The sequence below is a fragment of the Dasypus novemcinctus genome, chromosome 8, assembly GCF_030445035.2.
Source record: "Dasypus novemcinctus isolate mDasNov1 chromosome 8, mDasNov1.1.hap2, whole genome shotgun sequence".
Taxonomy (NCBI): Eukaryota; Metazoa; Chordata; class Mammalia; order Cingulata; family Dasypodidae; genus Dasypus; species Dasypus novemcinctus.
Window position 1 is genome coordinate 99,799,323 of NC_080680.1, and position 72,089 is coordinate 99,871,411.

Sequence of the window (72,089 nt, forward strand, 5' to 3'; positions counted from 1 at the left end):
GGGCAAAACAAGCAAAAGGATAGAAATGTGTTCTGTCAGGAGACACCTTTCTAAATTACCTCTGTTTGGATGCCCATCACACTTGGTACCCTCTTCAGTGTCTTCTTCCCCAGACTGTATGTTTTACAAAGCCAAGGGCAACGCCTGTCTCGTTCTTCCTTGTATCCTCAGATCCCGGTGCAGCGACTAGCACGCAACTGGCTCTTAATGAAGAATGAAATAATGAGCCGACACCATCCCTCCTGGGGTAGGTGGAATATTGGCCTCCCAAAGATGTCCACATCTAACTCCTGGAATCTGTGACTAGGCTAGGTTACATGACTAAGGGGAGTTAAAGTCACAGATGGATTTAAGGATGCTAATCACCTCCCCTTAAAATAGAGAGATTATCTGAGGGGGGCCCAGTGTAATCACAGGGGTCCTTAAAAGTAGAAGAGGGAGGTGAGAGTGGTGCAATGTGAGAAGGACTTGACCTGTTGTTGCTAGTTTTGGAGACGAAAGAAGGGGGTTGTGAGGCAAGGACTGCAGGTGGCTTCTAGAAGCCGGCAAGGCAAGGCTATGGACTCTCCTCTAGAACCTTCAGAAAGAAATGCAGCCCTGCCAGCCTTGATTTTAGCCTAGTGAGATTCTTGTTGGACTTCTAACCTACAGAACTATAAGATAATTAATTTGGGTTAAGCCATTAAGTTTGAAATGTGCCTCCCTCACCCCATGCTCCAGAAGGATGCCCTGCTCTTGTTAGAGGCACTGTCTCATGTCATTGTCCCACATGCTCGTCTGTAGGAAAGTCTCAGCAACAGGTTCTGGGCTTTGTATTTGGGTGTCTCCAGCCTACTTTTTGCATTAATGGCTTAGCGAGGCCATTGCTCCTACTATGTGATTCAATCTGTGGGTGCTGTGAGACTGGAAGAGACAGCCAGGGTATTGAACAATGGCCAGACTGGAATTATGGGTTGAATTTTTAAGTTAGGAATTTAGTTGGGGGCAATTGTAAAGTCTTACACCTGTGCAAATAAAATCATCGGGGAGTTTGTGGTTTTGAGAGAAGTCAGTCTGAGTGATGAGGTTGGCTTTGTCAATGGATGGTCATTTGGGGTGGACTGGAAGAGCCTCGGATGTCAGGTGGGGTGGCCTAGACTCAGTGCTTTGAATCTCTTCTGCTCTCCTAAAGGTTTTTTAAAAATTTTATTTAATCTGGACTAAGATGGGACTCTGAGGAATTGGAATGACCCCTCCAAGTTTGCGTCTAATCAGCTGTGTGTCTAAGTAACTTCTCTGGGCCTTAGTTTCCCCATCTGTGAAGTAAGAGCCCTTTCAGATATTAAATCCCTGGATCTGTCTGTGATAGGCTCCTTACCTTGTGAGCCTAGTTGCCTTCTCACTCTTCAAGCCTCAGTTCAAATGTCATTGTCCCCTGGTGGCTTTCATTTACCCCTCTACCCTCCTCTAGGCAGAGCTGTTAGTGCTCTTTATTTATGTATCCATTTTTCCCCTCTATTTTATATTATAGTCATTTGTCTTCTAAATGCCTGCATTTATTTATCTCTGTAGCTCCATGCATGGAAAACAGTAGGTGTTTAATAAACTTTTGTTGACTAGAATTAAATTCAACTAGCAATTTGTTATGTAGAATCAATTAATCTTTAAAATTGGAGCTAGACTTCAGCAGTCCCCTAGTCTAAAGCTCTCGCTTTACTACCAGGGAAACTGAGACCTGGAGGGGACGAAGAGTTTTGCCCAGAGCCCCACGCAGCAGATTTGGGGCAGAAGACTCGAACTCACCTCTTCCAATTCATAATCTAAGGCTCTTTTTGCTCTCTCGTGTGGCCCTTTTTCTAACCGTCTTGGTTAAAGTGACACTAGCAGCCGTAACAGAAAAGCCCTGAAATCTTGGTGGTGTCATACAACAGAAGTTTATTTTGTGTTCACATAAAGTCCAACGGGCGCTGGGGATTGAAGAAAGCTGTCACCTTCAGCTGGGGCCCTCCAAAGTTGCCTTGGGCATCAGTGTGCAGCTGGCAGCTGGAGAAAGAGAGTGAGAGAGGAACACGGGGGCATTTCTGTGGGGTGGACTTAGTCATGCCGTACCCTGCTTTGACCTATATTCCGCTGTCTGGAACACAGCCTGGGAGATGTAGTCCAGCTGTGAGCCGAGAAGGAAAGAGGAAGCTGGCTTAGTGGACAGCTAGCCAATCTCTGCTGCACCATTGTGTTCTTTATGTGGGTTTCTATTTCTATTATTACATTTTCATTTTTTATCCACCACCCTAGAAGACTCCCATAATCCTTAAGTGAGCTAAAAGTGTATCAGGCAGTGCTGATACTATTATTATTATTGTTAGTTACACTAATAATAGAAAGGATGTGCCAGACAGGCACCAACTTGAACCACTTAGCAGTGTTTAACCCAAAACACGATTTGCCTGGCAATTTCCCTTAATCTTTAAACCTATGTTTAAAGGGAATGTGTATTTCAAGGGAAATTTAATCCTTGTGTTTCTGATTCATTTGCACTTAACTCATCAAAATGTTGCTTTGTAAGGTGCGTTTGATGTACAAGAAGGCTCATAAGTCTTTCATAAGCCTTTTGAATGCCTTTTCTCTTTGAAGCAGAAGTTTGCGCTCTTGCAGCACTAAACAGAGCTAAGAACTGGAAAGTCTTCAGTGGCCTTCCCACCCCAGGGGCTACAAATTAAGGTGGTTTGTCCAGCTCAGCAGTGGAGGCTGCTCCCGTTTTCCCTGTGGAGGAGAAACAGCACCCTGTGCTTAAATAGTCCTGAGGGGTAAGGGTGCAAATGCTGTTTCATGCCTCTAGGCTTTGGCTCCCGCTGCTCTCCTGGTGCCAGGAATGCCCCGAGCGCTTTCTTCACCACGGAGAAGACTTGCTCCTCCTTCAATACTCAGGCGTCAGCACCTCTCTGAAGCTTTTTTGACTGCTTTAGAAAAAAAACTGAGTACTCCTTTTTTTTGTGCTTTACTACATCCTGTGTAATAATGAAATACTAATAATACTAAATAACTTTCAACGAGGACTTACTATGTGCCAGGCACCCTTTTCAGTTCCTTGCTTGCATTAATTTACATAATCTAACAACGTTCTCATGGGGTAGTTATTATTTTCAGCTCCCTTTTATGGATGAGGAAACTGAGGCACAGGGAGGTTAAGTAACTTGCCCAAGCTCACACAGTAGGGAAGTCAGTAGTGTATCTATAGCGCCTGACTACATTTAACTCTAGCAGCGCATCTCCATGTCTGCACCAGTTATCACAGAGCCTGGCCCATAGTAGGCCTTCAACAGTCACTTGAGAGGCTCAACAGTGTGGTGTTGAAGAGCACGGAGCCAGATCCTGCCTCGGTCACTTTATTAGCTGAGATCTTGACTGAGATCGTTCGCCTTTAGATGCCTTATCTGTTTCATCTGCAAAATGGGTATAATGATAGCACCTATCTCATAGGTTATCGTGAGGATTAAATGAGTTAATACACAGGAAGCTTAAACCAGTGCCTGAGGCCTGGGACATGCTCAGGAAATGTTAAGAGATTTTAACTGAATGAAGGAAAGGAGATGCAGAAGGCATGCATATCTAATCTCCCAGGGACAGGAAGCTGGGAGCGCCAGGGAATGTTTTGGAAAACAGTCTCAGAACTCAGGAAAGATCTCAGCAACTTCTGACAGGAGAACAAATCCTACAGAAAAAAAAAAATAGTGGGGATATGTGCAAATCCTGCACTCAGGCCCCAAACCTCAGCGGCACAGGTTTGGGATGGAGAGAGATAGGGCAAAGGCCCAGCCCGTGTGGCACCTAAGTGTTTGTGCTGACAGTCAGCCTGACTCCGGGATGTGCTGCTCTTCGAGGCAGGCTCTGCAATTAGGACCCTGATAGGAAGGGACCTGTCCTCCTTTCTCTGCATTCAATCCCATACCTGGAAATATGCATCATTTATAGGTTCCCACTTTGTGCTTTGTCCTTCTATATTTTTGTCTGATTGTAAAATATATTCACTGTAGATAATTTAGAAAATCTGGAGAAATGTGAGAAAGATGCAATGGACACAACCAATCCAATGTCCACAGAGAAAATGTGGAATGGGTGTGGGAATGGTAGCCATGGGGGCTGCTGGGTTTGGGGAATGGGAGGAAGAGATGAGATGTGGAGGTGTTTTCGGGACATGGAGTTGTCCTGGGTGGTGCTTCACGGACAATTACGGGACACTGTAGATCCCCCCAGGGCCCACTGGATGGAACGTGAGAGAGTCTGGGCTATGATGTGGACCATTGACTATGGAGTGCAGTGATGCTCAGAGATGAACTTACCAGGTGCAATGGATGTGTCATGATGATGGGAGAGAGTGTTGCTGTGGGGGGAGTGGGGGGTGGGGGCGGTGGGGTTGAATGGGACCTCTTTTTTTAATGTAATTAAAAAATAATAATAAATAATTAAAAAAAAAAAGATTAACCATAATTGTGCAGACACCTCTTAGCATTTTGGTGCATTTCCTTCTCTGCAGTTTTTATTATGTGTTCATATTACAGATGTGAATTGGATTTCTTGGCCCTTTGAGATCTGGATAAATTTGGCTCAGATCCTCATTCCATGCCCTGTGGAAGTCCAAATATCTCCTCAAGCTTTCTGCAGGTACCTTGGGAGCTTACATTCTGGCCATCTCCTCTGGCTTAGGCTTCTGACTCCCCAAAACTCTTGTGTCTGGATTTACTTCTGGTTCTTTCTCAGAAGAAGTCTTACTGCCATGAACCAAGAGGACGGGTTTTCTTGACTGTCCCTGTCAGTGCAAGCTCATAGATCAGGCTTTGGCATGCAGAAGAATTTTTACTGACCGATGAGAGTTAATGGCAAGAATCTCATTGCATTCTACCTTGGTGCAAATAAGTTGAGAACATATCCAAATCTGCTTGTTCTTATTCAATCCTTTTGGCCACTCTGTCCCCAGGCTTTTTTCACTGGCCATCGGTAGTGCTCAAACACCTACCGTCCCTCTGGTTTACTGCCTTTCAGGCTCACATTGGCCCTTCTCCTCCTCTAGTGCTTCCCACCGCAGTCAACGTTTCCTCACTCACCACGTCACTCAAGACACAAACCTTGGCGTCACCTTCGACCTTTCTCTTTTGCTCACACCTCACGTCTGAGCAGCAAATCCCATTGGTTCTACTTTCAAACTATAATGTGAGTCTAACCGCTTTTCCTGACCTCATCTCTGCCACCCTCATCAAAGCTGTGCAGTACCTGGACTATCACAAAGCTGGGCTCCTCACTTGCACCCTTGCTCTTTTTTCCTACAGTGGCTGGAGTGTGCCTTTAATAATATAAATCAGATCCTGGCATTCCTCCCCTCAAATCCTGCTTATGGCTTTCCATCCTACTTGAGATAAAATCTACCTCCCTAATGGTGGCCCTTTGGGATCGCTAGCCCTCTGACCTCCTCTCCTACTGCTCCCTGCCTACTCAATGAGCTCCAGACACAATGACATGCTTTGCTGTTTCTTCCCTGTGGCCTTGTACTTGCTGTTCTCTCTGCACTCGCTTTTCCCTAGATACTTCCATGATCCTCAACATTGTCCACATACTGTGCATCTCAAGTCCAATCCAAGACCTGGCACCATTGATCCTGAGACCAGCCCATGTCAGAGGAGGAGTTGACACTACCAAGGTAAGATCATGCATTTGCTCCCCAGGGTTGAATTCATAACAACCAGGAAAATAAGACACTATCAGATAGATAGCCTGATGGACTTACTTTAATGGATGCTATGAATCACATATAATTACACTTTGAAACTAGAGAAAGAGCAGTTGGTGGGCTCTTTCCAAACAGGCATGGCTGAGATGATTGACCTGTTGGTGGTAGGTGATGATCACAATTTCCTGCCAAATCATGGGATTCAAAGGGACCCCCTAAAGGATCCAATCTGGCATGTGAGGTTTCACTCTCTTCTACAACATTTCTACAATAAAATTGTCAAGATTTCCTTAATTTCTTCCCCTGAAGAGAATGTTTAGATTTTTTTTTTTTTTTGGTACCTTCCTGGCCATCCACTGTTAAATAATAATTCATTTGAGAATGCTTTTTTTTTTGGACTCCTTGTAGCCCCACTGTCCCTCCCTCCCTCCTGCTTCTGTCCTCTCTTGCCTTTTTTTACTCTGATAAGCTGAAGGAATTTGTCCATGACAGGCAAGTGTCTCTGAGTCTCCTCTTTTCTTGGTTAAATGACTCCAATTCTTCCACCCATTTCTCAGAAATGTGGTTTTAGGGCAATTCATTGACTTATACTTTGGAGTGCTTAATGGGTGAGGCTCAGAATTGCAGTCAACGTTTCCTCTCTTCTAGCTATCAAGGCACCACATAATAGATGCTCAATAAACTTCAGCATTTTTGACTTATGATGATGAAGATGATGAAGGCACACATGAATTGAGCACTTAGAAAGTACAGGTACTGTTCTAACACTTTCCATGTGTGTATTAATTTAATCCTTTTCTCAGTCCTACAAGGTAAGGACTGTTATAATCCCTACATTACAACAAGGAAACTGAGGAACAGAGAAGTTAGGTAACTTGCTCAAGGTCATTCAGTTAGTATTGAAGGCAGGATTCAAATCCAGTGCTAATAATGACATATATTTGATAAGTGCTTATTATTTGCCAAGGGCTGTTATATAACTTATTGAATCCTCAGTTCAACCCTGGGAGGTATGCATCATTGTCTCTGTTTTATGGAAGAGGAGATGGATGCTCCCGGAGTTGAGTAATCTGCCCAAGGTCACCTAGTTTGTAGGTGGCAGAGCCAGGCTTTGAACTAGGGCTGCTTTGCCTTCTAACACAGGCTCCCTCTGCACTTTAGGCTGCAGGACATCATCCAGATTTGAAAGGAGATCATTAAGCACGTGCCCTCTCCCTGAGCTCACATCCAACATCACATGCGCAGGGAAACAGCTCTCCTTTTATTATGTGTGGCTGGTGAAGTTTATACATAAGGAACCGTGACACTAATGCCATTATATTAAAAGTGCGAAGATTCCAATAAGTTTCTGAGCGCATGTGTTACAGTAGAATCTTTTTTCTCTCCCCAAGCGAGTGTACAGCTTTCCATTGATTTACTTAGCCTCACACAGTTATTACAGCGAGATTTCCCCCAGTGTCCCAGCCTCCCTTCAGCTCTCATTTAGATTTCCCTCCTAGATGCAGCCATTTAAATGCATATCGTCAGCAATTGAGCCCACCAGATTTCTTTCCCGATTAGCTAGGAAGATGGTCCTGTTAGTTCTCTGTGAGCTGAGTGAAAAATCTGGCGGGCTGGGCTGAATTGCTCAGTGACATGACCTGGTTTTGCTGGTGTTGTCAGAAGGAAGGACATGCGGTGAGATTGGAAGTGGTGTAGCAGGGAAGTTTGTGAAAGGGGTGGGGAAGGGCTTGTTAGGGAGGACAGGGAACGGAGGCAAGGAAGGAAATTGGAGGGGTGTGTGGGTTTGGGTGCATGGAGAATGGGTGGATATATGCATAAGTTGCATGGGGTTCACATGTGGACATTGGACGTTGGCGTGGGTTATAGTTGAGAATGGAGATGCGTGTGTGTAAGGTGCAGCATGGATGTCGATTATTTGGATGTGTATAATGCTGGGGTCTCAGGGAGCACATAGCTCAGTTTGAGGTCCAGTAGTCTCTGTTCCTTGACAGCATGGTTTAGGAAGCCTCCCCTACCCAGTGCAGGAGCCCTAGAGGGAGACATGCCTCTCCACATGTCCCAGGCAGGACTCAGGGCACAGAGTAGCAGAGAACTGTGTGCTCAGAGCTCAGGCTTATTCCCAAGAAGAAGGAAGGCTGAGCTGAGCTGAGTTTTTCTTCCCCAGTTTGCAAATCCGGTACCATAAATCCTTCTATCTCCCCTGGGTCAGAGAAGGTGAAGGGATGGAGAGGCCAAGAGTTACACCAGTTGTGTGCCCACCACCAGGAGGAAGCATCAGGACCTGAGAAGAAGTGCCTGTTCCATCACATATGTAGACTGTGAGCTCCACCTCTGCTGCACGCTAGCACCCAGCACATGGCCTTACCCCTAGGAGTTGCCCCATCATGGGTGGTCCAAGAGAATGAAGGTGAGAAGGTAGTTCGGCTGTAGGGAGATGTATGATGTGTGCGTGTTGGTATGGCAGGAAGTGGTCATGGGCAGCAAGTGCCTGCAGAGTGTTATTCTTTGGGAGGGTGGCTGCGGGACTCTAGGTCCCCCTGACACATACTCCCCAAGTGGGTAGCAGCAGCATGTGCAGAGATTGGCTGGATGGGCAGGTGCATGAAGGATGGGTGTGTGTGATGGTGTGTCACATGTCTGTGCAGGTATGAAAGGGTGAATATTTGGAGAAATCAAGGAGTATTTCTAAGTCAGTATGGCTCTGCATACAGGAGGGTTGTGTGGATGGGCAGGAGAGGTGATGTGTACTGGGTAGATAAGGGTGTGTGTGTGTGTATGTGTGTATTAGTAGCCAAAGGGGTGCTGATGCAAAATACCAGAAATCAGTTGCTTTTATAAAGGGTATTTATTTGGGGTACAAGCCCACAGCTATGAGCCATAAAGCATAAGTTACTTCCCTCACCAAAGTCTGTTGCCCCATGTTGGAGCAAGATGGCTGCCGATGTCTGCCAGGGTTCAGGCTTCCTGGGTTCCTCTCTTCCTGTGGCTCACTTCTTTCTGGGCTCAGCTCCTTTGCTATTTCCACAAGGCCTGCTTTAGACTATCAGGCAAACGGCTTGTTTCTCTTCCTGGGGCCTTTTCCTTTTCTTCCCAACCAAGCTCCTCTGTGTGCTTCAGCTCAAAAACTCCATAATCGAAACTCCAGCTTCCCTTCTCTGTGGTGCAGCTTTCCTGTGAGTCCCTGTCCACCAAGGGGGTGGGGACTCAATATCCTACTGGTGTTGCCCAATCAAAGCCTTATTCATTATTTAATCAAGTAAAAGGGAAAACTCTGAATCCAATATACGCTAAGATGCTCTAAGGGACAGACCAGTTTACAAACATAATCCAGTATCTGTTTTTGGAATTCATAAACAATATCAAACTGCTACAATGTATATGTGCGTGAGACAGTGGTCATGGATATTTTTCTCTTCCTTTTTTTCTGTCATTCTCTCCATTTTCTCTTTTCCCTTCCTGGCCTCTCTTTCCCTTCTCACACTCACCTTGCTTTCCCTTAAGCTATCCTAAGGGCAGACAACATATACACCCTAAAAGACACACTGTGTCCCCACCCCACCCTCACACACCACGCTCAGACTCGCGTGCATGCACATACACATAAACATGTACAAATGACAAGGACACACGCCAATCTGGAGACCCTCTGGGTGGGTGTTCTCACTCAGGCAGCTAGGGGTATGCCACCCTTGGGGAGGCCCTTGCATTTATTGAGCACCTCTTATATGCCTGGTTCTCTGCAGAGAGTGAGGCAAGGTGGGTCCCAACTCTAGGAAGAGGTAGGCCAGGCTCCCAAACGTGAAGTGACTAGACTCCCATTGAGCTCCGAAGGGCACACCCATTGGTCACCCTTCCTCCCTCCTTCCATCTCACCAGGCAGCAGGGTCCTCTTCTCCTCCCCCTGACCCACCTCTTTGGCCTCACTGGCGTTCCCACCTTGGGATCCTGGTGGTAGCTGCACTGCCTGATGGCCCATTGGCCATGTGGTGACATGGGAAAAGCTTGGGTTTTGCATTCAGGTGGCCTTGGGTTTGAGTTTTAGATTGAGCTCTGTGGTCCTCGGCAGGCCACTCCCACTTCTCTGCTTTTTATTTGCCTTATATGCAAAAATAAAGAGTATAAAATCTGCTTCCTGGGGCTGCTGAGCTCATCGAACAGGGTGCTGTGGGTGGAATGCTTGGCTCAGGACCAGTGTCTAGTAAGAAGTTTCCTTACCTGTGGGCAGTTTTCTCCTGCCTGGGTTCCCCTCTGTACCTCCATGTCATCTAGGATCTTTCTTCCATTTGGGGCATGGTCAGAGGCCAAAGTCAGAAAGGGAAGCTGAGGACATGATTCACCAATTTGCCTCTTTTTTCTGTCTCAATTTCTTCCAGATTTTTATTCTTATTTCTTAATTATTTATGTGTTCACTTTGTTTGTACTGCTGACTACCTGCCTGACCAACCCACCAGACTCAACATGTCTGAAATAAAACTCAAGTCTTTATCTCCAAGCCCACATGGCTCTTTTTATAATTTCTATTTTTCAGATATGGAAACCAAGGCTAAGGGAAGGCAAGCAACTAGCCCAAGGTCATACAGCTAGTAAACCATTAGAGCTGGAGCTGATGGCCTGGACTCTCTGAACACAAGGTCAGCCCTTTTCCCTATATGAGGCTGCTTGCCTCATGGGCCAGTGTTAGGGATTAAAGGACAGTGGATAGAGAAAGGTCACACAGACAGCCCATCCCCCCATCTCCCTCCCAGAGGGCCCAGCCCCTCCTGGGCCCAAGGTAAAGTTCCCTTGTAGAGGTTTGGAAGTTAAGCCAAGGTGCTTCCTCACCAGCCCCTTGTCACACCAGCATTATAAGCAGCCCATTAGCAAGTCACCCAAAGTGCACTGAAACCTTTCCTGACAAGCTGTCAGAGGCTGGCCCAGAGGTGGGCAAGGAGGCAGGCCCGTGGCAGGGAGAGGACCGCACGCCCGGCTTCATCCATAATTTAATACCAGTGTGATGTCTTCCATCAGCTTCTTCTCTGCTAAGCATTCAATGTAGCTTTTTCTTCCTTCCTTCCTTTTAAAATCACAGAGCATTACAAACAGAAGCAGTTGGGGTCATGGTGAGAGCCAGGCATGGGGTCAGGCGGACTGGCTCTGTCTCCAGCTGTGCCATGGAGGAGTTGAGTTGTGTGGTTTTGAGCAAGTCCCTTTACCTCTCGGAGCCTTGGAGTCCCTATTTATGGGTGGGGGATTAGAATTCCTACCCTACCAGTCCTGATGTTAAGAAAGTGTGTTCATAAGGAAAGGCTGAAGAGCAGAGCGACTGGGAGCCCAGGGCTCTTTCCAAAGCGTGGCTCTGTCACTCACCAACTGAGTGACCCAGGGCAAGTCACTCATTCCCATGGGACCTCAGTATTCCTATCATAAAAGAGGAACAAAGGGATCCTCGAAAGACTGAGAAGATTTAAAATGAGTTAATGCATGTGAGCCCTTAGCGTATTGCCTGGGACATGATTAGCAAGCAAAACAAGCAAACAGAAACAAGCTGGAGTTTTCAGCCCTTGCCACAGCCCTGGGTGGCAGGGATTGTTATCTGTACTGCACAGAGCAAGGAGTTTCACGAACTTGCCCAAGGTCACAGAACTTGTGGATGGCAGAATTGAGATTCAGTCCCAGGAGGTCAGCCTCCAAAACACCTTCTTCCCCTTTTGCTCACATGAGACGAGGCTGGAGGAAATGGGCATTCATCCAGCTGGGAGGCCTCAGTGGTGCAAATCTTCCCTCTGAGGGGAGGAAGTACTGATTACCCTGCTTGGACATCAAGATGCATGGAGTCATGTCCCATGCTGGGGGGAAGGCAACACGTTTACATGGAGATGATGAAGGTCAGCCGCCACACCAGGGAGCCAAGAGTGCCTACAACTGAAAGCAGGAGGATTGCATCCAGCATCCATGTGGAATCTAAGCCCCCTCTTGATGTAGATGTGGAGTGGACACAACCATTCTAAGGTCCACAGGATGGAGGAATAGAGTATGGATTAGAGTGGACCTACTGATATTCTATTCATGAACTATTGTGATTAGTAATCGAAGAAAATGTGGCATTGGTATGGAGAAATTGGCCATGGTGGCTACTGGGGGTAGGGAGTGGGAGGAAGAGATGTAATGTGGGGGCATTTTCGGGGCTTGGAGTTGTCCTGGGTGGTGCTGCAGGGACAATTACCGGACATCATAGATCCTCCCATGACCCACTGGGTGGACTGTGGGAGAGTGTGGGCTATGATGTGGACCATTGACCATGAGGTGCAGCGGTGGTCAGAGATGTATTCACCAAATGCAGTGAATGTCTCATGATGATGGAGGAGGTGGTTGTTATGGTGGGAGGAGTGGGGTGAGGGGGGGTGGGGAGTATATGGGGACCTCATATTTTTTGAATGTAACATTAAAAAAATAAATAAAGACAAAAAAATAAAAAAGGTGCATGGAGGGGCCACCCTGACTGAAAGGCTGAGGGGTGCTGAACCTATGGAAAATTAAGCCCCATGCAGAATCCTCCAGGGCTTTTGGTGTCAGCTCCAGGAAGTCAGGAAACAGAATGACGCAAAAGCCACTCTTTGCTGACTATGTAACGGGTCCCAGAATCAGCTCTGGGAGCCTCTCAGGCAGGCGGAAAGTGACACTTGGAGAGGTGAACAAACTTGCCTGAGTCTTGTTTCCAGCCCGCACGCCTCACACTCGCTGGCGGGCGACCTTAACTCAGGAGCCCAGGCAGGGCGTGATGACCAAAGCCCATGGGTGTGTCTTGGGCATCCTCCCCTCTGTGATTGCAGAGACTTCTGAACCTGGCCCATGCACGTGGGTGGGTGATGGGTATCAGCCAGGGCAGGAGAAGACACCTCAGCTCCAGGTGTGGTCCCAATTCACAGCTGCTGCCAGGTGTGTTCCTGGAAAGGAGCCCTAGCAATTTCCTCAAACAAATCCCCTCTCAAGGATGCTTAGTGCCTGCCAAGCACATAAACTCACACTTTAAGATGCTCAGGAAACCTGCGGCACATTTCAGATTGTTCTTGCCAGGTTTCTCTGCTGATAACCATCTCTCTTAAGTCAAGGAAGGCAGAGAGAGTCCCCTAAGCTGCCCAGGACCTGGAGGAGCATGTCTCCTTTAAGCACAGTTGAGGCATCTGCCCTGCCCAAGCTTTCTCTCTGGACACCCTCCACTGGGGACCTGACTTTCTCCTCTCTGTTACTGATACTTAAATTCCCAGCAGGGGGTCTGGAAGGAGGCTTGGGGATTGTCTTGCCCATCTCCCTCAGTTCTGATGGGGAAACTGAGACTAACTAGAGAGGTGACAGAGGACTTGGCCAAGTTCACAGAGTTCAGTCCCTGGTAGAGTCAGACCCCTACATGGGACTTTTTTCATCTCACTGAGGGGGCGTAAGGGCTGTGGGAGAAGGCCACTGGGAGGCAGCTGTGGTGGGATATGGTCATCACTGTTGCCACTGGTGTAGTCGTCTCTTCCTCCTCCTCTTCCTCCTTCATCATCATCATCCAACAATACCAGCAATAGCAGATGTAGCAGTTGCTCATTGCTATGTGTAAGAATTGCACTACATTCTTTTTTTCTCTTTCTCTCTATTTTTTAAAAATGTTACATTAAACAAATATAAGAGGTCCCCATATATCCCCCACCCCCCTCACCCCACTCCTCCCATATCAACAACATCTTCCATCATCATGGGACATTCATTGCTTTTGGTGAATACATTTTGGATCACTGCTGCACTACATGGATAGTGGTTTACATTGTAGTTTACACTCTCCCCCAGTCCAAACAGTGGGACATGGCAGGATATACAATGTCCAGCATCTGTCCCTGCAGTATCACCCAGGATAACTCCAAGTCCTGAAAATGCCCCCACATCATATCTCTTCTTCCCTCTCCTTACCCTCAGCAGCTACCATGGCCACTTCCTCCACATCAATGCTATAATTTCTTCCATTACTAAGCACAATAGTTTCATAGTACAATATCAGTAAGTTCACTCTAGTACATACTCTATTCCTCCATCCTGTGGACACTGGGCTGGTTATGTCCACTCTACCTCTATATCAAGAGAGGGCTTAGATTCCACATGGATGATGGATGCAATTCTCCTGCTTGCAGTTGTAAGCCCTCTTGACTTCCTGATGTGGTGGGTGACCTTCTTCACCTCGCTGTTAGCTGGCCAGGGTAAGTCCAAAAAACCAGAGGGTAGGGCTTGCAAGTCTGCTGAGTCTCAGGGCCTGGTTGTCCCATGGATGGTCCAGAGATTCAGGTCTTCTGAGTATACACCATCCCCAGCACCAACCACAGTCCAGTAAAAGTGACAGAAGAGGCATGGGTAGAAAGGTCACATTTGAGTACAACTCCATCACACTTAGGAACACAAACTCCAAAGTAGGGCCAACTGACATGGCACTGAACTCGAGCCATCTGCCATGACCAGAGAACCTGTGGGTCTCTGTAGCCCCCAGGAGAACCAGTACCTGGGGTTGTATCTACTTTGGCTGTCTCTGGGACCCTGCTGAAGCATGCATAAGCACTACCCCTCTGATGACCTCCTGACTCTTTTTTGGAGACTCATAGCCATATAAACTCATTTGTTCTTTCCATTTCCCCCTTTTATTCAAGGTCAAAAAGCAGTTTTAACACCTGATATTACATGTAGGCTGAGAAATTCTGCTGGTCTGAGTTGAACCTTTTATTCAAGGTCTCTTTCTAGTTACATCATCAGCTGGTGTTTGGTAGTAATCCCTCAGCACCAGGGAGGCTCATCCCTGGGAGTCATGTCTCATGCTGGGGGGAAGGTAATGCATTTACATGCTGAGTTTGGCCTAGAGAGTGGCCACATTTGAACAACATGGAGGCTCCCAGGAGGTAAATCTTACGCACTGTGCAGCTCTAGGCCTTGTTCATAGTTCAGGCACACAGGCTCATCATCATAGCCATTGGTATCAAGGGCTCATTGTTGGACCATCTATCTTTATTGGTCTTTGCTATTGCACTTGGTGGATTGTTGCTGCTCCATCAAGGAATGTGATAGAGCTCCCCTAGCTAGGAACTTAGCACTCTCTCAGTTGTCGTTTTTAACTGAAACCACTATGAAAATATCCAAACATTTTTATGTACCCTGTATACATGACCTGGAGAACTTCCTCCCAACTATGTGCCCCCTATCAATAACACCCCACACCAGTGTTCCTTCCCTGCCATAGTTGAACCTCTGGGTAGTCCAAAACTTCTTTAAAAAGGAAACCTAATATATTGCCAGGTTCCATTAATAGTAAAATGGAATATAGTGATGGGTTTAAAGGTTAGATACAGAATATGTAGTAATTTAGAAAAATTAAATAAAGGAAAAATAAATTGGGGTATCAAAGAACGAAAAAATGAAAAAGCTTTGTTTTTGACATTTTGCCTTTCATCACTGCTATAGGTGTTGCCCTGTATGTAGAGTGGCAAGGCAATTTCTTCCATTCATTTCTTCCTCAGTGTCTACGTCCTTTCTTTCTTTTTTTTTTCCAATTATTAAATTTGTGTTCACAAAAGTTTTAGATCACATAATCCACATATCCAACATCAAGCACTTTATCCCTTCCCCAGCAATGATCTTTTTACATGTTCATATTATACTTGCTGCAGCTGATGTACACATATTGAAACATAGCTTTCAAACATGGTTCCATTTGGGTTTACATTATGGTTTGTATTTTAGACTATGACTTTTATACATTTTTGGTGTAATTTAACATGTCCTATATCCATCACTGCATGATCTTGTGGAACACTTCCATTGCCCCACAGTTACACTGATTCCATCTATTCAATACCTCTCCCCCCCTCCCCTCAGGACCCATAGTGACAATCAATCTTCATTACTTGAAGGACCATATTCACAGATACTTGCAACAATATTGAGGGCTTGACATACTCGACTACCCTAACCCTTTGGGAGCCCCCAATTCTCTCATGAGATACAATTCCCTCTGTTTGAGAACAGCAGTCCTCCCCAGGATATGGGTACACCTTCATTCTCATTGTACGGGTCTCCACCCAGTGATACAACCCACTATGACAAAATGAGCACTCACACACTCCCTAGAAGCCTACCCTGTGTCAGATGCCCCCCTTAAGCATCTTAAACAGGTAATCTTCCTTATTATATTTTCTAAAGAGTTTTCTCAACATTATAGTTTCAACCATATACCTGACAATCTTCTATGTTCAAATGTTCCCCCCACCCTCCCCCAATTTCTTGGGCCATCAGACCCTGTGAGATAGATTTTTCCCTTCCCATTTCAAAGATGGGTAAAGTGAGGTTTAGCAAGATTAAGAAACTTTTACCTGCATCACACAGCTAGCAAAACCAGGTCTGCTGGGCCAGGCTTTTCACCACTAGTTTACGTGCCATCCTCTTTGGTGTATGAAGAATTTTTTTTTTTTTTAAGATTTATTTATTTATTTATTTCTCTCCCTTTCCCCCTCCCCCCCACCCCGGTTGTCTGTTCTCTGTGTCTATTTGCTGTGTCTTCTTTGTCCACTTCTGTTGTTGTCAGCGGCACGGGACTCTGTGTTTCTTTTTGTTGCTTCATCTTGCTCTGTCAGCTCTCAGTGTGTGCGGCACCATTCCTGGGCAGGCGGCACTTTCTTTCATGCTGGGTGGCTCTCCTTATGGGGCGCACTTCTTGCGCGTGGGGCTCCCCTACGCAGGGGACACCCTGTGTGGCACGGCACTCCTTGTGTGCATCACATCATGTGGTACACGGATGCCCTAACCACTGGGCCAAGTCCGCCGCCCTGCATGAAGAATTTGAGGGCTAATTCTGTTACCTACATGCCATGTGACCTTGGATAAGTCACTTTACTCTCTAGGCTCAGTTTCCACATCTATAAAATGGGGCTTTTAATAATATTGTCCCCATCTTGCCTCATTGGTTTATTGGTAGGCTCGAGTGAGAATGGGGGAGAAAGAGCTTTGCAAACTAAAATAAGCAGTGAGCCTCTTGGTTTGGTGAAAATGGATATACAAGCTTCCTGCAGGGAGGGTCTCTTATAGCTTTGTTCATCTTTGTATGCCAAGTGCCTGGCCCTGTGCCTGGTATTTATACAGTAGGTGACTAATACATACTTAAAGAAAAAAGTGAATGTTATCAATTGCTATCACCCATTCCTCTCACCAGCAATTCTATCTTCCCATAGACATGGGATTCTGATTGATAGAAGAGGACAGTGCTTTGCCCAGCCAGAGGGAGACATGGGACAACCTGGTGCCTGAAACCTATGCCTTTCTCTGTCCCACCACCTATAGAAGAGCCAAGTTCTGGAAGGAAGTGGGGCTTTGTCCTCCCAGCCTCCAGGACTCAGCATGCCCCAGAGGTTATCAATGTTGGCTTAGAAGAAAAGACCTGCAACTGCAGACAAGGGAGGCAGGCAGGCTGTCCCTTCAAAGCTTTTCCTTTTTGCTTTTTTCACTTTTTAATTTCATTTTTTTCTTTATCCAAAGGCTGCAGAGCTGAAATAATTTATTTTGGATTTGAATAGGATGCGATAAGATGAAGAAGGGGCAGCCGGGGTGGACATGGCAGAAGCATTAGGTTTTAAATTAGTCATTTGATGCTGGTTTGGGGACCAGGGCAAGGGCCCTGGCTGGCACAGAGGCGCCTGAGTCCTGTGGCTAACTGCAGGGTGGACCGGGCGGAAGGGGACGGATGGTGCCACAGGAACTGCTGCAGTGGATCTGCAGTCATGCCTTCTGGGGCCGCTTCCTAATCTCACTTTAGGATTGTCACAGGCCTCCTCGTCCACCCCCTGCCTCCATTTACAAGTTCTGTGACCTTTGGCAAGTCACTCATTTCTCAGAGTCTCAGGCTTCTCATGCATAAAATGGGGATCACAATAGCTCCTCTAAGACAGGGGTCAGCAAACTTTTTCTGTAAAGGACCAAATAGTAAATATTTTAGGCTTTGAGCGTCAGACATTCCCCTCTGTAATAACAGCTTCAGTGTAGACAATATGTAAAAAAAAAAAAAAAAAAAAGAAAAAAAAAAAGAAAAAGGGCATTGTAGCAGTATTTTAAAAAAACACTGCAAAAATGTTATTTACAACAACAGGCAGCAGGCAGCATTTGGCCCACGGGCTGCAGTTTTCCGACTCTTGTTCTAACATCAGTGGGAAAGCTCAGTGGGATCGCATGTGTGAAGCTTCAGTCTGTTGCCTGCCCTGTAATTGGTTTCCAGAAGCTACCTTTCATCTTAATATCGGCCTCCTCAGATCAAACTCGATGTAGTACCTGAACTGACCTTTCTAAGTCCCAGCTGGGATCAGGTCACTCATCTGCTTAGAAACCCTCAGTGGCTCCTTGCTGCTCTCAGGATGAAGCACAAATGCCTTGCCTTGGCATTCGAGGCCCTTCCAAATCACTCACCGGTTCCACAGTCAGCCCTGAGCAGTTGTACCCTCCAGACTAACCACATCCCTTTACCCACTCGGGAGTTTTTGGGGTGGGGGGTAAGCCCAAAGCTCTCATGTTTCTGGTCCTTTGCATTTGGTGCTTTGTTGCTTTTTCTCCATCCACTCTGTGGGCTTCTGCCAATCCCTTAAAACTCAACTCAAAAGGCCACTTAGGCGGCAGGAGGAGCGGCAGCAGCCAGCAGTCCCGCTTCGTGAAGGCTCTTGGCACTCCATGTTCCGCAGCACCGCCAAGATGCCCAAGAGGAAGGCCAGCTTGGCCCAGGTGGCAGGAAGGAGGAGCCCAAGGGCAGGTCGGTGAGGCTGTCCACTAAACCCGTTCCTGTGCATGTGGAAGCAAAGCCCAAAAGGCAGCAGGAAAGGATGAACCTTCGGACAAAAAGGTGCAACCAAAAGCAAAAAGGGGAGCAAAGGGGAAACAAGCTGAAGTGGCTAATCAAGAACTAAAGAAGATTTACCTGCAGAAAGTAGAGAAACTAAAAATGAGAAGAGCCCTGCCTCTGAGGAAGCAGGAGAGAAAGAAACCAAGTCTGGTTAATACCATATTCCATGTCTTCTCAGTGGTCCGTGTTTCTCCCTTCTTGTGCAATGCAGAGGAATGTTTTTTATCAGCTATTTTGTAAGTGCAACTGTTTTAGTAGCTCTAGAAGAAACATTTTTAAGAAGGAGATTGGAATCCCACCTCATTCCATTTTTTAAGGTATAAATGCCTTTTTTTTTTTTTTAAAGAGGGGAAATCATTTGCTGGTTGTTTATTTTTTTGGTACAAGCAGAAAATAGTAGGATATTGAATTATGGGAGGCTTTGTCTTGGGTGTCAACATTCCATTGGGTGGGGCTGACAATTTTTATACCCTATAATATAAGACATACCAAATGGTGGCTTGGAACCACAGCCATGCATTTATTATGTGTTGAACATTTTGAATTACTTCTATTCCCATGTTTTTTAAATAGAATTGCTTCTTAAAACCACTCCTGATCTTGGCTGTCCCTATCAGAACTCTGTAACATCCTTGGTCATGGTCATCCAGTTTTTCTAATAACTTTGTTATGTTCTGTAAAAGATTGGAAATGTGAGTATGTAGTATGTATGGTATTAAATTGTGAGCTAGTGGGACTTAAAGATGTAACAGCTTATCAACATTTGAAGATATTGGTACTTGATATCCTCTTAAGGAAAACTAGTCTCCAAATTTTAAGCTGGAAAGTCACTGGAATAACTTCAGAAAAATAACTACATGGCTTTTTAGGTTTTCGGTGTGTACATTAAGAATTGTGTACAAGTTGTTCATAACATCTGTGCTGATCTTCAAAACAACTGATAAAATCTCAATTATGAAAGAAAAAAAATACATAAAAGGAAATGGCCTCTTAACCTTGACTTTTTCCCCTGACCTCCAGGCAGAATTGACTTCCACCTCTGTGTATGACGGGGGATCCCAGGTGAGAGTTACGTTTTGTTCAGGTTCAGACCGAGGAGAAATTGGGGAGCAGCAGGTCCTCAGGTTGAGCCCTGAGTGGCTTCATTGAGAACATGAGAACAGAGAACGAAGCAGGAGAGAAAGTCATGGGCTCAAGCATGACTGTGTTCCTCTCCACCACCCAGAGGCCACTTCCTAGGAGCTTTTTCCTGCCTTGGCCTCGGAGAGGATTGCCACAGAAGATTACTTTCCTGTTCTGCAGAGGGGAGGTGGTGGATTGTGTGGGGGACAGAGAAAGGACTGTGCTGACAGAGCAAACTTTATTGTTGGTTATTATTTTTAAAGTTGCGTGCTCTGGGGTGAATCGCTTTATCTCAACAAATCTTTCTTACCTCTAAAAGAGGCAAATGCCTGCTTTCCAAAATTGTTGAGAAGATAATAGAAATAATAATTATAGTAGTGGTGGCAAACATTTCTTGAGTCCTTACCATGAGCCAGGCGCTGTTCCAGGCACTTTAGTCCTTAACTCTTTTAAACTTCACAGTGACCTTTGAGGTAAGTACTGTTTTTATCTCCAGCTTTCGATGAGGAAACTGAGATACAGAGGGATCCCGAGCAAGTAGCCCAGCCAGGTGATCAGACTCCAGAGTCCATGCTCTGTCAAGCCACTCAGTGGATGAGATGAGACAGTCTGGGTGTCATGCCCAGCACATAGTAGGTGCTCAAGAAATGTCAGGTCCTTCCTGCCTTTTGCCAAGATGTCTAGGGCCAGATCTGAGGGCTGGATTTGGTACGTGTGGGACTGGGCCTGGTCTCTGTAGTTCCTCATTTCATCTCCATCTTCTTTCCAGGGAAGTACTGAGCATCTGGCTGTGTCGTGCATGGGGCTGAGGTGGGGGCATGTGGGGGAGGGTGTTCAGTGCCTTGTTCAATCTCACCTGCACCCATTAACCAGATGGAACTTGGAAATGAGTCTGAGAGAGCAGTGGGGGCAACTTGGGAAGGAAATAAACACCTGGTGAGAAAGATCTCTATTTTCTCTTTAGAGCCCATTAAGTTTATGGAAACTCATGAACTCAGTGCAAACCTAATTAAGCTCAAATAGGGATGCCTAAGTGAAGGGAACGAGTGCAGGGAGGGCAAGGATAGCAAGCTCCAGAACAAAGCGAGCTTTCATAGAAAGGGACTGGGCCTCTACAAAAGTGGAAACAAGGTCCTTGACCATCTGGGCCCATCATCTTTTTTTTCCCCCCTATCTGGTTGCGTTATCATCTTTTTGGTGCATCACTTTGCCACGCGGGGGCCTGCGCCTCTGCATGGCACAAGTCTGGGATGCCTTTTTTCTTTTTTTACCAGGAGGTCCCCGGGGATTTCGAACCTGGGTCCTCCATATTGTAAAAGGGAGCTCAATTACTTGAGCCACAGCCACTTCCCCCAATCATCTTTAATTCCCTGTTGACCCCAGTAGGTGTGAAAGATAGTGGGACATAATGGAAAGACCACAGGGTTTCTTTTCTGACCAATCCCAGTTTGAATCCTGGCCCTTCCATTCCTTAAACTGGTGGCTTATTTGACTGATTCTTGATTTCTCATCTGTGAAATGGCAATATCTACCTTGGAGGGTTTTTGTGCAGCTGACATGAAATTCTGGGCACTGAGTGTCTGGTGCTAGGCTTGGCACACTGTGGATGCTCAGGAAACGTGATGGTTGATGTGTCCCTCTGACCCTGATGGGAGAGGAAGGTTCCTTCCTGTCCTCACCCTCACATCTCAGTCAGCCGTTCCTCTGCCTATTCTCTGCACTGTGGACACAGATTGCATTAACGGTCCCCATTCTTCCTTCCTTGTGCTCTATCACTTTGCAAGGTTCTCCCACTCTGACTTTGGACTTGGCCATGCTGCTTCTGATGGCCAATGAAATGTTAGTGAATGTGACAGAAACAGAGTTTTGGAAAAACACGTGCAAATTGAGGGCTTGTTCTTAAGTCTTCTTTCTCTGTCCTCCACATGAGACTCTTCCCAGACAATCCCGCTGCAGGATGAGCAGCATGTGGAAAAGAGCTGAGCCATGCCAGTCTTCCTGTTTGAGGTCATCCTAGACCATCTGACTCCAAGAGCCATGAAAGAAAGAGTAAGGCCGGCTTTTATATGAGCAAAGAGAAATGCTTACTGTTATTAAGCCACAGATTGTTGGAGCACTTTGTTACACAGCACTTATTGTGGCATAACTAACTGATATACTACTCATCCAAGTTCTAGCTATCTTTCAAAGCTCAGTTCAAATTCCCCCTCCCCCCTGGAAGCATTCCCAGGGATAACACCAGGAATTGAACTCTCCCTCCTCAAACTCTTAAGGGACATATTCTATTTGCTACACACTGAAGCATTTGCTATCCCTGGGTGGTCTGCAGGCTTTTGTAAGGTTGGCAATAGGGTCTGACTAGCTTCTGTGGTCTCAGTGCCTAAAACTGGGTTTGACCCAGAGTAAGGGCTGAAAAAATCTTTAATTAAATTAATGGATGAGTATGTTCCACAAATATGAGTGAATGAACTCATGAATGCATGCTGGGGTCGTCTTTGGCAAATTCTCCCCTGACAAGGTGACTGGTAAAGGGTAGAGTTTGGGTCTTGTATTTCTTTTTAGTTTCCCTAGAGCAGCTACCAGTAGGAACCCCATAGGGTAGGCAGAGCTCTTCATGGTGCATCACTGGATGGGAAGGGAATGCTGGCTCAATGAGGCAGTTACATCAGCAGCTCCTGTTTGTGGAACTATTACCATATGCCAGGCTGACTGCTTCATATGGATTATCTCACCAATGGGAGCATCACTCCAGTGAGACTGGGACTGTCATCACACCCATTTCACAGGACAGGAAATGGAAACTCAGGACAATAATTTGCCCAAGGAGATGTGGCAAACCCCTGGCAGAGGCAAGGTTTGAATTGAGGTTGCTGGACTGTGGAGCCTGTGGTGGTTATAGTTCTTGACCTTTCATTCCTTATAGCAGTAGAGAATAGAATTGGCAAGAGTGGATAGAATTTGAATGGAAGCAGATTTCAGCTCAATACAGAAAACATTCTAGTAGTCACACAGATTGCAACCATCTTCTTCATCATGCTACTGCTGGAGCGCGTAACAGGAATTCTCAGCAGGTTAGGGAGAAAGCTTCTGCCCTGTTTTTAGCTCTTGCAGGCTCCATGCCTTAGGAGGTGAGATGGTAAGAGACTGACATCTCTTGGTTCCTGAAGGCCATGTAGAATAAGGGGTCGCATGCCACTTGCTCACATGGCATCACAGTCCTGTGTTCCTGGGCTCTCTGAGCCCCAGAAGGGTGTGGGGCAACCAGGAAATCCAAGGGGCTGGGTGGGTGAGAGGGTGCTCTGCAGACTCAAGTCTCACTATAAGCTGGTTCTAGATTCTGGAAGGCCTAGAAAACTCATTCTGGTCTCATGTCCAAGTTGCCTGCTCCAGCTTTACTAGCAAATAAGGCTGCTCCCTTGGTGGCACATGTGTCTATTTCATAATTGATTCAAAATAGGAGGGGAGGAGGGACATCGTTACTTTCCACCCTCAAGGTCCCAAAGAAAGAACTTCGGTGGAAAGAGATCGTGAGCTCACTGTCTAGAGATGTGCAAGTAGAGGATGAATGGCAGTATATTGCCTTTTATTGAAGATGGATTCAATGGCTTTGAATTTTCCTAAAATTCTATGATTTTTCTTTCAGACCACCAATAGAAAAATTTTAGATAGTACACTGTATTAAAACTGGCACAAATTAAGTAGTGGTTTTGGTCCAAGAATGATTTTCATGATTATATATACCCTGCAGCCCACATATCATAATAAATAGCACATCAGTAGTTTTCTTCCTTCTGGTTCCGGCAGGACCATTATCAAGAGAAGAAAGGCTCTAATGACAATTTCCCGCATCTCTTTAAAAAAGGCCTTTCATGTCTGGCCTCAAAGCAGATGGGAGGAGGCAGGCCTGGCTGTGGATCTTTGTGTGGTTGTCCCCGTGTGTGCTGCCCAGCATCTCAGCTCTGTGTGGTCCAAGGCTGGAAAAATGCCTTTTCTGCCACACACATTGGCGGGAAGGTGGCAGAGGAGATCTTACAAAGATAAAAGACAAGTAAGAGAGAGATGCGTGTCAAATCACAATGACATGGGTCCCCTGGGTGTTGGCAAGAAGGAGGCCCCAGGCCACTGATGCTCCCTGGGGACAGATAAGGAAGGCACAGCTCTACATCCAGGAAAAGCACTGAGCACTTACTGGATGCTTGGCCCTTTAAATACATGGCCGTATTCATTCTCTCTGCAACCCATTTTACAGATAGACTAGGTGAGACTCCATCCACCAGGGGCAAGATGAAATGACATGCCACAGGTCGCACAACAAAGAAATATCAGAGTTGGATTTTGAACTCAAGCTTATGAGGTGCTAAAACCAGTTTTCTTTTACTAAGTCAGGCTTGATGTGGGGACACAAATCCAAAGAAAATGGTTCTTCTATCTTTTATATCAGGGTAGGTTGAATAATTGACAAAGAAGTCCCAAAGAACCTGAGAATGTTACCTTATATGGAGGGAGGGATTTTGCAGATGTAATCATGTTAGATGGGGAGATGATTCTGAATTATCCGGGTGGGCCCTCATTGTAATCACAAGGGCCCTTACAAGACAGAGGCAAGAAGGTCAAAGGCTAGAGAGAGTGAGGAGATGGCTGAAGTTGAGATTGGAGTGATGTGACCAGGAGCCAAGGAATGTCTCAGCCTCCAGAAGCTATAAGAGGCAAGGAACATGTTTCCCTCTGGAGCCTCCAGAAGGCCCCAGGCCTGAGGACACCTTATTTTACCCCATGTAAGACTCACTTTGGACTTCTGACCTCCAGAACTCTAGGAGAATAAATTCATGCAGTTTTTAAGCCACTGCGTTTGTTGCAATTTGCCACAGCCACAATGGAAATGAATACACACGCCATCTTTGGTAGGAGTTGCACCTTGATGGCCTCATTCTGGCTTCCTTTCCTAGTCACATGCAGTAGTTCACTCAGTGGTTCAGAAGAGACACCAGCATCATCAACAACGGCTGGGGCTCTTTTATCACAGAAAAGTTTAAAAAACCCTGGTCGAGGGCCCTACCAATTACATGGGCATAGACTGTGAGATCCAAACATCTTGATTCCTTTATGAGCCTATGGCAACAACAGGATCATATTAATGTGTATATTCACATTTTCCTGATTGAGGCTTCCAGATCAAGTCTCTTCCTGGGCTTATCAATGCTCATAAAAACCTCACTTTTGTTTGTCTGCTCTGGTTTCCTCTACGAAGGTCCTCATGTCTATTCTTTATGCCCTCCTTGAGATTTCAGCTCCCTTGGGCACACCTGCCCTTATCTGCTGGCAGCCCTGAGTCCATAGAATGGCCTAGGTCCATGGTAACCTTGGGAGGAGTTGCTTGAAGAAAGGTTCTCTCCCTGACTCTGTGCAATACACGGTGACTTGGGCTCCAACGCCACACTTCCAGGACCCTATGTCCCACATAGTCTTCCACCAACACACCTGCTTTGGCTTCTCTCCTAAGCCCTTGCTCCCCTGGTACCCCAAACCCATCCAGGCACTAGTGGGAAAGGAGGAAGAGGCCACCATTCCATAACCTCTATTGTTCCCATCTCCACAGCCTCCTCCCTGGACTCCAACTGGGGCAGTCAAAATGCATCAAGAACAACAAAACCTCTAAGAGCCTGAGTTGAATCCCAAGGCAGAATCAACGGGATTTATAATGGAGTTAAATGTGGGGAGTTATGGAGAGGGAAGAAGTCAGAGCAATGCCCAGATTTCTTACCTGGGTCCCCATATGGATGTGGCTCAATTTATCGAGGAGGGGGAACACAGAAAAAAGGTTATTGTGCAAATTACAAAAGTGCCAAGCAACCTCCTCTCCCAGCTAAGACCAGGGACTCTTCTTGACCTAGGAGTTTTAGCCTTGCCCCATTCTTCCATCCTTTTATAAGATTTATTAAGGTACTCATTTGTAGAATTCTCCACTCTTCCTGACAGCATCTGATCAGGGGACCCCTGCTTCCTTGAACCTTCCCTCAGTCACCTAACAGAGGTTAAAATCCTATAAGAAGTCATTCTCTTTTTTTTTAATAATTATTTTTTAAAAGATTTATTTATTTATTCCTCCTCCCCCCCATTGTTTATGCTCATTGTCTGCTTTCTCTATCTGTTCATGGTGTGCTCATCTTCTTTTTAGGTGGCACTGGGAACCAAACCAGGGACCTCCTATATGGAAGGGAAATGCCCAATCTCTTCAGCCACCTCCGCTCCCTGCTTGTTTTGGCTACCATTGTGTTTCTTTGTTGTGTCTCTTTGTTGTGTCATCGCATTGCATCATCTTGTTGTGTCAGCTTGCCATGCCAGCCCATAGTGTTGGCTCGCTGTCTTGCGTGTCTTCTTTAGGAGGCACTGGGAAATGAACCTGGGATCTCCCATGTGGTCACTGCTTGAGCCACGTGAGGTGCCTCATGGTAGGCATTCTCCCTTGATGCAGTGAATAATGAAGTTTGTCCACAGATGTGTTACTGACTGGTGACCTTTTGGCTGGAACTGAAACAACACCAGCTATTGAGGGACGGCAGTAAACTGCATCTCAAGGCAGCTCGACATCTCTTTCCCAGTGAGTTCCTGTTGGCCCTGTCTTTGGGGCTTACCAGAACAATCCTTTTAGTCTTTCAGAGATTTGAAGGCAGTGAAATTGCTTCCCATTACTTGGATCTTCTTCCTCAAACTTTCCCACTTCTACCTCCCATTAATTAATCATAGAGTTTTATCTCACTCATTTCCCCTCGATCTGCTGGAATCTGAGATCTCTTAGGATAGTTTATATTTTTTCAAAATGGACTCAGATGTTTCCCTTTGCCCCATTCTGTGTGAACAAGCTTTGCTGTACACATTAGTAGAATAAGAAAAGCAAATCCTTTGTCCAAATGTATGTTAGAGTGTAGAAACAGCCAGAAAAGAGGCCTGTCTCCAAATTTCACCCCAGCAGCTCCGGCCACCCTGAGGATGCAGCTCACATCCCTGGACATGGATTGCCATTGATTCTTTCCTGAAGTCTGACAGTTAAGTTCGGCTATTAAAAAAGAGGCTGCCATGTTGATGAATTATTTAAACCTTAGCGGCACCCAATTATGCAAATCCGATTATCTGTCTAAGGACAGCTTGGCTTAGAACAGCTTGTAGTTGTGATACTTATTATTATTATTATTATTATTATTGGCTGAAAAACTGACAAATTCTGTTGAAAGCAGAGTTTAATTTCACCTGAGGACTGCTAAGAACAGAGCTACATTCTTGATTGGGGTGGGAGGTCCACTGGGTCTCCCATCGGAATGCTATCCTCCCTGCTGTTTCCACATCATTTAGGCTCGGGAGGCGCCTTTGAGGTCAGTTGATTCAATTCCTTCCTATTGCAAAGGAGGAAACTAATTCCCAGAAAGAAAAATTGACATGCCCTGGCTACCCACGGGCTTTTGGTGGGGCAAAGTCTCGAGTTCTTGCTCCAAATCTAGGACATGCTCTCCCTTGACTGTTCTGCCTCTGTGCTCTGAGGAAGTGGAACTAGGCTCAGTGCTTGGCAGGTTGTGGGCCCTTCAGCATTGTGTGTAGAGGTTAAATGAGTGAAAGAGCATCTTGGGGCAGCACAGAAGAGCAAAGAGCCCTTTATCCAGAGACCAGTTCCTGACTTGCTGTAGGATCTTGGCCAAGTTCCTTTTCCTTCCTTAGCTTCAGACCCAACTCTCCTAGGGAGAGAGAAGGGGCTGTATTTGAACTGGATTACCTCTAAGGACTCTTCTAATTCCCCCCATCTGGTCACTGATGGTTAGTCTAACTACCGCTCCCAGGGCTGGCTATGCATTTGCTCTGGGCCCCACACTCAGAAGGGCCTGGCACTTGGTTTAATGTTCTGTTGACCAGGGGCTGTGTATTTTCATTTTGCACTGGGCCCCATAAACTGTGTAGCTGCTCCTGACAAGACTATTTTTAGGGGAATGAAACTGGAGAAGTTGAGGTACAAACTTTGTTTGCCAACATTCTCACAGCCAGACTGTAACTTGGTGGCCCAAGCTGAAAGCACTGGGCTGGTCCCCTCCTCCCCTTGTCCCTAGAGAAACTGGAAACCATTTGCTATGCTTGCACATTCTATTCTTCTAGTTATTTCCTAATGGGCTCTTCTTTCCCTGGAGCTTCCTCTTTCCTCTGGCTCCATGCTTGCCCTGCTGACCCTTCTTAAGCCAGGCAGAATAGCCTTTTCTATCCCACCCCTAAACCACAGGCCACCATCCTCCCTTGCTCAGCTCCTTGACCATTGCATTAAGCAGATTCAAAATAAATATGTTAATTTCTAAAAAAGAGTCTGGAGGCTGGCAGAAGGTTTGCCCTCATGCACAACTGAGCAGAGTCAGAGAGACAGATAAAGCAGATACAACCCCCAGATATTGGTTCCTTTGAGGGCTAAAGAGACCCATGGGAGTTATGGTCATGGCCGATGGGGTTAACTACCAGGGCAGATGGCCCCTCTTTGGAAATGGTGTTTATGTGTGATGAATCTGGACTCAGATGGGATCTCCCTTCATAAGACTTTCATGCTAATGTGCTGGAGGTGCAGTTAATGTTGGGGTTTAAGATATATTTAGGGGATTTGAATCTCTGGACTGACAATGTGATAGCCAGATCCTGAGCCTCAACAGACTCCAGCACCTACAATCTGATTTATTGGACTTACCACACTCAGCTAAGATGGAGGTGAAGAAGGACAACCACCACACCATGGAGCCTAGAGTGATTACAACTGAAAATGGGAGGATTGCATCCAGCATCCAGGTGGAATCTGAGCCTCCTCTTGACATAAAGGTGCAATGGACACAACCAATCCAGTGTCCACATAGAAGAGGTGGCATTGGATTGGGAAAAGTGGACACAATGGACAAAGGGTATGGGGAAAGGCAGGAAGAGATGAGAGGTGGAGGCGTCTTCGGGACATGGAGCTGCCCTGGATGGTGCTTCAGAGGTAATCACCGGACATTGTAAATCCTCACAGGGCCTACATGATGGAATAGAGGAGAGTATGGGCCATGATGTGAACCAATGTATATGAGGTGCAGAGGTGCCCAAAGATGTACTTACCAAATCCAATGGATGTGTCATGATGATGGGAACGAGTGTTGTTGGGGGGGGGGAGAGGGGGGGGGGGAGAGGGGGGGGTGGGGGGGTGGGGTTGAATGGGACCTCACATATATATTTTTAATGTAATATTATTACAAAGTCAATAAAAAATAAAAAAATTAAAAAAAAAATATGTTAAGTCAAAATAAACATGTAAGTCAGAGGATCAAAAATAGCCCACTTTCCGTCTGTATTCTGAATGCTTACCTCTGGAAGGTTCCAGACATTTCAGCATAATTTGCAGTTTGCTATTGGTGGGTAGAAAATATTTGTTTCATTTGCAGTTTTCTAGTCTCCCCTGGTCACTCATTGCATGTGCTTGGCAGTGTTGGCTTTGTGCAGTTCACTGTTCTCTTTGTCAGATTCTGGCCTGGTGGAAGGTATGGGAATTGTAACTTTGGTCCAAGATGCAGTGCAGACTGCAGACACCTTGTGCTCCAGCCTTACTCAGTGGATTATGGTTCCCCAACCCATCATGTGCTTTACCACCTCCTTATTTAGACCTGAAAAAGAGGCCTTGAGTGCCATGGAAAGATGTATGGATGCTGCTCAGTCAACAAATCTAGTAGGTTTGCTTCCTAACATCTCTGGACTTTGGACCCTCCACAGCATCTCTCACCTGAACCATCACCACAGCTCCCTGAGTTTCCCTACCTAACATCTCATTGTCTCTCATTCCTCTTCCAGGGACACAAGGAACTTTGTAACAGGCATGCCTGGCATGTGGCCTTCTGGGTAAAACCCTTTCCTGGATTCCCACTGCCTTCAGATTAAAAGTTACAAGCTCCTTAGCCTTACAAATAGAGCTTTCTGTGGCTCTGGCCTTGATGATTTTGTCAGCCCCATCTCTTACCTGCTATGTTCCTGCTCTGCCTGGCTGTGATGCATTTCTCTTGCATCATGTCTTTCCATTTACCCTCCATGTTCTAGAACATGTTCCTTCCTCATCTGACTCCCCCTTGTCCTTCTGACATCTCCTCTTCTTGGAAACTTCTCCCAGGTTGGCAATGCTCCTACTCACTCTGTTCTCCCACTGCACTCTGGGCTTCCTGACTCCAGTCTTCATCATGCTGAATTGTAAGTTCTAGTTTCTCCCTCCTCACCAAATACTGTATACTTCTTGAGAATAGGTTCATCTCCATATTCTTGAGGCCTAACACAGAACCTATAACTTATAGGTGCTTAATGTGTATCTGAATGGCTGAGCAGAAGATGTTGGAATGGAGAAGTGGGCATAACAGATTTGGCTTTAGAAGAGCATTCTTTGTAATTAGGGTGGAGGATGGAGTGGAAGGAATGAGATTGGAGACAGGGAGAGAAGTCAGGAAATGTTCCCAATATGCCTATCAAGATATAATGGGGACCCAACTGAGGCGGCAGCAAGACTGGAATTTATTGCATGAACAACATTATAACAATTAATGAAAAAATGCTCATTAAAATGGCATCTGACTCTTAGGCCCTGATACAGCTTCTTTAAATTTTTCACTAAATACCCATGGAAATAAAGGAAGAGATAAAAACAAATGTACCCAAGCTAAGATTGATAACCAACCTAATACAGAATCAGAGAGGGATTTCCATTAACTCTAAAGCAGATAGAATTGCACTGAGAGAAACCTGACTGTTGTGGGTTGAATTGGGTCTCCTAAAAGGTATGCCGAAGTCTTAATCTTGGAACTTGGGTCTAATCAATTTAAGGTGAGGGCATACCGAATTAAGGTGGCTCCTAATCCAATACGACAGTAGTCCTTCTAAGAAGAGATGGCGAGGCACAGACACAGGGAGAAGGCCATGTGCTGACCAAGGCAGAGATTGGAGTTATGCTGCCCAAAGCCAGGGAACACCTGGGGCTACCAGATGCTGATGGTGGCAAGGGAGGGTCCTCCCCTAGAAGGGGCGGGGCCCTACTGACACCTTGATTTGGGATATCTGGCTTCCAAAATGGTGAGAGAGTAAGTTTTTTCTTATTTTATGTTGCCCAGTCTGTGGTATATTGTTGTGGAAGACCTAGGAAGTGAATACCCTGCCTCACACTTACCTTATGAAATGAAGACAATCTGAAGGAGAGTAAGAAGGGATTTTCTCCTGCCTTTCTTGACTCTGAGACCCTGGGCCATAATAATTAGAAACAGGGAAGCCATCCTTGTCCCTTGAGGTCCCCAAAATATTGCTTCATGCCCTCTCCTCCCTTCTCTCTTAACTCATATCCTTCCCCCTCACATAATGTCAGCATTCAATCAGAGACAGTAATTTCTAGAATCAACACTGGAAGAAAATGTGTGCATGTTTGTGTGTGAGTGAGTGTGCGCACACACACTGATAGCGCCAACTTCCACACTTCGAGATTCAAACCCCACAAATAAATTGTAGACGAAGGAATGGAGGCAAGATGAACCACAATTATCACTGTGTGCTGAGAATTGCATTTTTCCCAGCATCTTACCAGTTCAGAGGATTAGAGAACTCACCACTCATCAGTGTAGGAGAGGTCCCCTTGGTCAAGTAGAGTTATCTGCTAGAACCTGAGAACTGAGTTGTGAGCTGTGTCCTTTAGTCTGTCCTCCTGAGGAAGATCTGGAAAGTGGATTTAGCCATCACTCATGTGAACAGAGAATAGGGCCAGTACTTTTCTTGCACATTGGATGTTTTAAAGGGTTTATATAGGTTTTGGCTATCTTGAAGATGAACAAGAAAAAAAGCCAATAACAAGTCTATGTAAAAGTATTACATATCAAGAGAAAAGACCCATGATAAAGATTCATCGCTTCAGAATCTAGAAGAAAAATCCAGGAAACTATTTGGTATCTTTGCAGACATTAAGAACATGGTCTTCATGAGAGAGAAGCAAAAAGCCAAAAGAGAGATAAGTTAAGCTGAGAAGTATATTGGATGAGATAAGGAAGAATGGAAATTATACTTTAGTCAATGATTTCATCAAAATTATAATTACAGACTATGTAGAACACTGTAACAATGAAATTACAACGTATCAAAACTGATGGAGTGTTGCCAATGATATGTCCAAAGGAATATCCTTAGCCTTTAACAATGTTCTTATCGAGCAAAAGAGAACTCGGCACTCACTGCAAGCAATGAGGAAGAAAATCCCAAAATGAACCCAAGGAAGGAAGAACAGAATACGTTTACAACCAGAAAGTAATAAATTTGAAAATATAAAAATAATAGAAATGATAAATGAATCTAAGAGTTAATTTTTAAAAAGATGAATATAAAACAATCCTTGGCAATTTAAATTATTAATAGGGATAAAACACAAGTATTCAACACAGGATAGGAGAAAGGGAACTGAATCACTGATAAAGCAGAAATTAAAAAAAATACTATGTAAAAATTTCATGTTAATGAATTTGAAAATCTGGATAAACTGAAAGATTTTCTAGAAAAATAAAAATGACCTAAGGGACATGATATAAGTATACCAATAGATATGAGAGAAATTGGAGAGGGTGCTTTCGAAGAACTAGCTCCAAAAAAGGTGAAATCTTAGGTGGTTAGTAGACAAATTATTTTAAACATTTGTAAAACAAGTAACTCCTATTCTATGTACATTTTGTTTTCAGATCACAGAAAGATATGGACGGCCAAACTAGATATTAGAAGATGATGAAGCAATTTCTATGGAATTTTGAAAGAAAAAGTTGTGTTCAAGATATTTATACCCAGTCAAATCGACAGAAAGATCTCCTCAGCTATGTACAGGTCGCATTTTGCCTCAGTGGAAAGGAATGGATCGGTTAATATAAATGATGTTAGGATGATTGAATATTCATGAAATACATAAATTTAGATCACTATCTCATAAAAATTACTCAATTCTGCGTAGACTGAAGACAGGAAAAAACAAAAGAAAGCATATTAGGATTAGAAAAATAATAAATATTTACTTGACTGTAGAATAGGAAAAACCTTTTAAGCATTTAAACAAGAGAAAATAGCACAGAGGAAAATATTGATAGATATAACTAAATAAAAAAACACTACAATGCTCTCCAAACTCCATAAACAAGTTAAAATGCTAAATATAACCCAAAGAAATATTTCTTGTATAAATGGCAAATGGTTAAAGCAAGAAAAATAAAGCTACAATAAGAAAGCAGGCAAATAACATTAAATATATAATTTCTAAAATATGAAGTTGATAGGTCCAATACTTGATAAACAAGAGAAAATAACCTCACTAGTGACTAAAGAAATAAAATGAAAACAACACTGAAATGCCATTTTTTGCCCATTACATTGGCATAGATGAGAGAAAATTCCAATCCCCATTGTTAAGTGAGAATGTGGAGGAAATAAGTATTTTCATGCACTGTTTGTGGTGTGTAGAATAAGTATACAACAGTGTTTTTTCTTCTTTATGCATTTCTGTATTTAAAAAAATTTTTTTACAAAGCATATGCACAACTCTGTAATCAGAAATAAAGGTGTTAAAATCAACCAATATCTTTCTTTTGAAATATATCACCTATTTTCATCTTTTTCTTGTTATGTTTAATCTTTGTTCATGTATAAAAATGTAACCTGGTTGTCAGCAGAGACTCCCTGATGCTCTGACTCAAAGCTTTGAGAGTGTTAGGAAGTCTTCTTCTAACTTCTGAGAATTTCTGTCTCACTACTCCCATGCTTTACTGTGCCTCTGTGATCCTGTGTCTATAGGTGTTTTTATTTTTGTTTTCATCATTCTGAACACAAAACCCAGCCATTTCACCTGAATGCCCCACCAATGTCCTGGCCACCAACTGTGCATGAGTCAATAATGTGGATGAAGATATGGCAGGTCGCAGTAAGGTCTGACACATCCTACAGCGTGTGGTTCTCTGCCTTTTCTCCTGCTCCAGCTCCTTGACCTTTTCTTTCCTCCCTCATGACCATCCTTTTCTGGGGTAACAGGTAAAGTCTTTCCCTTATCTCACCCAGATTATTTTCCATATTTAAATCACTTCTTCCCAAATAACATACTCAAACAAATGCCACTTCCTTACCAAAAGGAATTCTGGGGAGTAAAAATGTCTCAGTCTTGTTAGATCCTATATTTTATGATGTCTCATGCATATGCAATGTTATTTACTTCCCTTTTAACTTACACTGGAACATTTTTCATATCACTAGCCAGTTTTCTTAATTGTCTCTTTCTTATGGGAAGAGTAGGTGATCTACTTATTAAGACTGCTTTTCCCTAAAAATAGCTACATTTCCCTAATTCATTTTGGCCTTTGCATTCTCTCCACATTGAATTAGACTGAATTGCTGAGGTTTTCTTTAGGAAGGAAGGCTAACGTTGATTGAGGACCTATTACATGCTAAGCGGTGTGCTAAGTGCTGTATCTATATTATCTTGTAAGTGCCTCAAATCCTGTCTGGAAAAAAGATGGGTGTGTAAATACATTCTAAAAGTACATTACCTCATTCATTCCTCACAGCCACTTGGCCATCTCTCTAGTTACCCCAGGTGAGGAAACTGAGGCCAAGAAAGGAGTGGGCATTGATAGAGATTTCCCAGCAGGTGATTGCAGGTTTGGGGTCCAATTTCAGGCTAGTAAGCTCAGCCATCCTGAAGGGCCACACATTCCAAGCACCAGGCATCCATTCTGATCTCTCCTAATCCACTCTCCATTCTCATGGCTTCGGCCAACCCTGTGCCTCCATCTCAGGGGTTATGGCAGGTAAAGTAACTTGGCAGTTTTACATGCATGTCTATCTAATTCTGCTCCCCCCTCCCTCTCTTTCTGGTCTTCTTAGGACTATATAGACTCACATCTTGTGGGGCTAAGTTACACCCTGGACCTGTCATTATTGCTAGCCTGGAGTATATCTAAGCTTACCCCAGTTGGTTAAAAAGCATCTTTGACATTCTCAGGCCCTGAAAACCACTTTTTTTCTCTTATCCCCAGTGGACAAAGATCAAAACCAATGGGACTTGACTAGAAAAAGGTTTTATAAATGCCTTAGGAGACCCCCTCACCCTCTTTGCAATTCAAGGGATGGTGCTACTCGCTGTTGATGCTTGCTGTAGGCGGTAGAATGGTCTGGAGGCTGAGAAACAAATGTGGGCTGTCTGTGGCTGTGCCAGGGCTCAGCTCTGACCCTTGGAAGACCAACTCCAGGCTTTGGCACTGGCAGCACTGAGAAGCCAAAATCCCGCCGGCCTCGTTCTCTTTGGGTCATTGGCCCTGGCCCCTGGGGGACCCAATGTTCAGTCACTGAGGCAGTGTGGAAGAGTGGAAAGTGCTCCAGTGTGGAGTCAGGACAAAGCCTGCTTCTTTCTTTGGTTGTCACCACGTTGCTGGCTCTGTACACAAAAGCCAAGGACAAATTCCTTTCTAGTGACTTGGGCTTGACTGGAAGCTACTACCTATTTCAAGTAGGTGTAATAGGTAGTATAAAGATCTGGGTTTTAGGGAAAATTCTGTTGTTCATTAGCCTTGCGGCCTCTCTGAGCCTTGGCTTGCTCATCTGTACAATGGGAATCTGGTTGTTAACTTCTAGGCCAGAGTAGCTGTACTTTTTTTCTATAAAGCTCATCAAGTTCAGTAATCTTCCAGTACAGATTTTGCTGTACAGATGGGTATTTCCCTTCTGGCTCATACCATGATTCTGCCTGAAAAGGCTCATCCCACTGTATGAGACTTGTTTCTTAGCTTGTTTGTTTTTATCCATTTGAGAGTACTTGGCTACCCATACCTGGGGTGTGGGAAGCAGCAGCAGATTTCTTGGCTCTGGGTTGGAGAGGATGTTTCATAGAAAGTGTATGGATAAAGACAGGTTTAGGTCCTAACCTCTGATCCATGGATGTGAGCTCATTTGTGAATAGGCTTTTTGAAGATCCTATTCATTAAGATAACGTTCAATGGAATCAGGGAGGACCTTAATCCAATATGGCTGGACTCATAAACAGAGGAAATTTGAACACAGGAGAAGGAGGAGACAGAAGGAGACAGATGGCCATGTGATGGAGGCAGAGATTGCGTATGGATGGCCTGCAAGTCACCACCATAATGCTACAGGCTTCAGAGAAAGCACGATCCTGTCGACACCTTGATTTTGTACTTCCAGCTTCCAAAATGGGAGACAACAAATTCTTGCTTAGGCCAGCTAGTCTGTGGTACTTGGTTACAGCAGCCCTGGCAAACTAAGGCAGAGGTAAAGCCAGCAGCTGGCTAGCCATGCACCCTGGGGCACGGGCACTGCAGATTCCAGGTCTCCGTCTTCCCTCATCGGACTCCTGCAGCATCTCCTTACTGGTGTTTCTGCATCCGCTCTTGCCACCCCCAGTCCCTTCGCCTCACGGCCGCCAATGTGCTTTGTTTACAGCTCCCTGTTCTACCCCCTGTTCCACTCCTGCACTGCTTTCTATGGCACTTGGGATAAATTACAAGCCTCGATTGGAGGCCCTTCAGGCCCTGCCTGTCCTGGTCCCTGCTCAGGACCCCAACCCCATCACACGTCACTCTCTCTACAAGCTCTTTCTTGCCTCAGACGTTCTGTTCACTCACTTCTGTGTCCGCTCAGCGCCTGACACAGGGCTCCCACTGGGTGTGCCGTCAGTCATAAAACAACACTTATTGGGCTCTTAGAATGGGCCAGGTGCTCTTCCAAGCCCATTACATTTTCTCATTAACCCATTTAACTCAGTAACTCATTTAATTCCCCCATGGCAAACCTTAGAGGTAATACTATTCTTACCCAGTCTTACGAATGAGGACATCGAAATCCACAGAGGTGAAGTAATTTGCCCAAGGAGGCACACCTAGGAAGTAGCAGAGCCTAGATTCAAACTGAGGCCCACTCCTAAGTGCTCTGCTCTCCTGCCTCTCTCTAAGTCAGTATTGAGTGAGTATATAAAGTATCCTGGATGACTGTTTAACCGAAGGGAAATGAAGGCCGGGCCAGTGCTATACTCCTCCAAAGGATCAAGCCAAGGAGAAATCACAGCCTCTTATTTTGCCCCCCTCCCAATGTGCAGCAGCAGCAGCCTGTGCCTGCTAAGGCTCTGCCCCTGCAGTGGTCTCGAAGGGCAGCTCTTAAGGGCTCTTGCTTCGGAATGAAGCAAGCCTGGGTTGGGGTCTGCACTCTATATCTCAGTTCCTGGGAGATATCAGGAATGACAGTGAAGCTCTCTGAACCTCAGTTTATTCACTGATAAAACAGGGATGAAAATTTCCACCCTGCAAGACTGGGGGCACATTTAAAGTGGTTGAGATAGGACACTGATTTGTGAGCAGAAAGTGTTCACAAAGGGTAATTCCCTTCCCTTTACCTCCAAAGGTTTGCTGCACACTCCAAGGTTGACTTTTACCTCCCAAGTGCCCTGCTGGACATGATTCCTCATGGAAGATTCCAGCACTGAAAGATTCCAGGGTCTGTATGGTAGGCAGGGGGTCCAGTCAACATTGCTATGTGTGATATTCTGGGAGAAAACCAATATGACAGAATTTACAGCTGTGAAATCCACACGCCTCTCCCCTCACCGCCCTCCATCATCTCTTCTATTTCAGGCTGGCAGTGTTGACAGGACCCAACTCTGCTGGCATAGCACCTCTGCAAAGCAAAGGAAATTGCTGTGCTATTGCGTCATCTTGTGGGAACAGGAGAAAAGGTGGTCGGGGGTGCTTTCCTGGCCCCATCAAGACAGGGCACTCAGAGACCCAGGATGAGTCTGCCTCCGTTCTCTCCCCAGTCCCTCCCACCCTGTCTCCAGACTGGATCCAGAGTCATCTTTTCAAAACACAGTTCTGACCATGGCACACACCTGTCCCAGCCCTTTCCCTGAATCCCCCATTGCCTTCCGGATCAAGTCCAAGCTCCTTGGCCCCTCCCCTGTCTGCACTCTCCATGCTCACCTCCCTTTGCCCGCCACCTGCTCCCTACTGCACCTGAACTCTTTGTTGTTTTTCCAATGCATCGAGCGTCCTCACACTGTTGTACCTGAGCGCAGGTCTTTTCTCTTTCTGGAATATTCTCTCCTCACTTCTTCACCAGCAAGGTTCTTCTCATCAAACAAGACCCAGCTCACCTCCTCTGAGCTATCTTTCAGAGTCCTTTTTTCCATCCCCACCCCTCCCACCACAGTTCTGTTGTTTCCTTCAGTGCACAGTGTGGCAATTGCTCTGTCTTCTCTACCAATGGAAAGTTTCTAGAGGACAGAGATAATACTTTTTCCTCTCTGTAGTCTCATAGTTTAGCACAACTCTTGTACATAAGTGCTTCTCAAATGCGTGTTGAATGAATGAATAAATCATGCAATCTCAGAATTAGAGAAGTAGAAAAGATCAGCTGCGTCAATCTTCTCATTATTTACTAATAATGAAGAGTCTTAACTGGTTGGAATATAAACATGAAATGCTTAAAATTTCAACCCCTCTTAACTGCTACCCGCTGTGCCTGCTGCACCCCATTAAGAAAGTGGTGGGCTTTCTGAATGACAACTCAGGCTAATTCCAAAACTTTGGGTATTAAAACAGCCTTATTTTGATTATTAAGATTCAAGTCTGTTTATTTTTCAAACTCCAACCTCATATTAAATTCAAAGCTTCCTTCCACCCACCCCCCCCTCAACAAAATCTAGGATTGAGATCGCAGTGGGTGCACTGGGGGGACTTGGAAGGAGAGGTTTCCTCTCTCCCACCCACCCCTCTCTCCTCCCTGGTGTTGAGGCAGGAGGAGGGAAGAGGGAAAGAAGAAAGAGGGCGTCTCCTCACATGACGGCTCACGGAATGTGAGCGAGTTTCCCTCACATCTGTTGGTTATTAGTGAGCAGGTCTGTGGGTTGGTAAATTCAGAATGGACATGGGTGGCCCCAATGGGTCCCCTGCTGAGAGACTCAGTCCCAAGCATGTCCTCCAGGCTCTGGATGTTCCTGTACGGTTTGGCTGAGCCCTCCAGCCCACCCACTTTTGCTTGCCTTGGCTCAGACCCCTCAGATGGGGGCTCCCCTTGGTGGCCCTGGAGTCTGCCACCCCCAATCTCCTCTCTGTCCCAGGATCCCTGTGCTGTGGCTTGTGACATATCCATGACCACTCAGCTAGTAAGCTTTGTTGCTCAGACTAAATCTCAAGTCTCTTGAGTCTTGATCTCATGTTCCTCCCATTATTTTGCAAGATAATGAGTCAAAATTGCAGTGAGACCACAGCTCACAAATATACAGAAGTATGCTCAAAGGAAAAGACATAAAAATAGCAACTATAGTTGCTATTTTTAGTGAAAAACTGCATTTTCACTAGAGATTAAAATGACTCCTAATAGCCAGTCCTGGCAAGGATGTGGACTTGGGAACTCACACACACACACAGTGTGTAGGAGCTCAAAGTGGCAATTTGGAAATATCGATCAAAATAAAAAATAGACAGTTACCATTTGCCTCTGTAATTCCACCTTTAAGAATTTATCCTACAGATATAGTTGCCAAGCATTAGGGGGACCAGAATATTCACTGTGTGTTGTCTGTAAGCATAAAATGGCCAAACGTCTATCAAATGTGAAATGGTTAAAAGAATTATGATAAAGTTACCAAGAACTATGGCCCCTGCTTGTTTTCTTTAAATAGCACTTACCATATGTACTTATTCTGTAACCCCTATCCTGACCTCTCAGATTGCGAACTCAGTGAGGACCAGAACCATTTGGCATTTTGGTTGATGCTTGAAGACATGGGTTTTGGAATCAGACTGCCAAAGGGTTCAAGTCCACTAGAGACTAACAGAGCTACTTAACCTTTCCATGCTTTGATTTCCTGTTCTGAAAGTGGAGATGTGAGCACCCATGCCATTGGGTATCTACTAGTGAGATGACAGGGCCAATGGCAAGGGCTGTGCACAGTTCCTGGTACATGGTGCACAATTCAGTACATGGCACCTGCTTAGGATGCAGATGACAATGATGATGACAAAGACTATTTCATTCGCCAGTGTACATTCAGTACATCGCATAGTGCCTGGCACAGTGTAATGTTCAATAAGTATTTGATGAATGGCTGAATGAAGTATATGTACTGGCATAGGAGGATTGTTAGAGGAAAAAAATCAAGCTGCAGAACAGTTTGTCTAGCTTAGTCCCACTTGCATGAAATATATTAAAATTTTGGGGGATGGTGATGAACATAAAGCAAGCTATATGTAGTGGCTACCTTGGACAAGTAGGTTGGGAGCTGAGTGGGGAGAGGGGTAATATTCACTTTTCACTTTGCTCCCTTCTGTACCACTTGATATTACTAATGACAATGTGTGCCTTTTAAAATCAAAATTAACCAAAGGAGCTATCAGGTTCAAAGGGCGACAGGATTAATTCTTTCCCAAGAATAATTATTTTGAACATCTCAGGATTTTATCTTTTTATCTCAGTTTGCAGTGAGATTAAAAGTAGACGTGGAGATCACAGAAGAGATGTGGCAAGTGGGCGGGGAAGGAGTTTGAGAGAGGACGTGACCTTGCCTCCCATCCCAGGGAAACCGTGGAGCGAAGATGCTGCCGCGTTGGATGTTGTGCAAGAAAGAGGGACTCTGGGATGTGGTGCTGAGGGTGATATGGTGACGCTGACTGGTGGGACTTCCTGTGACATCACCGAAAGGGATGTGTGCTTTGTAGCCAGCAAATCTGGGTTCAGGTGAACAAGCTGTCCTTTGACGTAAGCCCCGATTTCCCCATCTGCGAAATGGGGATAGTAAGTGTAACTCCCTTTTAGGATTGTTGGGTGGATTAAATGTGATGCTACATATCATTGCCTGGCGTGCCGGTCAAGAGTCAGCCCTCCGTAAAAGGTGAGTATTGATAATCACGGCAATTCTGACAACTGCATGCCCCTAGAAAAGCAAGTTAGTCCACAGCCTCTGAGCGTCAATCTCCTCATCTGCAAATGGGGATAATAAAAGCTATTTCACAGGTGCACGCGTGCATGTATAACAGTCACCATGCAATCAAGTGCATATGTACATTTATAAAATAAACAATTTAACATACAGCGTCCAAACATCCATCCCCTTGCCTCTCTCCTTGTCTGGAGAGCCCCCGCTGGACGTGCGTGTTGTTATCGCCTCCTGCACTGTGCGGCACCTGCCTCTGACTGCTCCAGGTGACCTCCAGGTGACCACAAGAACAGATGGCGACTCGCCTGCACTGGGGGCTTCCTGCCTCCATCCTTCCTCCTTTTCCTTCTCCTTCCTGGACGCCCCGCTCCCCGCTGGCCTGCTGGCCAGTCTCCCTCCCTCCTTTCTCCTCTTCTTTCTTGCCTCTTGGCTTCCCGCTTCCCCTCATTCATTCTCGAGATACTTTCTGTGGTCCCATATCCCTTGCCACCAAAACGTTTCGCACCCCAGGGAGCTCATCTGAGAAGTGGGGATAGCGTCTCCTTCCCTGCAGAGTAGCAGGGATCACTTAAGCTAATGGATGAAAGTGTTTTATGGACTTGTGCTCTACAAATGTAACAGATTATTATTAATATTTGATTCCAGAAATATTAATGTGACAGGTGGGTAATTAGGACAATTTTGTATAAACTTCTGGCTCTGGAACTGCCACCAGAGATCCAGGAGGATAGAAGGGACAGCTCTCTGCTACAATTTAGAACGGATGTTAAGGTGATGATAAAGTCCTTTCTTCACCTGCGTCTTTCTTTTTTTTTTTAATTGCTGCTGAAGGTTGAAGAAATATTTTTGTTCTTCCCCCTGCTTGGAAACCGCAATATTTCATCGCCACTGCTTACCCTAAAAAATAGATTTCCTTTTCATCCGCAGCTGGTGATTTGTTTTGCATTAATGCCTTTCATAAGTCATACATTTTGCTATTAAAAATTAATGCTTGGCACTGACATAAACAAATGAAATTTGTATTATTAATGTTTTACATAGGTAAGGCTCTGTAATAACAGATTCATCATAGCAGACTGTTTTAATTAAAAGACTCACTGGTTCCTTGAACACATCCAGGAGACTGGTTTTGGGAGAACCAGGGATGTGAAAAATGACAGGTAGGGTTGGGGCATCTCTGATTACTGAGAGATCAAGTCATCTGAAGCCCCACATCTGGGACTGATGTCACATGTAGATACTACCAGTAGAGTGCTTAGCATGGGGCCTGCCTCATAATAATTGCTCAATTAATGGCAGGATTTATTATGAAGGAGAAGGAAAGGAATGGATAATCATTTTTTCCATGAATAATGCTGCTCATTCATTTGGCAATTTGATGAATATTTAGTGAGCACCTACTATGCACCAGCAACTGTCACAGGTCCTGGAGTTACAGTAGTGAAGCAAAGACACTGGCCTCATGAAACCAACATTTTGGTGGGGAGAGACAGATTTATTTTATTATTTTTTTAAAGATTTATTTATTCATTTATCTCCCTCCCCCCCCCCCCATTGTCTGCTCTCTGTGTCCATTTGCTGTGTGTTCTTCTGTGTCTGCTTGTATTCTCATTAGGTGGCTCCAGGAACTGATCCTGGGACCTTCCAGAGTGGGAGAGAGGTGATCATCCTCTTGTGCCACCTCAGCTCTCTGGACATATTTTATATAGTATGTTAGATGGTGATAGGGTTACAGAGAAAAGTATAAGGAGCCTGGAGTTAGGAAGGCTTGGCAAGGCCTGGGATGATTGGAAAGTGAGGTTTGTGATTTTAAATAGGATGGTTAGGAAAAGCCCTAAGAAAAAGTGGCATTTAAGCAAAAACTTAGAAACAAAGGAGTGAGCAAGCTGCTATCTGGAGGAAGGTTGTCCAGAAGATGGATGAGCAAGTGCAAAGGCCCTGAGGTCAGAGCACGTGGCAGAGTGGGTGAGAGTCAACCCAGGAGGAGAGGAGGAGGGTAGGAAGGTCGTGAGACCTCATAGGCCAGTGTGTGGACTTTGGCTTTCATCCTTCCAGTGCTCTGTGGGGTTGGCTGTTTTATCCCCATTCCTTAGATGGGGAAATTGCGGCAGATGGGGTGGTGGAGTTGGCCCACCAGGAAGGAGCCACGGCTGGGATTCAAACCCAGGTCTGTGGGACTCCAGTCTCATATCAACTGTGCTACATTGTGTGGACTTCAAGTAGGGCCCAAGGGAGCCAGATCAGTCATCTCTATCCAGCAAGTGTCCCTACACTGCAAACATCTTAGTCTAGGATACTTGAATAGAAGAACAAAGCAAAACTTGGATATCATGTAGGTCAACATCCTAAATTCACAGTTGGGGAATCAGACCCCAAAGGTGATTTCTCCACGTTAGTGGCAGGACTGGAACCAAATTGCAGAACATTAGAACCACCTGCCACTGGGGGCTAACCACAGCACCCCCCATCTTGATCAGGATGCAGTAGAGCTTGGGTTACAATTCTGGGTTTGAATCCTGGTTCTGCCACTTACTTTCTCAGGCATGTTACTTAACCTTTCTAAACCTCCATTTTCTCATCTGAAAAATGGGGATAATAATAATCTCATTTAAATAGGATAATTGGCAAGATGTGGTGATGAGGCCAAGAGTTCGGTGCAGTGTGTGATACCTAATAAGTCCAGCATCCCGGGCAACTGGGATAAAAGTTGTTATCTTTAGTAGTTTCTTGTGCAGCCCTAACCACCATGTGAGATGGCTGTCATGATTTGCATTTTACAGATGAACAAACTAAGCCCAGAAAAGGGGTGTGGTTATCCAAAGGCACTCAGCAAATTGGGGAGCTGCTGCCCGGGCTCCCCGTCTCTGAGGACGGTGTTCCCTCCAGATAACTTGAATGTGAAGAACGTTGGCATTCTTCCTCAGCAGTCAAGGCCCTGGGTGCAGCCGAGTTCTCACTGCACTGCCTCCTGCAAGTGCTGGGGAACCAGGAACCCGATTTGAGCACGACTGATGATCACACTGGCATTTGGTGAGCAGAGCGCAAAAGAAAGCAATTTGCTCAGCTCCTAATATGCAGGGGTGGCACTAATGGACTTCTCTTGCCTGTATGAGAATGTCAGTGACAGTGCATGGCCCACCAATGCTGCTTCTGAAGTCCTCGTTTTCATGGGGGTGGAGGTGACATGGGGAGCAGGAGACTTTGCCTTGAATTGTGACTTCATTAAGTGATAATAATAATGGCCCCCATTTATTAAGTACCTACTATGTGTCAGGCACTTAGTTAAGTGCTTTAATATACCCTATCTCTAATTCTCCCAAGAGCCTAGCAAAGTAGATATGATAGATAAAAAGCGTGGATCAGAAAGCATATTTCCCAATATCACACAGCTAACGAGTGTTATTTATTTGGTCACTTACTTATTCATTCATTCAGTTGGTTAGTAAGTTTTCATTAAATACCTCTGTGGAGCCAGCAAATCTGCTAGGTACTTAGGACATATGGGTGAATAAAATCAATGCAATCGTGAAGCTTATGATCTAATGGAATAGCCAAAAAATAAGCAGATAATCATACCAGTAAACTTATAATTATGATTTGGGGGCTATGGAGGGTGCTTTGAGAGAGAAGAGGGGTGGTGGTAAAGAAACTTGCAGGAAATCTTCTAGTTAGTAAGTGCCAGAGCTGGGAACAGAACCCTCATTGGAGAGGGGGTTTTCCTATTTCACACCACAGAGGGGACAGTTTCACAGGAGACTTGGTTTGGCATCCAGCCCTATAGCTTCTGGGCTGGACCAGCCAGTGCACCTCTGCAAGCCTCTGACAACCTTGAGTAATGGGATGAACATCTCCCTCACGGAGCAGGTGTGAGGCTCAGACGAGGCAATGCATGGGAAAGGTTGGCCAAGGCAGCAGTGCCTGCACAGCATTCCTATACCTATGGGAATGAAGGTCTGCATTGCTTGGCCAAGTGGGAGTGTGATGCTGGGGTTTCAGTACTGTTATAGCTTTGCTAGGGAAACAAACTCTGTGGCCGGGCAGACCTTGTGTTTTTCTTCAGATTTCATAAAATGGGTCTAAGTCTGAGATCATCTCTCTTGAATGGCAGCTGCCCTACCTAGAGACCTTGGAGAAGGCATTTGCTCAGGTTAGGAGTATCTGCTGGGTGAGAGCATCTAAACTCATGTGCATGTAACTCTGATCTTTCACCCCAAAAAGATGAACTTGGAAGAGAAGCAAAGGTTGTCTTGACTTTCTCTCCTCCTCTCTCTTTTCGCTGCCATCAGGATGTCTGAAATAGTCAAAGAGGAAAAATAAAGGCAGTCCCGGGGCTCCCTCCCTAAATATATCTTCCAGGAAACTCAGGCTATTCCCCTAAGTGGGAGGAAGTCTTTGACAGTGACCGGATACCGTGGAATAGGAAGAGGGAAGGGGCTGTGGTTATCAAGGACACTGCATCGTAAATGCACGTTGTTCATTGACTTCAACAATTGCAGTGTAATTATATTAGTAAATGTGCTGTACTCTGCTTGGTCAAGGTAATGAAATTTTAATTGCGTGAGACCTGTCCAGTCAGTCCTGCCTGGGGTCCAGGCTCTGCAGAGACTGGTCAGTGGGATTTCTGGAGAGAAGGACCAGGAAAGAATGGAAATGATGCATTCAAAGTCCTGCTATGTGCCAGCTACTGTGGCTCATGCTGAGCAGGCACCCCAGCAGCCCTGGGAGAGAGCCTCATTTTGTGGATGGGGACCCTTGGAAACAGAGAAGGAGGTGACTTTCCTGACTCTTCAACGTGAGATGTGTCTGAGCTGAGATTCAAACCAAGCTGTTGGGCTCCAGATTGAGAGGTCTTTATTTACATTATGAGGCCAGGGAACTAAAACACGGAAGCTGAATCCAGTTTCTGCCAAATGTCCCATTTCTCATGAAATTTTTTAAAAAAGGAAATGGACTCAAAGATAGCAGCCATCTTGAGATCAGCAGAGTTGGATACATAAAAGGGCAAGAACTGGCCATCCCCTCCTGTCAAGAAGCTGTTGTACCAAGTGACAGTGGAGACCTTGTAGGAAAGCATTCAAGATGTTGGTGGTAATCAGGAAAGGCATTCTGGAGAGGTGAGGTTGGGACTGATGCCGTGAAGGATGAGTCACTCCCTCTAAGAATTGGATACTTTGAATCATACCCTTGTCTGTTCTTTCTTTTATAGCCTAAGGTCAGAGAACTAAATGAACAGAAGCAGAATTCAGTTTCTGCACAAATGTATATGAAATTGCTTGGGATCTGCAAAGTTGGGGAGCATAGGAATGCAAGAGTTTGTCAGCCCCTCTCCTCTAGGAGCTCCTGATCTGAGTGACAGTCCTCATAAAAGAGAATTCAGGGCAGACTGGGCTAATGGGTAAGACTTCCTAGAGGAGGTGGTGTTTGCAAAACATGAGCCATTGACAAAGACCTGAGATGGCCATAGCCTACTGCTGCAATGATACTGGAGAATAAAATCTGGTCTCTTGCCAGTCACATCAGCCTCTCTTTTTATTGCCCTAGAAACCTGAAGGAACAAGACAATCAGTGAAGGGGGGTGGGGTGGGAACAGAATTATAAGAGGAACAGAAAGAGCATGGCCTGGAAGCCAAGAGGCCTGCCATCTAAGCCTGGTCCTGTTATGCTCATGCCTTGCTGTGGGCCTGCAGGTTCTCCTCTGGGGCTCTCAGGCCCTACAAGTGTAAAATAAAGGCAGCGGCTCAGAAGATAGTTCAGGTCCCTCCTGGTTCTGAATTTTCCCTATTGTTGTGATACGCCCATATCAAATTGCACGTACCATCATGGGCAGTGAGTGCGGCGTCCAGCAAATGGTGCAGGAAACAATCCGCTGGTGTGGGCTGGTCAAGGCAGGCTTCCCAGGGGAAGGTGGCTTTTAAGCAGGGCCTTGAGGAGGATGAGGATTTTGTAGGTGAACAATGATCAAAACAGAGGAAATGATCCCAGGAAAGGGCCAAGGCAAAGAGTGCGGCAGGTTTTCGGGGGACATTGATGTATCAGTGGGCGTGGGAGTAAGGCCACTGAGCTTTCTTGACTTCTGTCTGGTGTTGGCTTCGCTTTGTCTGACCACTGAACTCCAAGCTCCCTTGGGAGGCAGGGGTCACGTCGTCACCTCTGCAGGGCCAGGGTCTGGCACGAGGACTGATGTGAAGCAGCGCGTACAGAATGCGTGTTTAGTGAAGCAAGGAAGCCATTTCTTTGTATTCCAGCACCTGGCTGCGTTTAACCAGATGCCTATATTTAAATGAACAATTGGACAAAAGTTGGGACTCTGCTCACATTTCAGGACCTCTATGCTGAAAGATTCAAAACACACATCTTTTGGGTACTTGCAGCTCCCCAAATACTCTACACAATTCAGAGGAGAAGACCCTGGGTTGTCAGTCTTCAAGCCATCCTTGGGCCTGGAAGACTTCAAGGCTGAGGCCAGGGTTTGCTTTATATATAGGAATTATTTTATTATGTATTTTTTCTCCCATGTTAATTGTTGCTGAGCTTGAGTTTTATTTTAATTAATGTTTTAATTAATGCACCATGAGGCACTTTCTCGGGGGGGATAATTAGGTTGGAAAAAAAATTGGCTTCTCCAGTGTTAGAGGCTGGGGAAAAAAAAGGCACAGCTAGGGTAGGTTTGTGGCCAAAGTCACATACAACTAGGGCTCAGTTAGGGAGATGAAAGGTCTTTAGGGTGCTGGGTAGAACTTTGGCAACCCTTCTCCATTCAAGCAAACTGGAGAGTAGGTTACTCCTGTTTACGGAGCACCACCAAGCACTGTTGTCACTGTTTGTACAATGTTATATTGTATCCTTTCATCATCTCAGCAGCCCCACAAAGCAGTTGCTCTTGTTCTCATTTTATAGATGAAGAAAGCAAAGCTTAGAGTTTAAGGACCCTGTTCAGATTCTAGTCAGTGTAAAGAGTTGAGTTAGAATTTGAACCCAGGTCAGTTTGTTTTCTAACCCTAGGTTTTTTTTTCTACCACGTCATACTTTCCACTTGGGAAGATACAGAAAATGGTGGGCAGTCACTCTAGAACTAGGCATGGGGATCCTCTAACTAATTTATAAATCTAGGAAGGGCAAGGCTTTGAAGCCCTCAACAAAATTAAGTAATCTCTCTGGTGTTGTTCATTCATAGTCAACTTCGGTGAAGCAAAATTTCAGTTGTAGCTTCACTGATTGATTCATGCTTGTTGGCTCCAACCATGTACCAGGCTGGGGCCTGGGAAGCCTGAGCTGGCTCTCACTGGTTTACCTTCCACCAGGCAGGAACAAGCAACAAACAAATGAAGAAGCACCTGAGAAAGGATACATCAGAGAACGATGAGTGTAACCGTGTTAGAGTGCCTGGCGGGGAGGTCAGGGAAGGTCATTCTGAGAAGATGACATCTTAGCTGAAGTCTGTCCAGAGTTGGGAGGACATTGAGATGGAGGGAGCTGCAGGCAAAGGCCACAGGTCAGCAGATGGAGGTGATTGCCCGAAGCACTGAGATCACTGCTTGTTCCTTACGTTTCTTCCATTTGCTTGCATTTCTCTTTCAGGCATACTCCACAATGGGCAATTTTGTGTTCACTTTTTGGACTATGTAGAGTTGGTATCCACCCCTCCACTGACCACAAAGATCTGTTTTGCTCACCAAGGGACCAAGACTGTATCTGGCTCATGAATATTTGCTGAATGAATGAATGAATGCTCAGTAAATGTTCTTCCCAATCCCTAGTCCCTTTTGCCAACTGTAAAGAGCAACCAATTGTCTATCAAAGCAAAGACAACACCCACTTGACAAAATGAGGAGACAGACAACCAGCGTGCAGTGCTGACCTCCTATAGTTTGCAGTACTTTCCAGTTGGCCAAGAACTCATACCATATTTCATTCAATGCATGTGTTGAGTTCCTACTGTGTGCCTGACCTTTACCTTGGAATCTTGTGACAAACCTGGGGACCAGACAGCAGATGTGTTGCTTTATGTCCATTTCTCAGAGGGGAAACATGCCTCAGGCAAGTTATATGGCCAAGGCTATCGATCGTCTAACGCTGCACTAATACTTTGTCCTCTCAGTAAACCTTCTCCAGGACCACCTCCCTTCTACTGGTCTGTCTGAGGATCCACTTCCTAGAACTCCCCACAGGTTAGAGGTTTGCCTGGGAGGCAGGACGGAAGCACTGGCAGTGAGGCAACAATTGCAAATGTCTTGTTCCCTGCTGTGTCCCAGTGCTTTCCTGGTACCTGACATATGGGTCATGCTTGATAATATGCCCTCTGTTTACCTCCTCCCCTCCCTGGGACTCCCACCCACTCAGCATAATGTCCAAACACCAGCCCCTTTGCTCTTCGGTCTTCCCTGCCACTCCAAGCCTGGGCTCTCCTTTCAAAGCTCCTACCACATTAGAGTGTCATTGTTTGCTCCTCTGTGTCCCCAGGAGACTCTGGGTCCTTGATGACAAGTCCACCTCCTTCACCTGTATTTCCAATTCCTAGAACAGGGCTTGGCACATAGTAGGGGTCCAATCAGGGTATCTTAAGGGAACGATTGAGTGAGGCCCCTCTGTTCCCGGACGTGTGTGGCCGGAGCGGGCTCATGCTGGTCACTCGCATTACCTGGTCCTGGGCTCTGCCCCTGGCGGTAAGTGGCCTTTGCTGCACCTTACAAAGCGCATTGTGCTGTGCGTCTGCAGCTGTGTATCTGGCATGAGCTCGCATCTATTGCTGCAATTTGTGAGCACTGAAGCCATTTAATTAAATGGAATGGAATTGGATCTGCAAGGTTGTTATTGCTGATATTGTTTTCTGTGCACGGCCCGGCTGCGAGGGAATCCACAGGAGGCCTGGGCGCGAGTGCCCCACTCGTTCTTGGCCTGCTTCCCTCCCAGCCCAGATGGTGTCGGGAAGGGGCTGAGATTCTGGGCACAGATCTGGAGTCAGAGGTTCAAAGCCCCTCCGAGTGCATGTCCCTCTACCTGTGGGTCAGGAGCCACTGACAGGCGGACTCTCTCTCCCAGGAGGCAGCCAGATATGCATAAGCTAATTTTGCTGAGGGGAACCTTGCCAAGCCATTTGCCTAAGTTTGCATCAATAATTAATCCAACCTGGTTTTACACAAGGCTCGACATAGAATTATTAGCTCTGAGAGCTTTTCTTGAGCTGGTCCCAGAAGAGGGCTAGCATGAGCCCAAGAATTGACAACCCTTCAAGGATGGATGGGCAGGTCAGAAAGACATTTTCTCCTTCCCCATTTCAAGCTTCCTCTATGGCTCTAAATGGGGCCTCTCTTATTGCCAGCCATGACTTTCTGAAGTCCAGAGTCGTTGCCCTGTGCAGAAACCTTCAGGAGCTTTCCATTGTGCCTGCTATTTGGCACAGTTTCCCACTGGCACTTTCAGTATTCCCTGCTTTCTCTCACAACTCCCCTCCATGCCCCCTATGTGACTTGCAGACTCTTTAACCCACTGTTCCTCCTTGCTTTGGATCATGCCCCTGTGAGTTGAACACTTATTTGTCCTTTAAGGTCCCAATCCAATGCCACCTTCTCTAGAAAACCTTTTCTGATCCCTCCAACTAAGATTGTCTACTTGGTTCTGCTTTATAAGAGTCCTCTGATGGAAAATTCCCCAGTCTGCCTTGTATTACACTATCTTTGTCCATGTCATCTTCTCTATGAAGGAATATAAGTTTCCAGTGGGCAGTAACAGCAATTGGTAATGGAACACCCCTCAATGTCAGCTACTAGTGGCTCCAACCAAGGAAGGGGGCAGGTCTGTACTCACTGTTTTTTCCCCTGAATTGGATTCTCAATCCTTATTTCTAAATTTGGTGAATATCACCAGGAACTACTCAATTAAATATGCTGGAAACCTCCTCTTTTTGGACCCCTTTTTTAAACTTTCTCCATCCAAATCGTCATTAAGTCTTGCCTTTTTAGTCTCAGGGATATCTCAGCATCTAGTCTTGCTTCCCAGTTCCTTTGCTAAGGCTGCAGCCCTCAAAAATCTCTCCAGGTCTGAGGAAACAGCTTCCTGCCTGGGGTCTCCCACAATCCTAGTCCTTTTCCCATATCCCTGCCAGTATCCTGTTCTGCTCATACCCCTCTCCCCCACAGCCTATCGACAAGGCCCCAACTCTCCAACCATGTTCTCCCAGTCCCCCAGTGCCTCACCACTGCCCAACTGCCCCTTTGCCCCCTGAACGTCCTGTCACTTCCTGTCCCGGTTCTCTTCAAGGCCCTCTGCCTTTTCATGTACAGTTTCTCTCCTCTGGACGGTCCCTCCAGACTCCTTATCCACCTCTCAACCCTCTACTCATCCCTCAAGGCCCACCCCTAAAGACCCCTCCTCGCTGAAGCCAGCCCCCTTTCCCCTGCAGAGTTAGGAGCCCTCCTCTTTGTTTCAGGACCACATTTCTCAAACCATGACACTAATGATGGCTGCACCATAGAAGATCTTTAGTCACACATCTGTCCCTTGCTCCCTGCCTTAGAATCTCATGCATTTGAGGACAAAGGCCATATCTTCTTTGTTTTTATGTATTATCTAGAAGACTAGCACAATATTTGGCCCACAGCAAGTGTTCACTAAATATTTATTAAGTTAGAAAAATCAATATTGGAAAAGTTGGAAATTAGGAAGGTAGTCTTATGATCTGTTGGGCCCTGCTGTTTGTTATGATTATTGTTTTGTTTGCTATTATTCCCACCCATAAAATAATATACATATATATCATATTCATAAATGTATATATAGAAATATGCATATAACTTGCTCACATGTTCTGGGCTTTCAGGCAAGTTCAGATTTCAAATATTCCATCTTGTTTTCCAAAGAACATTTATACTTTTCAGGATCAGATGCCCCAATGTGTTGTTTTAAAATAAAGTCCCTCCAAGATTAAATGCCTGCTGTATGTGCTGTCCTGGGCTAGAGGCCAGGACGGGTACCTGAACCAACATGGCTCCTGAGGGGAGAGAAGCTCATCATCTGCTTTTTTTTTTCCATTATCTTTTTTTAAAAAAGATATGTAAATCATACAAAATATTACTATAAAAAATATAAGAGATTCCCGTATTTGCCACTCCCCACAACCCCCACTCCTCTCACATTGACAACTTCTTTCATTAGTGTAGTGTGTTCACTGCATTTGATGAGTACATTTTGGAACATTGCTACAGAGCATGGATTATGGTTTACATTGTAGTTTACACTCTCCCCCAGTCCATTCAGTGGGTTATGGCAGGTTATATAATGTCCTACATCTCTCCCTGCAATATCATTCAGGACAACTCCAAGTCCTGAAAATGCCCCCATTCCATACATCTTCTTCCCTCTCCCTGCCTTCAGCAACTCCCGCGGCCACTGTCTCCATATCAATGACATAATTTCTTCCATTGCTAAAGTCACAATAATTCTATAGTAGAATACCAGTACATCTTCTCTAATCCATATTTTATTCCTCCATCCTGAGGACCCTGGGATGGTGATGCCCACTCCACCTCTAAATCAAGAGGGGGCTTAGATCTTACATGGCTGATGAATGGAATACTCCTGCTTGCAGCTGTAGACTCTCTTGGTTCCCTGGTGTGGTGGTTGACCAACCTCACCTTCCTGTTAGCTGACCTGGGTAAGTTCAATGAACCGGAGAGTAGGTGTTGCAACTCAGCTGAGGCTCAGGGCCCAGCTGGCACATGGACAGTCCAGAGATTCAAGTCTCCTGAGCATACACCAACCCCAGCGCCAACTACAGGTTCAGTAAAAGTGGCAGAAGAGGCGCGCTTTGTGCAGTGGCAGTATCATCTGCTTTTAGGACAAGATGGACACCAACCAGTGTGAAACAGAGTGTGTCTAATAATGATGTTTCAGATCATGAAGTCGGTCACCCAAAGGCCACTTCTATGGTAATAGAGTGTCTTTGTTTCCCATCTGCTTAAACAAATGCTATACAATGGGTTGGCTTAACCACAGGACTTCATTGGCTCTTGGTTTCAGAAGCTGGAAGGCTTGCTTCTTCTGGCTGCCCGGCGATCTTTGGGCTTCCTTAGTTTTCTCCCATATGGCAGGGCACATGGTGGTGCCTTTTCCTTTCTCTTTTGGGTTCCATTGACCTCCAGCTTCTGGCTTGTCTTGTGGCTTCTCCATCTGTGTCCAGTTTCCTTTGCCTGTAAGGACTTCAGCCATGTTGGCTTGAAGCCCATCCTCACTCAGTCTGGGTGTGCCTTAACTGGCGCTGCCTTAACTGGTGCCGCCTTAACTGGCACCACCTTAACTGGCGCCGCCTTAACTGGCACCACCTTAACTGACCCCTTCAGAGGTCCTAGTTCCACGTGGCTCACGCCCACAGGAGCAGGGGTGGGGACCTGCCTTTATGGGAGACAAGATTCAATGCCCCACATAGGGCTATAACCGCACTGTCCTTTTTAAGAATCAACAGTAACAAGGAGCCTTTACTATGGGAAAATTAAATCGTTCTGTTTAGAAAAGCATCACTGAGGTGCAGTTTGTTGAGCAAGATGGATCAAAAGTGTCTGTTTTCTGTGCCTGCTCGCCAGCACACCTTTTCACCAGAACCGCTTCCTTTTATGCACTTCTACTCCTCATGCAATCCGCTCTGCCTTCCCTTGTCTTTACAGTAAATCTCCCTTTGTTTCTCTTGAGACGCTCCTGCCTGCCTGTCAGGAACGCTGCAGGAAATAGCGGATTTCCATCAAGGGCCCCTGTGAGGTGTTAACTGTCTTCAGCACAGGAGGTGGCAGAGGTGGTGTGGGGACACCCTTGTCCCCGTGCCGCTCCCGTCCATTGGGGCCAGCTCTGAGCAGACTCAGGCCTGCTGCTCCCGCTGCCCATAGGGCAGAGGGCCCTGCCCTGCTTTGAAGGGGTGGGGGATGAAGGGTACACACCAGAGCTGCGTGGGCACATGATCAAAATACATATTTGCAGGTTCCACCCAGATGTAAACTGTTTTAAGTGATGCAGGTGGGAAGGGAGGGGGAAAGGGCAGGGATGGTATTGTAAAAAGGTCTTCCCAGGGAGCTGCTACACGCTCCTGGCTAAGAAACCCTATCCAGAAGATCACATTTAGACCTTGCCGTGCTTTCAAGGCCCACGAGGATTAGTTCTAACCTAATTCCCAAGCTTCCTCTCCTGCCACTCTTCTTCACATTACCCGTGCTCCAGACCACGCAGGCTTTTCATCCTTATCTGGACACCACAGTCCAGAGGCCACTTCCTCAGTGAAGCCCTCCTTGATTCCCAGTGGGGATGGCTCCTTTTTGCTTCATGCCCCATCCCGACTGGGCCAGAGGTGAGAGGTAGGCACATCTGGGGAGCAAATGATGCCGTCACATCGCCCCATCCAGTATCTCCATGGCTTCTGTTTTTTGGATGAAGGAAGAGGAAAGAGACTGTGTGTGTGTGAGTTTGTCGGTGCCTGAACTGGAGAGAAGTGGAAAGGGAGGGGAGAATGGCAGGATTCCTTGACCTCTGTCCCCTGCTGTCTGCAACAGAGACTGGTTCTGAGCGTTGCTGGAGAAACGACTGCAGGAGCTGGGGGAGCCGTGAGACGCAGGGGCAGAGGGGGCCCTGCTTCTGGTCCAGGGCACGGTGTGCCGCAGAGAGGGGTGGAGGGGTTTCTCCCGCCCCCGCCCTCTCGGCTTAGGCCCCACGGTGCATGACGTTCCCCAAGAAGTGGTCTCTGGAGGCACTGGCTGTGGCCATCCGCGGTGGTGGGAGTGAGGCATCTTGATGGAGAAGTTCAGACGGAAGAGCTCAGCGGGCTGACTCATTCCAGTCCTCGCGATGATCACACATGTGACAGGAACTCTGATTCTTGTTATACAGGTGAGCAAACCAAAGCACCAAGAAGTTAGGCAACTTGTTCGAGGTCACACGGCTTATAATATGTAGAGTTAGGAGCAGTCTGGCTCCAAGGCCTGTGGGCTTGACCAGTGTGCTAAACCCCTCAAATTGAATTGTGAGCATGTTAAAGACTCCAGTGAAACATTCTGGCCAGGGGCTGAGACCAGGAGCTGAAGGGGCTGGGTCTTGTCTGTGAATCTCAGTGCTACCAAGAACTGAATAATAGCGTTAGTATCTCTGTATTAGTATGCACATGCTGGTGAGCCCCAAGGCATCTGGATTACCATCTGGTCAACACACTTATTATTATTATTATTCCTCGTAAACTCATCATCTAAGAGGCCCTATGTACAGCCTGAAGAGTCATCATGACCTTCAAGGTCCCCATTTCACAGCTGGTGGGAAATCCTGATTTCTTTCCATTATCTCGAAATTTTAGGGAGCTTTACCTTTTCTGTTTCGCTTCCGGTTCCATTTTCTTTCTGTGGAGTCACCTCAGTCCAATCAGTTTCTCCCATCCTGAATGTATTTCCTAAAGAGAGTGGGTCCTTATTGGACACATCCCAGTGCTTCCACTTTCCCCAAAGGACCAGCAACTAAGACTGTTACGTGGCACACTGAAGTTTAGGGAGTGCTAGGAGATCCTGTTGTAGGATGACACAGAAATTAACTTAAAGGTGAATAGTAGGCATCCAGTTTCAAGAAAAATCCCCTGGTCAGAAGTACCAGTCCCTTCCCTCCCCCCACTCCAGACTCCTTGGTCTTTGTTTTGATCAACTTCTCCTGGTCTCTTCTTAGATGGCTCCCCTGATCCCTTGTACTTTTCATTCATTTCTTTTGCAGACCTTTCTTATATCCAAGGAACATTTATAATCCTTAATCATTTTTATGCAATCTTATGTCTTGCTTTGTTTCACATTCTCCTTCCGAGGCCTCTCTATGTGGATATGGTGGGGTCAACATTCTCACCCAAAAGTTCCTATCCAGATATTTTGTTTTGAAAAAAAAAAAAAGCAATCCATTCTAGAGGAAGGTATGCTCTTTCTTAGAGGCCGAGTGGCTGCAGGCAGTTAATACTATTATTTTCCCTTTTTTTCCTTTTGTAGGAGTTGATTGTTTACATATCCGTCTTACCTGATGGACTGTAAGCCCCTTAGGGGCGGAAACTCTGCCAGTCACTTATTTTGATCCTCCTCTGCATTTAAAACTTACCAAAGGCTCTGTCAGTGCTGATTAACTGATGGAGCTAAATCGAAATCAGCTGTCCAAGATGGCTGCTGGGAATGGGAGCTAACATTTATTGATCTCCTACTGTGTGTCAGAAGCTACCCTAGTCTCTTAATATACATTACCTTATTTGGTTCTCAAAATGACCTAATAAGACTGGACACTTAAAATTTCTCCAGGATCATGGCATTTTGTCTGGGATGGTCCTATAGGTATAAGAGTAAAAAACAGAAGGATCCCTTGAGTTACCTGCCATGAGTAACTCCAAGTTCATGTTTTATCTGCTTGTGAATGGTCTCCATCTTTCCCTGAATTGGGGGCGTCTACTCTTTGTCCCCTCTACTTCACCTAATGCCACCAAATCTCCAGCTTTCAGGATTCTAAGGTGATTGTTCTTGGTGCTGTTTTTCAAGTCCATTTCTGGTGACCCGATTATCATGAGGGGAATGCTGGACCCTTCCCCACTTGTACTACACTCCATTAAATTCTAATTTATAGCACAGACTCTCATGAGAAAGGTCTCCTTGGTGACTCATTCTGACCACTCACATAATGCCTAAGTCCCAAACAGAATTCACCATTTTACCCTACTCTCAAACGTGATTGTCATCTAGTGCTCCCTATTTTAGAGAAAGGGAACATCATCTATCTGTTTACACAAGAAAGAAACCCAAGAATTATTTTTGATATTACCTTCCTTCTCACTTCACACCCCAGTCATCTCTGAGCCCTGTCAATTTTACTTCCTCAATATCTCATGTCTCTCCACTATTCCCAGCTCTATCACCACTACTCTAGGCTGAAGAACCATAATCTTGCCTGAATGACTTCAATAGCCTCCTATTTGGTTCTTCCAAATCTACATTTTACCTACTCTAATCCATTCTCCATACTGCAGATTGGAAGATATTTTTGAAAGCACAAAGTAGATCTTATAAAATTTCTGTTAAAAACCATTCAATGACTTTCCACTGATATTTGGATAACTATCATTTTGTTTAGAAACTAGTTGAGTCAAGAATTGAGCAGGGAGTAAGAGTTGAGAAAAAAGGCAAGGGAGAATGTCCAATACTCCTGGCTCGAGTGTGCAGGGCAGATGCTTTGTGGGTGAGTGGGTGTCTTACTGGTAAAAGGGTAGAGAGTTGTGCAGAGAGCTTGAGTCTGTCATCTTGTCTTTGGAACCAAGATGTGCTCTGAGATAGGTCTCAAGGTGGGGGGGAATGTTAAGAGGTGAACTGGTCTTTAATCTCATAAACAATTTGGGTGACTTCTTAGTCTTGTAAACTTGACTGTTGTCTCAATTTATCCAGTCATTATTCTATATGCTCCTTGTTTACTCCTATCATAGACATGATAATAATAGCTAATATTTATTAAACATCTGCTATGTACCCATACTTTATATATATTTAATGATAATTCTGCAATGTGGTTATTATTCAGTTGATTTTACAGAAGTAGAAACTAAGGATAGGAACTCATTAACTTCTGTGGGGTTCATACATTTTGAAAGTGGAGTCTGTAGGGCTCCAAGGCATGCATCATTTTGCTAAACAGGCAGCTGATTTTCTCTACCTCCAGGGTCATTTCTGATTTCTTACTCTGCAGGTACTTGGCTCAAGGCAAATCTCAGCTCCAGGCCTAGGTTTATTTGGCTCCATGCACTTGGAACATGGTGGTTGTGGTGGATTGGATTATGTACCCCAGCTTGGACATGTTCGTGGTCTTGGTCTGCATTCTGGAGGATGGGGATTCATTGTAAATAGAATCTCTTGAAGAAGTTATTTCAGCTAAAGTCTAGACCAAATGAATCTGGTTGGGCTTTAATCCAGATTACAGGAGTCCTTTATAAGCAGAATGAAATTCAGACATAAAGAGGGCCAAGGATAAAAGTTGGAAGCCAATGGAATCTGGAGAAGAAAGGAGAAGGCATCACCAGGTACATTTGCCTTGAGATAGGAAAGTCAAGGATGAAGGGTGCCCCAGCGTTCAGGGAGAAAGCGTTGCTTACCTGCAGTCTCCATTTTGGACTTCTCCTAGCCTCAAAACCTGAGCCCATAAATTCCTGTTGTTTAAACCCACCTACTGAATGATATTTGTTTTAGCAGTCAGGAAACTAAGACAGTGGTTAAAAATCAGTACTTGCAGCCAGACATACTTGGGATGTCTCACATGTTAGCCAAGCAACCTTGGCCAAGTAGCTTAACCTCTCTGAGCCTATTTCCTCATGTGGTTATGATGGGCATTTCATAAGAAACTGTATTTGAGAAGTTAGCAGGATGCTGGCTTTATCAAGGGACTGATAAGTGATGGCTACTGATGTTACTATCCACCCATTCAGGAAGCATTAATGGAGGGCAGGCTATGTCTTAGGCACAGTACCCATTCCCTCTTCTTCTGAGATCATGTACTGAAATGGTTTAAACTCTGCCCTTCCTCCCTTCCCAGTTTTCGCTTGAGCCTGTGCTGCATACCGAGTGAAGAACTTTCCATCCCCCGAGGCCTGCGGGAATATGCTGCTCTTATTTATCATTTAGGAAGCATCTGGCTCTTTGGTGAAATATCACCCTCGTGAACAAACAACCGTGTGGGCACTTGACCTTTCCTGATGAGCATGGGCTTCTTTGCTCACCGCAAGGAATGGGGCAGACTCAAGGAAGAAACAGGTGTCCAAGGACCTTTCAAGGGGTCACCAGATGGGTGCCTGGGTGATGACCCTGGGGCTGAGAGCTGCAGTCGAGATGGATTTGAGGCTGCACCTGATCCTGTTATTCCAATGAGTCAAGAAATTTCCTTAACACCTGCAGGTACAAAATCTGGGAATGAAGTCAGCCTGCCAGATGCCAAGAATGCAAGGCAGGCACTGGCTCTGGGGCTCCCGCTGCCTTGCTTTGCTCTCCCTCTCATGCCTTTGCAGTAGCTGTTGCCACCTGTCAAAGCAGAACCCAGAAGGCACAGCTGGCCAGGCCCTCTCAGGTGAGGCTGCAGGTGGCGTCAGCTAGCCTTCTAGAGTCTGCAGTGGCATCTCTGCCTTGCCTCCAGGCCCTCAGGGCCTATGACCTGGAGCTGGTCTCCAGTGGAGACTGGGACTCAAGAGTTCACAGTAACAGGAATCCCTGGAAGGGACAAGAGTGATCTGTAAAATAAACAAACAAACCTCCAGACACTGCCCTGGGGCGGGAGAGCACAGCTGCAGTCCTAACACCATGGCTGCTTGTTCTTGAGCATGCTGCCCCCTCTCCGGGCCTCAGCTTGTTACTGTATTTTGGGGACAGTTAATCTCTCCTGGGGTCTTTATAAGGCTCCACTGAGGGATGAGGGATCATTCGTTCAAACTACTCTTCTGATGTGAGGGGCTATTTTTATGAACTGACTTCCTTCATTCACACATTTCCTGAGACTCCCCTGTGCTCCAGGTTCTTTGCTAGAGACACGAGGCCCCAAAAGATCGAAATAAGGTCATTGCCTTGCAGAGCTAACAGTCTCTGGAGGGGTCAGGGTCAGGGATAGAGGTGGGGAGGAGGGATATACAGATCAGGTGAGACAAGGATAAAGTTATTATCACAAAAGAAGAGACAGATGGCTCCAAATACTGCTCAGTGACTCTGCGGTGGCTTCTGGGTTAGGACCTGCAGAGTAGGTAGGGTGTGTGGCTGGGAACAACAAGCATGAAACTGGCCCTTATATGGCAGAGAGTAGGAAACTACGGCTGTCCTGTTTCCTATACATGTGCAGAGGTTTCCTAGTCCATGCCCATATACGTGGGTAGCAGAATAAATGAGGTAGTGGGAAATAAGATTTGAAAGGCAGTTTGTGGCTGAATCATGGGCATCATGGGAACTCTCCTCTGAAGGCAATAAGGGGCCATTGAAGATTTTTAGGTTGTGCTTTAGGGCATTTAGTATTGTGGCCTTTTTAGGCTGTATTGGGAGGGGCAGTGAGACTGGAGAAAGGAAGATTAGTTAAGAGGCTATTGCCATGACTTGGAGGGCTGGAAATTCATATCTAAGAACCCACCAATTTCTGTAGTCACCTTCATGACCCACCACCAAACAGGGGCCTACAAATGGATGGGTTAGGGATATAGCTGCAATGTTACTGTGGAGAAGAAAGGAGGCAACAAATAAGAGAGTGGAGACAGCAGGAAATATTTTCAAAACCAGGAGCTGCTGAAAGGGGTTCACATCTCTCATTTCCTTGACCTCTCTTTTTATCTGCCTTATTTGCAGCCGGATCTCAGATTCTGCAAATGCATCAAGAGCAAACAAACACACGAAAATCAATGCAAACTAGACAAGAGACCTTTCTAGACAGGGAAGCAGAGATGGCAGGAGGTCTCCATTAATCCCCTTTCCCATAAGGCAGGTGGGCTGAGCTGCAGGCAGAATATGGAGATCTGTCATGGAGCCAGCTCAGTTCTGTCACCTGCCAGTTAGGTGACCTCGACCATGTTCCTTAAGCCCCCTCACCCTTCCAGTCCTTACCTTAAATCGAGGTATTTGCCATCATATGATATTGTGAGGGTTATGTCAGTGTGGTAAAAATGTTCATAAATTGCCAATCAATATTGGTCTTTTTCCCAAGTCACTTAAAGAAGCCTGATGACCTGTGTTTGCTGTAGCTAAAATACTGCCATAGGAGTATTCTTTCTCTAGTTCAGTTCTAGCTGAAGATATTGATCTTTGTTAGGTTACATTTCTCTGTGAGAGAGGTTGATGCTTTCAGGTGTTAGCAGTCATTTACATATTTCTGAGAATGAAACGTAATTTATAAGATGTTTCAGCTGGAAATACCTTTACATATTATCCAGGACTATCCACTTTTTTTGTTCCTAAAATCTGGAGAGGGGGAAGGAAGGCTCTCAGGCTCTTGCAGGGAGATAGAGAAAGAACCAGGACTAGAACTCAGGTTTCCTGCCTTCTTAAATGCTACTCTTGCAAATGTTCATGGTGAAAATGTATTTATTTTATTTATCATTTTGATAGTAGGTAGATGTCTGAGCCTGAGATGGAAGGAAAGAGATGGTTGTGAAAAGAGAAAGATTTAACTCAAAGAGGAGAAGCATGCTACCACAATTTTTGAGGCTCTTCTCTTGGGTACTGGGAACCATGAAGAGGGGCTCAACCCCATGTGATTATAGGATTGCCAGCCAGGCTGTTCAACGGAAGAGGACATGCGGTGATCCTTGAGCCCTTCAGATTGCTAATGTGGAAGGTGGCAGATGTGTGGCCCTAAGCAAGTTGATATATCACTCTGAGCCTCAGTGTGTTCATTTGTAAAATGAAAACACTGTTGTAAGCTATATACTAGGTCTCATCAAGCTATGAGCACACATGTTGCCACTTTTCCTCAAATATCCAAATCTTGATAGCTCCAACCCTCACTGAGAAGGCATCAGCTCCAACACTGAGTCTCCCCCAGTTTTGAAGAGTCCTCAGATTGGGGGTGTCTCCCATGTCCCCATAACTGTACCTGAGTGTATGCTTTGCCCTTGGCCTTGGGGACTTGCCACATTTTCTACCACTGTGCCTCCTCTGACAGCTTCAGTGTCTGACATAGGATGCTGTTTCCCAACATTTCCCAAAGCCACCTTCCACATATGCAGTACAAGTATATGCCCTTGTCTTTTTTTTTTTTTTTGCTTACGCTATGCCCTTGTCTTGATTCTGCACCCCACCTTGTCATCTGAGCCCCAGAACAACACTTCTTGTGCCCCAGTTTCATCCAGTGCCTCAGGAGAACTGTTCATGCAGAAGCTGGGCCAGCATTCTCCCCGCTGGAGCTCCCATTAATCCAAGGTAGCAATGGGGAATGGACACCCTGCCACCTCTCTGTTTGCCATCTTCCTCCCACCTCCTTGGGCTCTGTCCACACAAAGTCCCTCCTCTGTTGCCAAAACAACAAAATCTCCAGAGTAGGGTAGTTCTTGAGACTGTAGGTTTTGGAACCAGAGTGCCTTGGTTCAAGCCCACCTCAGTCATATACTAACTCTGTGATCTTGGACAGGCTGGTCAACATCTCTGGGCTTCAGTTTCTTCCTCTATAAAATGGAATTGATAGTAACACCTACCTCCTAGGGTGGTGTTCAGTTAATTGAGTGGATAGAACTAGGCACATGTTAAGGTGTCGATAAGTGTGAGTGATTAATCTGTACATCAACTCACACACATAGATGCATTCTGGAAAGAAGTGTGTGCTCCATTCTATCCAGAAGCCCTTGAGTCCAGCTATGAACATTTGGTCATAATAAGTACTATAATCTACAGGTCTTTGGACAATATTGCCATCACTTGGCAGTGGATTGTAACTAGCAGGCTGGGGGACTCTGCTTCAAACTGGGTAATGAAGTATCTAGATACTTCCCAACAGAGATGAGCTGTGCTGGGAAGATGTTCTGGCAGCTGAAAGTAGAAGGACCACATGACAGTTTGGGTTCTCCTAGAAGTAGAGTCTAAACGAGAGATTGGCATGCAGGATGTCTGTCAGGTAACACTCTTGGAAGGAAACAGGAGTGGGCAAAGGGAGAAGCTGAGCTATGTTTCAGTCCCAACAGGAACCTCAGCTGATCTAAACTACTCTGGATCTCGAAAGGCCCTTTAGAGTTGTCCTGAGTTAGGGTGAGGCCAATGGGACTTCCTTCCCCAGCACTGACCAGTCATTAGATGCAAATGGCCCCCAGAAAGTGGTCATGACCTTGAACAAGGCAAGCCCTCTTCAGCAAAGGGTATTTTCCAGAAAAAAACTGCCAGCTAAGTTCTGTCTTCAGCCCATACTCCCAGCAGCTGCAGGAATAAGTCTGAGGGATTGGAGTGGCTCTGCACAGTAGAGCACAGTGCAGGGTTGGGGTTGGGACCCGGACCTGCCCATCGCCAGTGTCCATGCTTTCCCCCTGGACTCTGCTCTCAGGCTGCCAGTGAAAGTGTTGGCTGACAAAATCGTCCAAGACCTACAGAGCATCTCCTTGCTCCGCTTTCTGTGCAGCCTCAGATCCCCAATCCTTCCTTTCCCCATCACTGGGGACCAGCTTCAAAGGGTCCCCTTCACTTTAGCTCTTAGAGAGTCCCCCGCCCCCGACCACCACGGGCCCAGAAAATCTCCACACAACAAAGAACTTTGTTGCCCAAAGACCCGCCCTGACTTCCCTCTCTCCCCCATCACCCCCGCACGGCCGGGAAGGAGAAATGCCTTCATCACGGGGGCCCAGTTCCAGCCTCGCTTTACGACATGCCCAGAGTGGAAGGAAGAGCAGACGTAGTAAATTACCAGGCAGATTAAAGCTCCGTTTGACTGGAAAGGGAGTTGTTTTTGCAAAAGTCCTGCCTAGATTTCTGCACTGTCAGAGGCTGTTTTTAAATTTTATGTTTTCCGGTCTTTTAGCATTCTGCCCGGTTTGCTCTCACACTTTACTGGGCAATTTTCAAACATTACACCTCAGTCCAGCCAGACTTTGGAGGTGGGGGAGGATGGATGGAGAGTTGAGAGAACGTGTGCTGGAGCTAAAGAGCATGCAGGAGGTACACACCCTGCCGGGCTCCCGGCTCCGCCCTGAAGGGCCTTCCCTGATTGCACATTAAGGTTGGAATTCAGCTCCTTTCATCCTGCACCCCACGCCATCCCTCTCAGGAAAGCAGTCTGCCCAGTGGTTAGGAGCATGACTGCAGCTTCAACGATGGCCCCTTTCTTGCTGTGTGATCTTGGGCAAGATACTTAATCTCTCTGTGCTTCTTTTCCCTTACCCTGTAATGGAGGAGATAAGTGCTTTCACTGTGAGGGTTGAGTCGTTACTTGAAAAACTCCAGACATGGTGCCCAGTACACAAGAAATGCTCAATAAATATCAGCTAACGCAATCCCAACAGCTTTCATTATTGAGCAGTTATTGAATAGTTTTATATATATCAACTCATTTAATTTCTGTTATAATCATCAGGGTAGGTGTTCACTCCATTTGGCGGTTGAGGAGAGTGAGCATCAGAGAGGTTGAGTAATTTTCCCAACAAAACCTAGCTGGTCAGAGAAGATCAAGAATTGAACCCAGCTCTGCTGAACTCCAAAGTCGAAGCACCTTGTATCATACTTCCTACCCAATGTAAAAGAGACCTGGGTAAATGGTCCCTGTCTCCTACCAGAACCTGAGTCTCTAGAGAGCAGAATCCTGGTCCATTTCTCCTTTGTAACTCCCATAGCACCCACCGCAGGACTTGGCTTGAAAGATATTTGTGGAATAAGTGAGGGAATCTGGGGGGGAGGAAGCTAACATTTCCTGAGTCTCCACTGTGTGCCAGACACTTTTCAAGGCATCTCTTTACTTCATGGGGCAGGTATTATCTTAGTTTTATAGCTGAGAAAGCACCAGAGGACTCTCTGTTAACTCCAAAGTTAAGCAAGGAGATTAGATGCTAGATGACCTTTTAATGGCCTTTCCAAAGATACACTTAGAAGAAAATGGAATTTTAATGCTGAAATGAACGCAGAGAGGCAAAGATAATGCACATAACCATCACTCTCTAGGGGAAGGCAGGGCAGTGGTAAGAAGGGAGGCTTGATAATCAAACAAAATGTCTCCCAATCTCGGCACTAACCCTTTCAGCTGTGTGACATTAGGCTAGCCCCTTAACTTCTCTGAGCCTCACTTTGCTCATCTGTAAAATGAAGATGGTAATGCCTTACCTCAGAGCAGTAAGCCTGCACATATTTATGGAATGTCTGCTTTGAAGCAACACTAATCCTAGGCCGGCTATCAATGGGGCTGAGGGACAAGGAACACTATGAGTCCCCACATTTTTAAAGTAATGTCGATGGTTGATTAGTGGTGCCATGAAGAAGATGAAAATTAAAAACTGAGAGTGAGAAAGCCTGACGTGGACAGGGGGTTTCTCTTCAGAGAGATGACACTCGAGGTGCTCCCTCAGTCATGAGGAGGAGGCAGGCAAGCCAAGTTCTGGGACAAGAGCGCTCTGAGCAGCAGGTGCAGCAGTAAAGGACCCTGGAGAGGAGGAGCTTGGTGCTGGAAGAACAGGCAAGCCAGTCTGGGCGCAGTGGGAGGAGCAAAGGGGAGTGGAAACGTGCGAGTGCAGAGGAGTGGGTGTCGAGTCTGCTAGCGCGCTAGGGGCTTCCTTCAGGATGCAACAGGAGGGACATTTGAGGGTTCTAATGCAAGTCAGGGGGTGGAGTAATATTCCAGATAAGGGTTGGTTGTGGCTTGGAAGAGTTAGAAATGATGACAAACGGTTGGATTTAGCCTCTAGGGTGGGAGTAGAACCAAGGACACTTATGGTGGGTTTCGATGTGGGGTGTCAGGGCAATAGAGGAATTAAAGATGACACTTAGATATTGGGCTTGAGCATATGGATGGATAGTGCTGCTCTTTATTAAGGTGGGAAGACTGGGGGTGGAGAGAGGATGCAGGAACCAGTTGTCCTGGTTTGGGCATGTTCAATTTTAGATGCCTGTTAGGCATTCAAATGGAGAATGTGACAGAGCAGTTGGATATACCAGTCTGCCTACCAGGAGGGATGTACTGGGAAAGTCTATCTGACAGTATTCAGCATATATTGAAGGTGGCGGAAATTGTGGAAGTGGTTGAGACCACCTGGGGAATGAGGCTACAGAAGAGGGCTGGGCAGAATCTCAGAGGGTAGACCCAGCAAAAGAGACCAGACAGGTATGGCCAGCTAGAGAACAAAGTATGTCAAGCAGAGGGAGTCAATGATGTAAATGCAGGTGAACGGACAAGTAAGAGGAGGACTTCACTACTGGTTTGGCCAGATGTGGGCCACCGATGACTTTGGTACGTGTCCTTTCAATGGAGTTGTGGGGATACAAGCCTGATTGGAGTGGGATGAAATTAGAACAGAAGGTGAGGAAGTGAATATAACAAGCACAGACAGTTCTTCCAGGTAATTTTGTTGAGAAATAAGGTAATAACTGGAAAAGATTCTGTAGTCAAGAAGATTTTGTAAAGATAGATGACGTTACAGCACATACGTGCCATTGTGAGGAAGAAATGAATTCATATTTCAGTAAGACAATTAGCACACAGTGCCTGAAACAGAATAGTTGTAACTGTCATTCAACACATATTTATTGGGCATCTATTGTGTTCTGGGTAGTTACTGTCATGCTAGCCAGTAGTGCTGCTCACCAGTCTTTAGAAGACTGTGCGTTCTGGCTCTCTTGAGAAGTCATGGGACTGCATGACTTGTTGTGGCCAAAGAGTTGCTGGGAGTGAATGTGTGCCCCCGTGGTGGGCTATATAAACAGATACTCACTCAGGAAGACACAGGGAAGAAGATACAGAAGAAGAAGAGAAAACTTCTTCCATTTTGATCCTGGAGCTCTGGGGAGAGATGAGCCATTCGCCTGATAGCTTGCAGTTGAAGAGAACAGAGCAGCTGAGCCTTCTGCCAGCCTACAGCTGAGACTGGAAGAAGCTGGGTCTACGGTACCTTAAGAGGAAGAGTTAGAGGAAGGCTGAACCCTCGCAGACATCACCCGCCATCTTGCTTCAACACAGGGCAAGGGACTGTGGGTAAAAGAGTACCTCTTATGGTACCTTGAGTTGGACTCTTTGGGGCTTTGTAACTGTAAGCTTTTACTCCGAATAAATGCCTTTATAAAAGCCAACAGACTTCTAGTACTTTGCATCAGCACCCCTTTGGCTGACTAAAACAGGCTGGAACATTTATTTCTAGTGTGAGACCCTCCAGAGCTCTCCTTTCCCTGATGAGTTATCATGAAAGCACCTGGCCAGATGGAACTTTCATCTGCCTGAGCTACAATGAGCAGAGTCCTCTGAAGACCCATGTACCATGAGTGAGAAGTAAACCGTTTTGTGTTAAACCACTGAATTTTGGGGGATGCTTGTGCCTGCAGTATCCCCTCGCCTCTCTTGACTGAATGAGCAGTGATCACCAGCAAACTAGACTGGGACATCCCTGCACTGATGGTTCTGTCCAGCAGTGAATCCAGCTGCCCTTCCAGAAATACTGCAGGGGCTAGGAATGTGACAGAGGAGAGTGGAGGGTGCTTTGGGAGTGGATGGTGAGGGAACCTAACCTGCACTGGACCCTCAGGGACGTTGCCTTAAGGAAGGGACAGATAAGCTGAGACTTAAAGGGTGAGCAGCTGTTGGCCAGGTGGGAGAAGCAGGGCTGGGGTGGGGTGGGCATTCTGGGCAGAAGGAATCCATCTCTTTGTAAGGCAAGAGGAAGTGTGACCCATTTCAGAGACTACCAGAGTAGTGTGCCTGGATTGTGTAGGGTGTGAGGGGAGGGAGGGCTTAGATTGCAAAGGGCTTTGCCGTTTTATTCATTTTGGTCTATCTTAGTATTAGAACTTGGTCTGGTTCCTAATTTCTTTAACTCCCAGGCTCTGCCTTTTTCCTAATTTGACTCAAGTGAGTATGTGGAGCCAAAACATTTGACAGGAACTACTTTCAGAGCCGAACCCACCAAAAGTCTCTGGGTTTCTGGAATGGGGAAGGAGGATCTGGCAACCTTATGGCAACTGAGAGGATGGTGATGCTTCGCCTTCATAGAGCCTTTGGAGCTTACTCCCATGTTTCTTAGTGAGTCATGACCAAAACCCTGGTGGCTGGAAGTCAGATGTTATCATGCCCATTCTAACAGGAGGTAATAAAGGGCCCAGCAGCCTAAAGCATTTCAAGGATTTGAAATTCACCCTCTTCCTCTCTGGGCTTCTGAGAGAGCATTTGCACAAAGATCAACAGGCAAATGGGAGGCCAAATTTCACTTTTTCCAAAGTGAAGTAACCTCCAACCCCAATGCAAAACTACTAAAAGCTGCACTGAGGAATGTGGAAGGAGGCCTAGTACAGGAAACCTGAGTGAGGTCTATTGTCCTCATGCCCCCAAAAACGTTATCCTGAGTCTCTATATCATCCCTAATTGTCCATGTTCAGAAAATTGATGGTGGATATTATGGATATTACCTCCATCATGGGAAGAGATGTTGGTCAAGCATAAGAAGAATGAGCACATTGTCCCTACAGTGCTGATGCCTAAGCCCTTGGCTGGGTGGGTAACTCCAGCCAGGCTGCCCGAGGGAAGAAGAGACCACAATAAGGGGACGAATGGGGATTGGGTGCCTTCCTGAGTCTGGGCACTCGCACATTCCACAAAACAGGAGTAAGATAAAATGGGAACCAGGCCTCCTGCATGTGAATAGATGTGAACTAGTTCACAAGCTGGACCCTCCCTGCCCATTAGTGAAACTCAGGGCCCTGAACTTCAGGCTCCTGCCTGTTAGATAAAAAAACTCCTCCTTGGGGGGAGGAGTCAGGAAAGGGTGGCAGAGAGCCCACGTGTGTTTCTCTAAAGCTTTCCCTGTAAGCCTAGGCTGATGTCCTGTCTTCAACATATTTGCCTTTTTCAGGGTCACACAGAGTGTGACATTTCCCCTTCTGCACTGGCACAAACACGCGCAAGACCCTTCCCTCTCTCTCCTATGTATCCCTCCTTTTTTCCTCTCTCTCCTGCCATTAAACTTCCATTCTCAAGTCCAGAAAGGTGGCAGGAAGAGGGGCCCGGGTTTGGGAGGGCTGGTTAAGTAACTGCTCCATTTATGTGTTTTGCTCCCACCTCAAGGCCTGGATGAGAGAGGTGTGAAATAGAGCAGCGCATTTCAAGCCCACATGATCCAAAATGTGTTTCCTATTTTTAAATTGGGCTTATTTATATATTCAAGAGTTACTTTTTATAAATGGAAATGGATAGCAATGCAAATCCTCTTCTCTTTTTATATCTTCCACGAACTCCTCAGAGTTTTGCCTGGCCCTGGATTCTCCCCTCACGACTGCATCACTCTGAGTTCCTCCAGAGTCTGGGAGGGGGCAGTGGGCCTGTCTTTACATAGGCCAACGGCCTGGCTGTGGGTTAAGAGTTCAGCACTAGGAGACCATGGTGGCTTGAAGAACTTTCTTTTGTGAAATGTCTGACCAAGTTCATACTCTCTGAACTTGAGAAGGTGAGGTACGCAACCTTGGATCAGACCAGCCTTTTACTCATGCAGGGTTAATGCAATGCCCCTCTCAATGTCAATTACAGCATCACTGACAAGGGCTCTCAGGGAATGTCAAGTATTTGCTCATTTCACAAGCAGGTAGCGAGCTCCTACAGGTGCCAGGTGCTGCCCTAGGGGCTGAGACACTCATGCTCCACAAGGCAAGCCAGATCCTGGGTCTTACAGCCTAATGTGGCACGGATCTACCCAGGGATACATCCATCACTCAACGCCATTCAAAGTCAAGTTCATTCTATCTTGACACTGGGGATGGTGCTCAAGGAAACACAAAATGAGTATTTGACTTGGTACCTACCTGTCCTGGATTTATTCCACAGGCCTGGACTCTGTGCCAAAGAGGGCAGTGGAGTGTAGAGTGTAGAGTTCAGGCTTTGGATAAGTAATTTCTGTGTTGGAATGCTGATTTCGCCACAAATGAGTTGAGTAAACATTGGCAAATTTTTCATTCCGTTCAATTCCAGTTTGCTCATCTCTAAAGGGAGAAATGAAAATACTAACTTTACAGGGATGCTGTTAAGATGAAGAAAGGAAGCATGAGCATCGTGGCTCGTGTTCACCAAGCACTAGCCTCATTTGTCTCCCCATGCTCCCCAAAGCACTGCCCTGGGAAATGCCTATGAGCAGCAACTGTCAAGGAGCTCCCGGCCTCTACTGTAAGCTTTGGGAAGATGGGCACAAGGTCTCTCTTGTTCTCTGCTGTGTCTTCAGTGCTCAGCACCATGTACCCGGCCCATGGTCTGCACGTGATAAATACTTCTTTCTTACACACTCAGTGGACATGGGTGTAAGGACCACAAACCCAAGGCAGAAAAATGATCAGTCTTTTGGGAGAGGTACTCAGGGCAACAAGGGGCAGTCACCGTGCCTGTGACAGAGTTGTTTCGATGATGGCCAGGACACAGGAAGAAAGGATAGCATTACAAAGGCAAGAAGGCAGGAAACAGAACTTTGTATGTTACTGATGGAGCAGAGAGTACAGAGGTGGCAGAGGAGGGGTGAATGGCCACGAGGCTCCGGGTGTGCAGGGGCCAGTGCACAGAGAATTTTGACCTTGACTCTGGCAACCCCTGAAGGATTTAATGCAGGGGAGTGCCATGGTCTGGCATGTATTTTTGAAAGATACCTGGATGGAATGCAAAAGCAGAAGCAAGAGGAGTAGTTAGGAGATGGTCTCAGTGGACGAGAGAAGAGATGACTGTGGTTTAGGGTTGTGGCAGGGGGAATGGAGAGGAGGGGAAGATCCAAAGGAAGTAGGGGCCATACAATCTACTGGGCTCAGTGGTTACTCCTCGGTGTCCAGTACAAGTCCTGGAGCACAGGACCTGCCTTGGGGACAGAGAGTAAGGCCTTTTGATTTCTCTTCCACTGAGTATAAAGAGGGGCCTCTTATATTCTTCATTGAAGGCTGGGACAACACACTGTCCTGCCAGAAGTTTCTTCTCAGAAGACTCTGTTAAGGGGAAAGGAATCACTCTGCCATCTCTCTTTACTTACCAGGGCTGTCAATCTGGTAAACAAAGGTGTTGTCACGCGCCTTATTAAGAAGTAGCTTAAATTAACCTTGACAGGTGGATTAATAAATAATAAGGCCTGAATGGTTTATAAAGAAATCAATTACACTCTAAATTTTAAAACAGCACATGCTTAGCTCCAACCAAGTGAAGCTGCTACATTCTTGACCAATTTTAAATGTGCCCAAACTCAACTCCAGGCAATTTTATCATTTGGGAGGTTAGACAGGATGCATTCAATGGGGCAGATTACCATGTGTTCTGGGACAGCTAAGGGGCATTTGGTGGGGGCGGACAATTTGTGGAAAATAAGATAATTTACTCCCATTCTTCACCTCTAATGCATGGCATGTGATTTGGGCATGATTCTCTCTGAATGGCACTCCAACTTTGCCTGGGCTAGAAGGGACCCAGGGGTCATGGGACCTGGTGGTTCTCAACCCTTCCAGACTGATATTTTGTGATACTACCTTTATTATCCAGAAATGGAATTCATAAATTATGCAATCCACCTAGACATCTCATTTTTAAAATCTATATAATGCCCAAACTGCAAGGTAAATGAAAAATAAAAAGCAAAGTAATTTATAATAAAAATATATGTATGTTGATATGTGACTGTGTGGATATGACTAGACTCGAAGATGGAATAGCAGTCGGATGATTGCTTGATGGAAACTGAAATGAATGTGCGAAATTGGCCACTCAAATATATGAACAGCCTGGCCTTTGGAACTGTGATTTTCTGAAACACAGTAGAGATCTGAACAAAACAAAATACAGTCTCCCCTTTATTTGCGTGGTAGTTACATTCCTGGAAAATTCGGAGTATATTAAAGTCATGCAACAATACTTGGTGTCTATATGTGAAATGAAATTAGGATCTAGGTCTAGGGAATTAGAACATGGATTTTTCTCACCTGTATGAATGGCACTTGGGACACTCCAAAACCGAGTGGAGTGTGGTCCAATTCTTTATTGGGTGGGCCTTTCCATGTGCTGCAGGCTATCTGGCATTGAATGCCAGTCGTGTCCTCTCCATTTATTGTGACAACTAAAGATGCCCCTGGAAAAGTCCAAAGCTTTCCTTGGAGGTAGACTTGACCTATTGAGATTCACAGTTCTTGCCCAACTTTGTCGTGGTTTGGGTGGAGGTATAGAAGCATGGAGAAGGGGAGGCTCTTGCGTAAGGTCACACAGTGGTCCCTGGCTGAGGGGGGCTGGGACCCAGGTCTCCTGTCTGTCAGGCCGGTGTCTTCCTACTGACCTGCCTCTTGCTTGCAATGTTGGGTGTAATGTGGGCCCTCTTGCAAACGCCTTCGCAACCTGGCCTGTGGCCAGAGCCTGCAGGAACGCCTTTGGTCCAGTGGAGGGCCTCCCCTAACCTGCCTGGTTTGTGAATGCTGGGCTTCTGTGAGGGGATGTTATTCTTAAAACGAGTTTCAGCTGCACTTTAGATGTTACTATAGTCTCTCTTCTATTGTCTCATTCTAAGCCACGTAGGTAAAGGACTGTGGATAATGTGTACCTTTTGATCTAAGGGACATTGAAAGTGCTCTCTCTGCATCAAAATTTCTTCCACCAGCTGGCTAGGATGCCTAAAATTGCCCCAAGTCTTTGAGTAAAGGCATTTAAAGTTACTCTTTAAAATACAAACATTTTTCTTTTACTCATAGGAGTTCTTCAGTAACCTCTCAGGTCCCGAATGCCTTCATCTATACAATGGGAGTTATCACGCCTATTTCATAGAGTTGTTGTGAGGTTAA

At 45.8% G+C, this 72,089-nt stretch overlaps 1 long non-coding RNA gene across 1 annotated transcript; it reads left to right on the forward strand.

Moving 5' to 3' along the window:
• The first annotated feature begins 4,535 nt into the window (after window positions 1-4,535).
• On the forward strand, window positions 4,536-33,302 carry LOC111765884 (uncharacterized). The gene is made up of 3 exons (XR_002798098.3): window positions 4,536-4,638; window positions 5,553-5,668; window positions 32,426-33,302. It is a non-coding gene; the product is annotated as an uncharacterized lncRNA (long non-coding RNA).
• Window positions 33,303-72,089: the final 38,787 nt, after the last annotated feature.